The following is a 72,089-nucleotide window of genomic DNA, read 5'->3' on the forward strand; positions in this document are numbered from 1 at the left end:
TCCCATAGTACATAACATATAATTCCTATATTTTTTCCTGTCTATTTTTAAACAAATTCTTTCTTTTTTGACTCTTTGAGGTATATTTACTAAAGTGAGAGTTTTTAGAAGAGTAGATGTTGCCCATAGCAACCAATCAGATTCTAGCTATTATCTTCTAGAAGGTGCTAGATAAATGTTAAGTAGAATCTGATTGGTTGCTATGGGCAACATCTCCACTATCTCCTTCCCACTGCAACTCCTTGACTTTCAATTGTAACCAGTGCTTTTATTCTGAAACTACTAAATTGTATGCAGTACCAGCACATTTTTTTGTTATAATTTTTAATTCTTATTTTAACTAGTTATAGAAACAGCAAGAAATTAGTTAAATAATTTCATAAATTAATAAAATAAGCATCTGAAGATGTGTCCAAGTGATAGAAGCCATTATACATCTTGTATCAAATTGTTTAGCAGCTGTCATTTTTGTCAAAGTACCAGTATCTTTTTCTCAGGACAAAAGCACTGATTATAACTATCTACTTAAACATACTTGAACGGCATTTAACATTGATACATGTTTCTAGTCTCTCATCTTGCACCTCTTTAACATTTAGCTCTACTCACTACAATCCTATTGACCACACATTCAAAGCCCTATAATGATGAGCAGCTAAGGGGACATTACTCTTTTTGTTCAGGATATCATATTGTAATGTATTTGGGATCCACCTCTGTTCACTACATTTCTCCTGATATGCTCTTTCTCTGGAGGGCTCATAAGGTCTCATATTCATCAATATGTCCCTAAGGTGCATCTATATGTCGGAGGCATGAGACTCGCTGTGAATTGCGGTATTGGATGCCATATTACCAAAGATATCCAATATTGCTCCAGTGCGGGGACAGCTGCTCTGAAGATCAGATGTAACCGCGATCCATATCACTGATTACTAGCGGTGAAACTTTACATACAGTAGCAGTGTTATTTAGTGTGCATGTATGAACTGAGGGGGGGGAGAGATAAGAACGCATCCCTCTTCATATTCAGGACCTCCATCCTAACATTAGGAGCAGGGATCCGTGAGACTTTCATTTTTATGAGGTTGCTTAAATACCAGGCGGCCACATCGGGTCCCTTATAACACATCGGGTCCCTTATAATGAATGGCCCTGTTATCAAAAATATGCAGAAACTAGCCACTGTAGCCTATGAGCTACACATTGCATAACTAGCTGGGAGAGGGTGCAGCGCTTGTGTGGTCTGTAGACCGAAAATGTGCAGGATCCCCGCCACAGGAGAGAAGAGACCTCTGATGCGGTCACTTCACTCCTAGCACATCACAGGGACGGGCTCCTTTCGGAAGCCTCTGTCTCTGCATGTGCTTTGTCATACATCACGGTGCTATGATCACAACCTGCAATGCAGAGGAGTCACCAGGTCTAGTGACACCCGGGTGTGGACTGCACCCTCCGCACCCTCATAGTGACGCCACTGCCGCAATGCGATCATAGGTGGTAATATCACGTCCAGAACACATTGCAAATGTGATTATTAATAAGTGGGCTCCTATGTCTTGATTTAGAGTTAGGAGCAAATGAAAAAAAAGTGCAAAAAAGGAGCAATCTACACCTTGGTAAAACTATGGTTGCACAGCATGTGGGGAAGATTTAAAATGTGCAGAAAGATTTAAAGATTTGGAAGGACATCATAGCTTAATTGTACATTTCAGTATAAGAGCAAAGCTGTCCGTTATTGGTTCTCTACACATAAAGCAGTCAGTATTTCCCTGCTTGCGAAATAAATAAATCCATAAATAAAGAAATGCATTTGCACCTTTGCATAGCAACAGGGGCAAATTGCTCCTTTTTGCCCACTCTTTTTAATTTGCTCCTAACTCTGTATAAGGCCTTTTGTCTTTAGACTTCCTCTTCACGCCTCTCAGAAATACTTTATTCTATACACAATTCTATAGGACTGGTGTCTCACACCATAAAACATTCTCCTGTACTGTATATAACATTGAACTATGGGCTAGATTCAGACCCACTAGCTAGATGTGTTCGCACGCTAGATGCGTATGCAAATTTCGGCAAGGCCAGCAATCACACGGCAAGGTATTAGCACGCCCACTATGTTTTATCGTGCGATCGCATTGTGTATGCAAACGCCCACCAGCCTGTCTTAAGACGCCCACTATTGGAAGTTATCTCCAGGAAGTGTATGCAACCATCGGTACATCGAGTGCCAACGGAAGCGAACACAGCGCTTGTGGCTAACCATACCCTACCGCAAGCACTGCGAGTGCTTCAGTGTGAAATACAACCAAGTGACGTGTACTATGACGCTGCGTCTTATTTATGCACGCCTCTGAAACGGCATTGAGACGCTCAGACACACCTTCGTTCGCACCTCTACTCCCCGTTTTCATAGAACAACCGCTGTCACCACCCACAAACGGCTTCTCCTGTCACTCACCCAGCTGGGCAGTCTATGCGCAGCGCGGGTACACTTCCCGATCGCTCGGACTGGTTCGCACATGTGCATTGCGATGCCTATACATGCACACAATGCAAACATCGGCAGTCTGCGTGCGAATGCTTCTTAGCGAGCGGGTCTGAATCGGGCCCTATGTCCCAGTGGTCGAAGTGGGAATTTTGAAATAGGGGTATGTAAAATCTAAGTTTGTAGTTATGTTACGTGCCGTAAATGGGGTTGTAGCCACTCAAAGGGGGTGTGTCCTTAAGGTACGCACCCTTTGCATCAGTTTAGTGTACCACACTGTAGTACCCCTTATACCCTATTATTCCACACAAGAGTAGTGCCCCTTATAACACATTAGCAATGCAGTATTAGTGTCCTTTATACATTATGCCACACAGTAATGCCCCTTACACCTTATGCCACACACAGTAATGCCCCTTATAACACATTATGTCAAACAGTAATGTCCCTTACTCATTATGCCACACAGTAATGCCCTCTATAAATTATGTTGCCAACCTGCAGGGTGCTCTGGTCAATTTATTGGAGCAGGTGTTCCAGACTTTCCCCAACTAGAGTCGGCGCCTCATCCAGGAAAGTCTGGCCGCAGGGCTCAGCATCAGGGGCTGCCTGAGGTGGCACGGTAGTGCAGGAATCAGGCCAGGTCCATGGGTGTTTTGGACATCCAGGCCAGCATGGATCTCTCCTCCACATGGTGGGCTGCAGGGTAGGCCAAAGCACCAGTCTGGGAGGAGGGAGGGGAATATGCTGCTGCAGCCACCTGGCCCATAGACAAAGCAGCAGTGTGCAGACTGTCCTGAAGTGCCCTAAACTGTACTAGCCCAGGGGGCAGCCCGTCCCTGCTGCCGGACTTTACGCAGCATCAACAAAGAGCCATCAGCACAAACACTTACTGCAGCTTGCTTTAGGGGCTGTCCTCTTGTGATTGACAACTGCCTGTGAGCAGTGCCTCCACCCTCAGCTCTGCTGTCCATGGAATGTGTAAAAAAAAAGTTTAGTGCTTGAAGTGCCGATAAGCCATACCGTTCCATACCAGCACACTTTGAGCACTGCTCTATTCCTCAACTACTGGATATTTATCTATATAAATATAAGGAGGGGACACTGCTACATATCCTTATCCATGAATGCACTTTAAAAATGTGGCACTTTGCTAACTAGGGGCCTGATTCAGACCCACTCGCGAGCGGCTATCCGCTCGCAAGTGGGTCGATGTTATGCACTGAGCATGCGCACGACGGAGGGAGCTCCGTCGTGCGCATGCGCCTGACGCGACGAGCGAAGGAAAGTCCTTCGCTCGTTGTGTCCGATCAAAGGGGGCGTGCTGTCAATGTTGATTGACAGCACGCCCCCTTTGGTGGGCGTGCCGGGGGCGTGCCTCCCTGACGGGGGCGTTCCCATGGGAACGCCTCCCGTCAGAAGCCGGCCCACTGACATCACTAGTGATGTCAGTGGGAGTGATTTTGGCTCTGATAGAGCCAAAATCACTCCGGAGCTTGCGGTTGAAAACCTCAACCGCAGGCTCCAGCTCGCAATTTCGATGGTCGCGATGGTCTCGACCATCGCGGCCATCACAAAGCACGCTCGTATAGCCTGTGGGTGGTGACCCAGAGCTATACGAGCGTCCAGGAGGACGCTCCATGAAAATGGAGCCCGGCCCTCATTCAGAGCGTGCGCTCTGCTCAGAGCGTACGGCTCTGAATGAGGGCCTAGGTTTTTGTTCTTATTTGTATCTCATCACCCATTTAGATTGTAAGCTCATATTTTTCAATGTAGTTTTTTTTCTTAAAAACACAATTGCATATACATAAGTACATACTGTACATATACACATATCTATAAAAACAACTGCTCATGGTTCAGATTCACAGTTGGCATAATGGTTAGCATTACTACCTCATAGCACTGAGGTTAAGAGTTCAATTGCCAGTCATGGCTGAACTATATTGTGTTTGTATGTTCTCCCTGTGTTTGCATAGTTTTTTTCCACACTCCAAAAACATACTGAGAAATTAATCGGCTGCTGGCAAAAAAATTAACCCTACTGTCTCTAAGGGGTTAATTTACTAAGAATCGAGTTTGGGAGAGTTTGCCTTTTTTTCAACTCGATTAGCTTTGCCGAAACTTGGGTGATTTGAGGCTCCTGAGACTCTCAAATTTACCAAGAAGTGAGTTTAGCTGAGAGTGAGATGTCCGATGGTGAAGCAGAACAAGATTTCTCTCCCGAGTAGCAGGTTTTGCAGGAGATTACTCACCCAAGACTGCAGTGTCTTCTCTCTGCAAAACTCTCCTGAGCAAGCAGCCTGCATATATCAGTGAAATATGTGTAAGCTACTTGTGTTCTAGGCTGTAAAAAAATTTTTAAAAGGTTTTTAAGAAATGACATAGGCCCCCCCTTAAAGCCTAATCTGCCCCGGACTTGCCAGCCAGTCCTGGTTCTTAATATTACAGGGAATAAAATGTGTAGGGTTCCACAGTAATTTAACAACCAGCACCAGGCAGCAGGGCCAGACCTGGTTTTAGATATAGGGCGAAAAAATTTGCGTGAAGTTCCCCTTATATTTAAAACCAGCTCTGGACCCTTCCTAGTGGGGGACTGATGCCACAGCCATGGGGGCCCTTTCACCGGGCCCCCCAGCTGCAGCATAAGCCCTGACCATTAGTCAGCCCAGGCCAGGGATTCCTGGGGAGTTGGGGACCCCCCCAATAAAGGGCTCACCATCTCCAGGGTACCCCTGTCCTAGGTGATAGCCCGGGGCTATCCCCGCCACCCCTGGGTGGTGGGTGGTGGGTTGATAGTGTAAGTGTAGTGTGAAAAATAGAATTAACAACATTATCTTTACAGTAGAACTTCAGGTCCTACCAAGCCTCCCCCCGCATGCTGCTACTTGGAAAACCACAAGTACCAGCATGCGGGGCATTAAGGAGTCGCTGGTACATATAGTTCACCTGTAAAGAAATGTGTAAAAAACACAAGACACACACACCGTGAAAACAAAGATTTATTGCATACATACATACACACATACTCACCTTCTCCCAGATGTTCACATCCCCTTCTCAACATAAAGAATCAAATGGAAGTACATGAATAAAAGATCCAATACTCATCTTTTGTCCCACGATATTCTCCGCAGTGATCCAAATAAGACCCCGGACACACTGTATCAACATGCTACAGCATGTTGATACAGTACGCTAATGACAGTTCATGGAGAATGAGCTATCACTAGTGCCGGGCCACGAGCCAATCAGCGGCTGCTTTACATTAGCGGCCGCTCATTGGCTGGGACCCACGTGGAGGATCCGCTCATTGGCTAAGTCCACGTGGGTCCCAGCCAATGAGCAGCCGCTACTGTTAAGCCACCACTGATTGGCTCGCGGCCCATTATCTCATTCTCCATGAACTGTCATTAGCGTACTGTATCAACATGCTGTAGCATGATGATACAGTGTGTCCGGAGCCCTTATTGGATTACTGTGGAGAATAAGAATATCTTGGGACAAAAGGTGAGTATCGGATCTTTTTTCAGGTACTTCCATAGGATACTTTACGTTGAGAAGGGGACGGTGTGTGTGTCTTGTGTTTTTTACACATTTCTTTACAGGTGAACTACACGTACTAGCGGCCCCTTAATGCCCTGCATGCTGGTACTTGTGGTTCTCCAAGTACCAGTATGCGGGGGAGGCTTGCTGGGACCTGCAGTTTTACTGTAAAGACAATGTTGTTAATTCTATTTTTAACACTACACCTATGCTATCAACCCACCACCCACCACCCAGGGGTGGCGGGGATAGCCCCGGGCTATCAGCCCAGGACAGGGGTGCACTGGAGAGGGGGGACCCTTTATTGGGAGGTCCCCAACTCCCCAGGGATTCCTGGCCTGGGCTGACTAGCGGTCAGGGCTGATGCTGTGGCTGGGGGGCCCGGTGAAAGGGCACCGCTGGCTGTGGCATCAGTCCCCCCACTAGAAAGGGTCCAGAGCTGGTTTTAAATATAAGGGGAACCTCATGCAATTTTATACTTAAAACCAGGTCTGTCCATGTTGCCTGGTGCTGGTTGTTAAATTACTGTGGAACTCTACACATTTTGTTCCCTGTAATTGTAAGAACCAGGATTGACTGGCATGTCCGGGGCTGGTTAGTAATTTTTTTTTGGGGGGGGGCTATGTATTTTTTTTTTTTTAACTTTTAAACTTTTTTTTTATCTACAGGCAGAAACATACATGGATCACAGTGATCTGTGTATGTTTCTGCCAAACTCGCAGTTCACAGGCAGGTGTAGGTATTTCACAAGTTTTTACAGTAGAGTTTTCCCATCTCATGAGAGTTTAGAAACTCTCTGCTTGGTAAATTCCAGAATCCTATCTCGAGTTTTGCAGATGATGAATTGAAGAGAGTTTGCTAACTCTCCAGTATTTTCCCATACTGCAAAGGAGATCTCTCTCCCGAGTTTGACATTAGTAAATTTGAGAGTGGGAAAAAATGCCCAAACTCTCCAGAGTTTGCAAACTCTCCCAAACTCTCCCTTTAGTAAATTTACCCCTACTGTATGTGTGAAGAGGGAATATAGGCCCTCATTCAGAGCCGTACGCTCTGAGCAGAGCGCACGCTCTGAATGAGGGCCGTCCTCCATAACTATGGAGCGTCCCCCTGGACGCTCGTATAGCTGTGGGTCACCACCCACAGCCTATACGAGCGTGCAGTTTGATGGGCGCGATGGTCGTGACCATCGCGACCATCGAAACTGCGAGCCGGAGCCTGCGGTTGAGGTTTTCAACCGCAAGGCCCGGAGTGATTTTGGCTCTATCAGAGCCAAAATCACTCCCACTGACATCACTAGTGATGTCAATCAACATCGACAGCACGCCCCCTTTGATCAGACACAACGAGCGAAGGACTTTCCTTCGCTCGTCGCGTCTGGTGCATGCGCACGACGGAGCTCCCGCCATCGTGCGCATGCGCAGTGCACAACATCGACCCACTTGCGAGCGGACAGCCGCTTGCGAGTGGGTCTGAATCAGGGCCATAGATTGTAAGCTTCGTTGGACCAGGGACTGATGTGAATGACTGAAATATTCTCTGTAAATTGCTGCTCAATATATGTGCGCTATATAAATTACTGCTAATTTTAATTTTAATCACCACAGCAATTACTGATGTTAAAAATTTATTTATTGAGATACTTTCTTTAAGAAATTACAGTGAGTGTTGAGCTGTATTCATCTATTACTTAGAATAAAAGAAAATAATTACTTAGAGAGAAATCATTTCTGCATAAAAATATAATGAAAATGTTTATGTCAGCAATAAGGCATCACTTTTAAAATGAATACATATCGGATTTTAACCTTTTAACAGAATACAAAAATAGTCTGCTTACTAATTTGATTATTAAGTGCAAAAGCCATCACAAAAAATAATGAAACATTAGCTTGGCTGTGAGACAAGAAAACAATGGCATTCTAAAGCAATGCTATGCTCAGTCAATCACGGAACAGGATGGGGAAAACTGTTCTGCACATCATAAAGGTTCTGTTACCTACGCGATCCATACCATGACAGCGGAATTGCAATGGTGTGACAGAGGAACATCATGTTAGAATGCCACATTTTTGTGGTTAGAATATTGTGGATTTCTAAACTGTATATCAGACATTGCCGTATGAGTTTTCTGCTGCATTTTTTTCATCCAGGAAAACTGTCATTTTATTTCGAAGGTACTGTCCTAATGAAATGAATGATTTTGCCCAGAGGATCTCAGACAGTTTTCCTGTATGACAGCTGTTACAAAAATACAAAGAACAAAGAAACAACTCAAACATCAGAATGTTTAATAGTCTATATTACTTATTCTGTGCTTGCTAATAAACCTCTGTTGTAAAAATGATTAGGGGGTCCATGTAAAATGGGGAGCTAAGTGGCCCCCCCAAAAAAAAAGAAAAAGAGAAACTTCCTGTACATATGGCTTTATCTACTAAAGGGTTTTCACTGCCTTCTGCCTGCTAGTGCTAAGGGCAGGATAGATTATCATGCTGCCATAGGCACCTATAGAATGGCAGCATGGCTGTCTTCTCCAGCGTCTGCTTCATTACGTATGGCTCCCGTTACCTGATTCTCTTCAATGTTGAAGAAGAAAGTGTTCTTTCGGTCACTTGGCTGCTTGTCAATAAAGTTTTGAAAAAAAAAGTCTCACTTGAAGTCACTGCTACAGCTGGACGGAATAGAGTCCACAGTCTCTGCTGTCTGTTGACACCACCGATGGGGTAACTTAATGTTCACTCTCATTGGCGGGGCTATTTTTAGTACATAGCACATTAGAGAGGTTTGGCGAACACAGGCAAAGCAGGAACTGATCCTTCTCCACAGCAAGTGGAATCTTAGTAGATGGAGCCCTAGATGCCTTAAAACTGCATTCCTAGGTAGGTGTAACCATACTGCTATTAAGGTACAATCTTGAAATGGGGAACAAGCAGTAATCCTTGTTAACCTGCTTTAACATGACTACTGAAGATCACTATATTGCATGCTACCACTGCTTGCCTGGTGGTTATTGGGCCTTACTCAGAGTTGTACACTATTGGCAAAATGATGCTAATGCTGCTGGAGGCTTCTTGTGTAAATATACACCTCCTGCCAGCTTCTGTGATCCGCTGTTCCATCCAATGTACGCAGCCATCAGATCATTTGCGTGAATGTCGTCCATCTGAGTAACCTCAGGTTCCTCAGGATGCCCATGTAATTCATGCTACCGGGACCAGTGAAGCTGAGGTGAAAGACGCAGACACGGGCCTTGGCACGCCCAAAGAGAACAGGGCTTACACGCCCCATTTTCTGGGATGATGCCCATTGCCACTTCATCCCCAACCCCAAACAGCTGTGTAAGGTCAATCATGCTGTGGCTTAGGAAACATCGTCGCTGACACAGATCGGGGCATATGCAGATCAACAACCATCAGAATTTAACTCTGAATCAGGCCCATAGTGTGTTAGGCTAAACTCCTAGCTTGCAGGGCCATTAGGTCAAGCACCACTAACCTGCGGTGGCCAGGCAGCTTCTGTGGGGGTCTCAGGCTGCGCACGACATCTTGCAATGTTTGTCAGATCTTGTGCATCCACAGTGAGACCGGCCAAAAGCACCAGACTGATGCTCTGTGGGTCTTGCAGTGATCGCCGGAGGGGAGAGGGGGGGAGCTTTCTCTCCCTCACTCCTTGCGGCCAAGATGTTAATACAGCTCAGAATCATTGTTTCCTGTTGATGAGAGGCAAAGCTGGAAGCGCTATAGCGGCAAGGTAAGTGCTGCTATAGTACATCTGCCCCTTTGTTACATGATGTTATTTTGCAGACCAAATCATCTTATCAGATCAATCATCTGGTAGCTTTGGTAGTCTTGTGCTGTAGGACTAACATTCTTTCCCTCTCTCTCTCTGCTTCTTGTCTGTTACATTGCAGCTTTAGGGGGAATTCAATTGGCCACAGCCGGCAAAAATTTAATTAGCGTTGTTAACCCGCTCGACACTTCCCCTGGCTGGAGGAAAAGTCACCTTGATGGGGCACAATGCTTAAACATATCTTTGCAAATATATGCAACAAAGATCTCTGGATTTCTATTATCATGTAGTATTTAAATCTTATTGCTGGTCTTTTGCAGTGTGCTTAGGGGAGATTGTTTTCTTTTTTGGGGGGTCTATTTATCATGCAGTGGTAACCCTTTTACCAGAGCACGGGGTTATCACTGCTTCTCCCTATTTAGCAAGAGTGAAAAAAATATTTCTCTGGGTGGCCCTCTACTTTTATGTTACCAGAGTCCCCATAGCTTGCTTTGCGGACTGAAAAGAGGCTCAATTTATGAAGCAACTAAATGCATCAGTTTTTTAATATTGCATTATCCATATCCGTCAATAAAGGACCATTGAAGTAGGAGTAGCTGTGTCTGCAGATATTGCTGGAATCCTTCACCAGCAGTATTCAGCTGCCGGTGAGGGGGTGGTATAGTAAACTCCAAAAAGGAGTGGGGTTTTCAGTAGATTTCCCAGATTGATAATTTGCAATATGCAGCCATACAAAAGGCACCCATTGACCCACCAATGATAAAGAGATCCATTGGAATCTATGTTTTGATCCCTCTCACTGACTTGTTTCTCTCAAACATAATGTTGGTATATTGCATACAGTATTCGGGACTCAAGTCGTCTCTGGACTCAGGAGCATCTCTCAGTGTGGCACCTGTTCCCTACAGCATGCAACTCTGCACTCCCCTCAGGGAAAGATGTTTCAAACCTTGGAGATAGATATTGGGGAATTGCAGCAATCAGTTGCATATGTATTATAGCAGTTTTCATGAACATAGTATTCAATATGTTTCATTATTGTTTATTATTTTTGTTTTGTTGGTACTAATCATGGACTGCTCTCTTATTGTTACATCAGGGATGACGATTGTATGTATGGAAGCAAGTGTAGAGAGCCAGGTGCCTCTAATCATTGTCCCAGCATACACAGACAGGCAGCAATACCCCGGTGAGCCTGTACAGCTCTGTATATAGAAACTAATTCACTATTGACCTGTGTGTTTTGTTACAGTGTAAAATCCACATTATGGGCTGTCTTACGTTGCAGTGAGAAAAAAAATCACCTCTTAGTTAAAAACTAAATTTTTGATGGTAAATTAAAAATCTAAATTGAACAAAGTTGCAAGGATTTTAAACATCTATAGTCCATATGTATACCATACACAACATACAGTACAATCACTTTTGTTTTTTAAACTGGATGTATGGGGTGGTCAATTAATTGGTGGAGTATTGTAGTCTGAAGACTGAAACAATATTTTAATTAGGGGTGAGCGGGTTCAGATTTCTGAAATCCGAACCCCCCCGAGCCTCCCCGATCCGAGTCCGATCCGAGTCAGGCTCGACTTTTCCCGCCTGACTCGGATCTGAAATCGAGGCAAAACGTCATCATCCCGCCTTCCGAGTCTCGCGGGTTTTGGATCCTATATAAGGTACCCGCGTCGGCGCCATTTTCTCACTCGGCTGTGGACAGTGAAGAGGGAGGGTGGGAGTTAGGGCTGTGTAGTGTAGTGTAGTGTAGTGTAGTGTAGTGCTGCTGTTGTCCACTACTTCAAAGTCCATAGGGGCTGGCTGTGTTGTGCTGTGCTGCTGTTGTTAATAGGGGCTGTGTCCACTACTTCAAAGTCCATAGGGGCTGGCTGGACTGTGTTGTGCAGTCAGTTCTCCATAGGGGCTGTGTCAACTCCAAAGTCCTGTGCAGTGTCCCAGTCCTAAAGGAGTGCTGTAGTGTTGTCCAGGGGGTGCTCTGTCCATCAGGGGTGCTCCCCCCAAGTGCTAAAAAAATAATATATTTTCTGTGTTTGTGAATTGTGTGCGCAGTAGCCGCACGTGCATCAACAAAGTAGTGCCAAGCGTGCGCCTGTGTCATAAGTAAAGGGCCGGCTGGCTTGACCGTTAAAGGGTGCTGTAACCCCCGAAAGTACACTCCAGTCCAAACCAAAAAAAAATTATTTTCTGTGTTTGTGAATTGTGTGCGCAGTAGCCGCACGTGCATCAACAAAGTAGTGCCAAGCGTGCGCCTGTGTCATAAGTAAAGGGCCGGCTGGCTTGACCGTTAAAGGGTGCTGTAACCCCCGAAAGTACACTCCAGTCCAAACCAAAAAAAAAATTATTTTCTGTGTTTGTGAATTGTGTGCGCAGTAGCCCCACGTGCATCAACAAAGTAGTGCCAAGCGTGCACCTGTGTCATAAGTAAAGGGCCGGCTGGCTTGACCGTTAAGGGTGCTGTAACCCCCGAAAGTACACTCCAGTCCAAACCAAAAAAAAAATTATTTTCTGTGTTTGTGAATTGTGTGCGCAGTAGCCGCACGTGCATCAACAAAGTAGTGCCAAGCGTGCGCCTGTGTCATAAGTAAAGGGCCGGCTGGCTTGACCGTTAAAGGGTGCTGTAACCCCCGAAAGTACACTCCAGTCCAAACCAAAAAAAAATTATTTTCTGTGTTTGTGAATTGTGTGCGCAGTAGCCGCACGTGCATCAACAAAGTAGTGCCAAGCGTGCGCCTGTGTCATAAGTAAAGGGCCGGCTGGCTTGACCATTAAGGGTGCTGTAACCCCCGAAAGTACACTCCAGTCCAAACCAAAAAAAAAATTATTTTCTGTGTTTGTGAATTGTGTGCGCAGTAGCCGCACGTGCATCAACAAAGTAGTGCCAAGCGTGCGCCTGTGTCATAAGTAAAGGGCCGGCTGGCTTGACCGTTAAAGGGTGCTGTAACCCACAAAGTACACTCCAGTCCAAACCAAAAAAAAAATTATTTTCTGTGTTTAGCCGCACGTATATATCAAATCGATATAACATAAATGGAGGACCAAACTTTCTCCGATAAAAATAAAATAGAGAAAGATCAAGAACCACTTCCTCCTAGTGCTGAAGCTGCTGACACTAGTCATGACATAGACGATAACATGCCATCAACGTCGTCTGCCAAGGCCGATGCCCAATGTCATAGTAGAGGGCACATACAATCCCAAATGGCAAAGTTCAGGAAAATGACCTTGAAAAAGACATTTAAATCAGCTGAAGAGAAACGTAAACTTGCCAATATGCCATTTACGACACGGAGTGGCAAGGAACGGCTAAGGTCGATCCCTAGTATGTTCATGACTAGTGGTTCAGCTTCACATGACGATGGAAGCCCTCCTCCCACTAAAAAAATCAAAAGAGTTAAGCTGGCAAAAGCACAGCGAAGAACTGTGCTTTCTAAGAAGATATCACAAATCCCCAAGGAGAGTCCAAGTGTGGTGGTGGTTGCGATGCCTGACCTTCCCAGCACTGGACGGGAAGAGGTGGCTCTTTCCACCATTTGCACGCCCCCTGCAAGTGCTGAAAGGAGCACCCACAGTCCACTTGCTGATATGCAAATTGAAGATGTCACTGTTGAAGTACAACAGGATGAGGATACTGGTGTAGCTGGCGCTGAGGAGGAAGTTGGCGAGGAGGATTCTGATGGTGATGTGGTTTGTTTAAATCAGGCTCCGGGGGAGACAGTTGTTGTCCGTGGGATGAAAAAGCCCATCACGGTCATGCCTGGGCAGAAGACCAAACATTCCACCTCTTTGGTCTGGCAATATTTCTATCCAAATCCGGACAACAACTGTCTTGCCATATGTACCATATGTAAAGGTGAAATAAGTAGGGGTAGGGACGTCAACCACCTAGGAACATCCTCCCTTATACGGCACCTGCAGCGCGTTCATAAAAAGTTACTGTCAAGTTCAGAAACTTTGGCTAAGACCGTAAGCAGTCCAGGGACACCTAAATCCCGTTGTCCTGTTGTATCCAAGCGCCTGCAAACCACACCGTCAACTCCCTCCTCGTCAATTTCCTCCTTAGTCAGGATCGGAAGTAGTCCTGCAGGCCATGTCACTGGCATGACTGACTCTCCTATCCGGGATTCCTCTGGAGGATCCTGCATTGCTACGCCTACTGCTGCCGCTGCTGCTGTTGCTGCTGCTGGGAGTCGTTCATCATCCCAGAGAGGAAGTAGGAACACCACTACTTTTACTAAACAATTGACCCTCCAACAGTCCTTAGCGAGGAGGATGAAGTACGACAGCAGTCATCCTGAAGCAAAACGTATAACTGAGGCCTTGACTGCTATGTTGGTGTTAGACGTGCGTCCGGTATCCGCCATTAGTGCAGTGGGATTTAGACAATTGATGGAGGTAGTGTGTCCCCGGTTCCAAATCCCGTCTAGATTCCACTTCACTAGGCAGGCGATACCGAGACTGTACAGAAACGTCAGAAAAAGTGTCCTCAGTGTCCTGAAAAATGCCGTTGTACACAATGTCCACTTAACCACGGACATGTGGACAAGTGGAACAGGGCAGACTAAGGACTATATGACTGTGACAGCCCACTGGGTAGATGTATCACCTTACGCAGCAACAGCAGCAGCGTCACCAGTAGCAGCATCTCAGAAATGCCAGCTCGTTACAAGGCAGGCTACGCTGTGTATCACCGGTTTCAGTAAGAGGCACACCGCCGACAACCTCTTAGAGAAACTGAGGGAAATCATCGCCCAGTGGCTTACCCCACTTAGACTCTCCTGGGGATTTGTGATATCTGACAACGCCACCAATATTGTGCGGGCATTACATCTGGGCAAATTCCAGCACGTCCCATGTTTTGCTCACACAATAAACTTGGTGGTGCAGAATTTTCTGAAAAGCGACAGGGGCGTGCAGGAGACGCTTTGGGTGGCCCGAAAAATTTCTGGCCACTTTCGCCATTCAGCGACTGCGTGCCGAAGACTGGAGCGCCAGCAAACACTCTTGAACCTGCCCCGCCATCACCTGAAGCAAGAGGTTGTGACGCGGTGGAACTCAACCCTCTATATGCTTCAGAGGATGGAGGAGCAGCAAAAGGCCATACAAGCCTATACATCCACCTATGACATAGGCAAAGGAGGGGGTATGCACCTGACTCAAGCGCAGTGGAGAATGATTTCCGTGTTGTGCAAGGTTCTCCAGCCCTTCGAACTTGCCACACGTGAAGTCAGTTCACACACTGCCAGCTTGAGTCAGGTCATTCCCCTCATCAGGCTTTTGCAGAAGCAGCTGGAGAAAGTGAAGGAGGAGCTAAGACGGAGCGATTCCGCTCGGCATGTGGGACTTGTGGATGAAGCCCTTCATTCGCTTTGCCAGGATTCCAGGGTGGTCAATCTGTTGAAATCAGACCACTACGTTTTGGCCACCGTGCTCGATCCTAGGTTTAAAGCCTATGTGGTGTCTCTCTTTCCGGCCGACACAAGCCTGCAGAGGTGCAAATACCTGCTGGTGAACACACTGTCAGCTGAAGCGGAACGTGACACGTCAACGGCTCCTTCTTCATTTTCTCCTGCAACTGGGGCTGCCAGGAAAAAACTTAGGTATCCTAAGCAACCCGCTGGCGGTGATGCAGGGCAGGCAGGACCAAGTTTGGACATCTGGTCCGGACTGAAGGACCTGGCAACAATTTCTGACATGTCTACTGTCACTGCATATGATACTGTCACCATTGACAGAATGGTGGAGGATTACATCGGTGACAGCATCCAAGTAGGCATGTCAGACAGTCCATACCTGTACTGGCAGGAAAAAGAGGCAATTTGGAGGCCCCTGTACAAACTGGCTCTATTTTACCTGAGTTGCCCCCCCTCCAGTGTGTACTCCGAAAGAGTGTTTAGTGCAGCCGGGAACCTTGTCAGCGAAAGGCGTAGGAGGTTGCTTCCACAGAATGTGGAGAAGATGATGTTCATCAAAATGAATTATCAGCTCTTCCAGGGAGACCAGCCTCCAGAAGGTACAGAGGGACCTGTGGTGGTGGATTCAAGTGGGGACGAGTTAATACTTTGTGAGGATGAGGATGTACACACTGAAGAGGGTGAGGAATCGGTGGATGAGGAGGATGAGGATGACATCTTGCCTCCATAGAGCCAGTTTGTGCAGGGACACATTAATTGCCAGCTTGTTTTGTGGGGGCCCAAACGAACCAATCATTTCAGCCACAGTTGTGTGGCAGACCCTGGCGCTGAAATGATTGGTTTGTTAAAGTGTGCATGTCCTGTTTATACAACATAAGGGTGGGTGGGAGGGCCCAAGGACAATTCCATCTTGCACCTCTTTTTTTTCTTTGCATTATGTACAGTTTGGGGCCTAGTTTTTCAAACTGCCATCCTGTCTGCCACTGCAGTTTCACGCCTAGATGGGTCACGTGTTTGTGCCGCCCACTCGTGTCGCTTAGCATAGTCATCCAGCTACCTCGGTGCAACGTTTTGGACATAAAAACACTATTGTGAGGTGTGAGGTGTTCAGAATAGTCTGGAAATGAGTGGAAATTAAGGTTATTGAGGTTAATAATAGCATAGGAGCAGAAAAACCTACAAATTCTGTGATTTTAGCTGTTTTTATGCTTTTTTAAAAAAAAATACAGATCCAAAACACAAAACCCAGAACCCAAAACACGGAAGGGTGGTTTTGGCAAAACCAATCCAGATCCAAAACACGAAGAAAGATCCAGATCCAAAACCAAAACACAAAACACGAAAAGTGGCCGGTGCACACCCCTAATTTTAATAGGAACTAATGGGAGCAATACTTTATGCTCTATATATTATTATCTTCTTATTTTAAATGTACAGCTTATTGGAAGGACACAATACTATTCCCAGCTTGTTTTATGAGGGTTCACTGACTGTATTTATCACTCTATATTTGCGTGCTCTTTCACAAACTACATGAGTTCTGAGGTAGGGGATGCAGTTTTCAAGCTTCAGTCTGGGAATCAGTTTGTTTAGCAACTGCTCTGGTCAAACTTCACAGCAAAACTTCATCTGAAGGTTCTAGACTGGCTGCATTCCTTAGGGGATAAATTACTTCAATATTTCATCTTCTCATGCTCCTCTGGAACTAGACTGCCTGAAAACATCTGTGAAAGTGCTTAGATATATTTTATTTTCCAACTTCTAGGAAGGCATTAGTGAAGCTTAGCTTACAATCTAAAGACAATATCGGAACATGCAGCTACTACTTTTAGTTGTTAAATTTGAGCAAACGTAATTTGTATAAGATAAGGACAGCTTGCAAGTCATGAGATTTATCCTGAATAGTATATACTAACAAGTAACTAGCCCTATTTAAATTATACAAAAGAAAATCAAAACAACCTGATTACTAGAGATCAGTGGCGTAACTAGGGTCTTCAGAGCCTAGGGCAAGTTTAAGATTATCGCCCCCCCCCATCCACATATAGAAAAGTATCGTTTGCGTGCAAAAGGCGTGCAAAAAAATGAGCGTGTCACATACCAGAAGGGGCGTGGCTACTGACAATGGGACGTGCCAACATGACACGTCACCCATTTCTCGTCACTCTGGGAACATTCCTTTCCATTCCATATGCACCTTACCTATATGGTGGTTTCTTACAATGAGGAACCTCTGAAGAAATACATCCTCCCTGGGACGATTATTTCTTCAGTGGGTATTCAATATTCAGTATTCATATAGGTCTCATCAACCGGAAGATGCCTGTTTGTGTAGGAATATTAATAAGGTCATCATACAACAGCGGTTCTACCAGACTCGTGCCCCGTTTGTAACTTCCTTCCCCCTGCATCTTTCTGCCACACCATCACCTCACTGCATCATCTCTTAGCTACACCATCATCTCCCTCCATGCATTGTCTCACAGCCATACCATCACCTCCTCCCTGCGTCATCTCTCAGCACGCCATCATCTCCCCCCTGCATCGTCTCTCAGTCATACCATCACCTCCCCCCTGCATCATCTCTCAGCACGCCATCATCTCCCCCCTGCATCATCTCTCAGCCATACCATCAACTCCCCCTCGCATCGTCTCTCAGCCACACCATCACCTCCCCTCTTTCAACACGCCATCATCTCACCCTGCATCATCTCTCAGCACAACATCACCTCCACATCCTGCGTCGTCTCTCAGTCACGCAATTAGCTCTCCCCAGCATTGTCTCTCAGCACACAGACACACACTGACACAGATACACATACACATACACACAAACACACACTGACACATATATACACACATACACACACTGATACATATATAAACTAGGGATGAGCGAGTTCAGATTCCTGAAATCCGAACCCCCCCGAGCCACCCGATCTGAGTCGTATCCGAGTCAGGCTCGACTTTTCCTGCCTGACTCGGATCTGAAATCGAGGCAAAACGTCATCATCCCGCCTTCCGGATCTTGCTGGTTTTGGATTCTATAAAAGGTCCCCGCATCGGCGCCATTTCTCACCCGGTTGTGGACAGTGTAGAGGGAAGGTGGGAGCTAGGGCTGGCTGGGCTGTATTGTGCTGCTGTTGTCCATAGGGGCTGGGACCACTCAGTCCATAGGGGCTAACTGGGCTGTGTTGTGCTGCTGTTGTCCATAGGGGCTGGCTGGGCTGTGTTGTGCTGCTGTCATAGGGGCTGGCTGGGCTGTGTTGTGCAGTCAGTTGCAGTCATAGGGGCTGTGTCCACTCCAAAGTCTATAAGGGCTGGCTGGACTGTGTTGTGCAGTGTCCCATAAAGGCTGTAGTCCTAGAGGGGTGCTGTAGTGTTGTCCAGGGAGTGATCTGTGCATCAGGGGTGCTCCCCCAAAGTGCACTCCAAAAAAAATTTTTTTTTTGTATTTCTGAATTGTGTGCGCAGTAGCCGCACGTGCATCAACAAAGTAGTGCCAAGCGTGCGTCTGTGTCATAAGTAAAGGGCCAGCTGGCTCGTCTGTTACAGGGTGGTGAAACCCCCAAAGTGCACTCCAAACAAAAAAAATATATATTTTCTGTGTTTGTGAATTGTGTGCACTGTGGCTGCACGTGCATCAACAAAGGAGCAGCGGCAAGCGTGCGCCTGTGTCCCATAAGTACAGGGCCAGCTTGCTTGTCTGTTAAAGGGTGCTGTAACCCCCAAAGTGCACTCCAAAAAAAATAAAAATATATATTTTTTTGTGTTTGTGAATTGTGTGCACAGTAGCCGCACGTGCCTCAACAAAGTAGCATCAAGCGTGCGCCTGTGTCATAAGTAAAGGGCCGGCTGGCTTGACCATTAAAGGGTGCTGTAACCCCCAAAGTGCACTCCAAACAAGATAAAAAATAATTTTCTGTATTTGTGAATTGTGTGTACTGTGGCCGCACGTGCATCAACAAAGTAGCACCAAGCTTGCGCCTGTGTCATAAGTAAAGGGCCGGCTGTTAAAGGGTGGTGTAACCCCCAAAGTGCACTCCAACAAAAATAAAACATTTTCTTCTGTGTTTGTGAATTGTCTGCACTGTACGTGCATCCTCAAAGCAGCAGCGCCAAGCGTGCATCTGTCTGTTAAATGGTGGTGTAACCCCCAAAGTGCACTCCAACAAAAATAAAACATTTTCTTCTGTGTTGTGAATTGTCTGCACTGTACGTGCATCCTCAAAGCAGCAGCGCCAAGCGTGCGTCTGTCTGTTAAAGGATGGCGTAACCCTCAAAGTGCGCTCCACAAAAAATAAAAAATTCTTCTTTTTATTCTGTCTTTGTGAATTATGTGCACTGTAGCTGCACGTGCATCAACAAAGGAGCAGTGCCAAGTGTGTGCCTGTGTCCCATAAGTAAAGAGCCGGCTGTGTTTGTGAATTGTCTGCACTGTACGTGCATCCTCAAAGCAGCAGCGCCAAGCGTGCATCTGTCTGTTAAAGGGTGGTGTAACCCACAAAGTGCACTAGTGTCCAACAAAAATAAAAAATTATTCTCTCTGTTTGTGTGCACCTTAGCCGCACGTATATATCAAAATAACATAAATGGAGTACCAAACTTTCTCCGATAAAAATAAAATAGGGAAAGATCAAGAACCACTTCCTCCTAGTGCTGAAGCTGCTGCCACTAGTCATGACATAGACGATAACATACCGTCATCTGCCAAGGCCGATGCCCAATGTCATAGTAGAGGGCATATACAATCCCAAATGACAAAGTTCAGGAAAATGACCTTAAAAAAAACATTTAAATCAACTGAGGAGAAACGTAAACTTGCCAATATGCCATTTACAACACAGAGTGGCAAGGAACGGCTAAGGTCTTTCCCTATGTTCATGACTAGTGGTTCAGCTACACATGACGATGGAAGCCCTCCTCCCGCTAAAAAAATCAAGCGAGTTAAGCTGGCAAAAGCACAGCGAAGAACTGTGCATTCTAAGAAGATATCACAAATCCCCAAGGAGAATCCAAGTGTGGTGGCGGTTGCGATGCCTGACCTTCGCAGCACTGGACGGGAAGAGGTGGCTCTTTCCACCATTTCACGCACTCTGCAAGTGCAGAAAGGAGCACCCACAGGGGGTCATTCAGACCCGCTCGTGAGCGTCAGTACGCTCGCAAGCGGGTCGATGGTGCGCACGACGGAGGGTCTCGCACCAAAGGGGGCGTGCTGTCGATGTTGATTGACAGCACTCCCCCTTTGGTGGGCGTGCCGGGGGCGTGCCTGCCAGACGGAGGCGTTCCCATGGGAACACCTACCGTCTGAAGCCGACCCCACTGACTTCACTAGTGATGTCAGTGGGAGTGATTTTGGCTCTGATAGAGCCAAAATCACTCCAGGGCTTGTGGCAGGGAGACCCTACCGCAGGGTCTCCGTCACAAGTCCGATGGTCGCGATGGTCTAGACCATCGCGACCATCTTTTTGGCTGCTCGCATATGCTGTTGGTGGTCACACACAGCTATACGAGCGGCCAGGAGGCCGCTCCATTTTCATGGAGGAGGGCCTTGATTCAGAGCGAGCGCTCTGGTCAGAGCATTCAGCTCTGAATCAAGCCCACAGTCCACTTGCTGATATGCAAACTGAAGATGTCACTTTTGAAGTACAACAGGATGAGGATACTGGTGTAGCTGGCGCTGAGGAGTAAGTTGGCGAGGAGGATACTGATGGTGATGTGGTTTGTTTAAATCAGGCTCCGGGGGAGACAGTTGTTGTCCGTGGGATGAAAAAGCCCATCACGGTCATGCCTGGGCAGAAGACCAAACATTCCACCTCTTTGGTCTGGCAATATTTCTATTCAAACAACTGTCTTGCCATATGTACCATATGTAAAGGTGACATAAGTAGGGGTAGGGATGTCAACCACCTAGGAACATCCTCCCTTATACATCACCTGCAGCGCGTTCATAAAAAGTTACTGTCAAGTTCAGAAACTTTGGCTAAGACCATAAGCAGTCCAGGGATCCCTAAATCCCTTTGTCCTGTTGTATCTAAGCACCTGCAAACCACACCGTCAACTCCCTCCTCGTCAATTTCCTCCATAGTCAGGATCGGAAGTAGTCCTGCAGACCATGTCACTGGCATGACTGACTCTCCTATCCGGGATTCCTCTGGAGGATCCTGCATTGCTACGCCTACTGCTGCCGCTGCTGCAGTTGCTGCTGGGAGTCATTCATCATCCCAGAGAGGAAGTAGGAACACCACTACTTTTACTAAACAATTGACCCTCCAACAGTCCTTAGTGAGGAGGATGAAGTACAACAGCAGTCATCCTGAAGCAAAACGTATAACTGAGGCCTTGACTGCTATGTTGGTGTTAGACATGCATCCGGTATCCGCCATTAGTGCAGTGGGATTGAGACAATTGATGGAGGTAGTGTGTCCCCGGTTCCAAATCCCGTCTAGATTCCACTTCACTAGGCAGGCGATACTGAGACTGTACAGAAACGTCAGAAAAAGTGTCCTCAGTGTCCTGAAAAATGCAGTTGTACCCAATGTCCACTTAACCACGGACATGTGGACAAGTGGAACAGGGCAGACTAAGGACTATATGACTGTGACAGCCCACTGGGTAGATGTATCACCTTACGCAGCAACAACAGCAGCGTCACCAGTACCAGCATCTCAGAAATGCCAGCTCGTTCCAAGGCAGGCTATGCTGTGCATCACCGGTTTCAGTAAGAGGCACACTGCCGACAACCTCTTAGAGAAACTGAGGGAAATCATCGCCCAGTGGCTTACCCCACTTAGACTCTCCTGGGGATTTGTGATATCTGACAATGCCACCAATATTTTGCAGGCATTACATCTGGGCAAATTCCAGCACGTCCCATGTTTTACTCCTACAATAAACTTGGTGGTGCAGAATTTTCTGAAAAGCGACAGGGGCGTGCAGGAGACGCTTTGGGTGGCCCGAAAAATTTCTGCCCACTTTTGCCATTCAGCGACTGCATGCCGAAGACTGGAGCACCAGCAAACACTTTTGAACCTGCCCCGCCATCACCTGAAGCAAGAGGTTGTGACGCGGTGGAACTGAAACCTCTATATGCTTCAGAGGATGGAGGAGCAGCAAAAGGCCATTCAAGACTATACATCCACCTATGACATAGGCAAAGGAAGGGGTATGCACCTGCCTCAAACACAGTGGAGAATGATTTCCGCGTTGTGCAAGCTTCTCCAGCCCTTCGAACTTGCCACACGTGAAGTCAGTTCAGACACTGCCAGCTTGAGTTAGGTCATTCCCCTCATCAGGCTTTTGCAGAAGCAGCTGGAGAAAGTGAAGGAGGAGCTAAGATGGAGCGATTCCGCTCGGCATGTGGGACTTGTGGATGAAGCCCTTCATTCACTTTGCCAGGATTCCAGGGTGGTCAATCTGTTGAAATCAGACCACTACATTTTGGCCACCATGCTCAATCCTAAGTTTAAAGCCTATGTGGTGTCTCTCTTTCCGGCCGACACAAGCCTGCAGAGGTGCAAAGACTTGCTGGTGAAAACACTGTCAGCTGAAGCGGAACATGACACGTCAACAGCTCCTTCTTCATTTTCTCCAGCAACTGGGGCTGCCAGGAAAAAACTTAGGTATACTAAGCAACCCTGCTGGCGGTGATCTAGGGCAGGCAGGACCAAGTTTGGACATCTGGCCCGGACTGAAGGACCTGGCAACAATTTCGGACATGTCTACTGTCACTGCATATGATCTGTCACCATTGACAGAATGGTGGAGGATTATATCGGTGACAGCATTCAAGAAGGCATGTCAGACAGTCCGTACCTGTACTGGCAGGAAAAAGAGGCAATTTGGAGGCCCGTGTACAAACTGGCTCTATTTTACCTGAGTTGCCCCAACTCCAGTGTGTACTCCGAAAGTGTTTAGTGCAGCCGGGAACCTTGTCAGCGAAAGGCGTAGGAGGTTGCTTCCACAAAATGTGGAGAAGATGATGTTCATAAAATTGAATTATCAACTCTTCCAGGGAGGCCAGCCTCCAGAACGTACAGAGGGACCTGTGGTGTTGGATTCCAGTGGGGACGAATTAATACTCTGTGAGGCTGAGGATATACACAACACTGAAGAGGGTGAGGAATCGTTGGATGAGGATGACATCTTGCCTCCGTAGAGTCAGTTTGTGCAGGGACAGATTAATTGCCAGCTTGTTTTGTGGGGGCCCAAACAAACCAATCCTTTCAGCCACAGTCGTTTGGCAGACCCTGGCGCTGAAATGATTGGTTTGTTAAAGTGTGTAAGTCCTGTTTATACAACATAAGGGTGGATGGGAGGGCCCAAGGACAATTCCATCTTGCACCTCTTTTTTTCTTTGCATTATGTACTGTTTGGAGCCTAGTTTTTCAAACTGCCATCCTGTCTGCCACTGCAGTGTCACTCCTAGATGGGTCATGTGTTTGTGCTGCCGACTCGTGTCGCTTAGCATAGTCATCCATCTACCTCGGTGCAACCTTTTGGCCTAAAAACAATATTGTGAGGTGTGAGGTGTTCCGAATAGACTGGAAATGAGTGGAAATTATTGAGGTTAATAATAGCATAGGAACAGAAAAACCCACAAATTCTGTGATTTTAGCTGTTTTTATGCTTTTTTTAAAAAAATACAGATCCAAAACACAAAACCCAGAACCCAAAACACGGAAGGGTGGTTTTGGCAAAACCAATCCAGATCCAAAACACAAAGAAAGATCCAGATCCAAAACCAAAACACGAAAAGTGGCCGGTGCACACCCCTAATATAAACACACACTGACACATATTTACACACACTGACACATACGCACACTGTCACACACAGACACATATATATTCACACACTGACACATACACTGAAACACACACTCTGACACACATATAAACACACTGACACATATATAGACACACTGACACACGCTGACACATACCCACATATACTGACACACACTATACAGACACATCCACTTATTTCACCCAAATGCACCCAGCAGCCCCCCTATACCCCCTCCCCTGGCACCACAATTAACCCCCCCCGCAGCAATTTAGTCTTCCACCCAGGCCAAGCAGCTTAGCTATCCACCCACCGACACAACTCCCCCTCCCCCCTTCCCCCACGCGGCAGCTTAGCCATGCAGCCGCCAACACCTCCCCGCGGCAGCTTAGCCATATGCAAAAAATGGGGTGCACTCACCAGTCTTCCAATAAAATCCTTTATTTAAATATTACATAGCAGCAGGTATCATAGTATGTCAACGTTTCGGTCCCAAGTGTGGACCTTTGTCAAGATGTATTACAAAGTACTGACAACCCATTTATACCTTCACAGTACACAGAAACACCACCCACTCTAATTACTAAACCCACCCCTAATTAACAAGTATAACATAGAAACAGACTATAAGCATAAAAACAATACCTGATCTGATGGGTGCACACCTTATATATCACATATTAATCTAGCATAAGTATATCCAAGGCATATATACACTTTAGAGTCAATGACAATAACCTGATGCCGCTGTAGAGCGTGGTTAAGCTGTCCAGCCGCGTGCGTTCCACCTAGGAAACACTTCCGGTCGGTGGAGCGCATATCCGGCTGAGGTGTAGTCATACAAACACAGCATACAAAATAATGCAGGAAGTCACCTGACCACCGCGGCATGTTACATCCACACAACATTAAATTATAGGGGATGACAATGTGCGTTCCACCAAAGGAAAACTTCCTATCGGTGAGACACAATGCCCATCCCATTATCACCAAGGCAACGATATAAACAATCAAGATAGTGATCCATAGTGCTTTCAGGTATCAAACAACTGTGCAAACATCCTATATTGAAAAATATTATACAAACAACACATCAAAGTAAAACTTAATATCACAGGCTAAATATAGCACTATAGGCAAAAGTTGATAAATAACATGCCCTATTCATTATAAGCCACATAGAAAAAAGACCGCAAAAAATAATGAAAAAAATGAAAAAAATACAAAATGTTAATGAAAAATATTTAAAATAAAGAAAAACGTATATCCATTGAAAAATATATTAGCAACAATCCAAGGTGGTGCACCCCAAAGAGAACCAAATTTATTATAAAAAAATACCATAATGTATTGCCTCATTGAGGCCCCGAGGCCAAATGGTGTCCAGTTTGTTAATCCAAACGGCTTCTCTCTTTAAGAGCATTTTTCGCTTGATCGCCTCCTCTTCGGGGTGGTGGCACCCAATCGATGATCATACATTTGAGCGATGCTAACAAATGATGGGCTTCAAGAAAGTGCCTGGCTACTGGTTTATCGGAATCCATATTCACTAATGCACTGCGAATAGAAGACCAGTGATTCGCCATGCGTTCTCGAAAAGGGCGAATAGTCTTCCCAACATACACCTTTGAGCATGGACAAGTCAAGATATATATCACATGGTCTGTAGTACATGTAACCCGATGTTGAATCTTGATTCTTCGCCCTGTGTGGGGGTGATGGAATCCTTCCCCTACAGACATGCTCCTGCATGTGGTACAGTTGGCGCATCTGAAGCAACCGGTTTTTTGATATGATAACCATGTTGAGCTGTCCCTCATAGGATTCAAATCTGGACGCATCAATATGTCCTTCAGATTGCGACCACGTCTGTAACTAATTAGCGGTCTATTTGGTAATTTATTACCCAAATTCGGGTCTGAAGAAACCAAGTGCCAGTGCTTGTTAATGGCTTTACGAATGTCCGTACCCGCTGTGTCATAGGTAGTCGTGATGACAAAAGGATTCTGGGGCCTTTTTCTTCTTAGCAGTTTTTTTATCACCAGTCAAAAAGATGTTTTGTGCCCTAGCTAGGCATTTATCAATGGTTGGTTTGTTGTAGCCTCTTTCCAGAAATCTTAGTTTCATATCTTCAACCTGAGATAGTGAATTCAATGAATCCGAATTATTACGGAACACTCTCAAAAATTGAGACACTGGTAAGCTCCGTTTTAAAGATTCTGGATGGTGGCTCTTGAAAAATAATAATGTGTTGCGATCTGTAGATTTTCTATATAGCTTATAACCATACCCAGAGCTGGTGGCATAAATGGTAATATCTAGAAAATCTATCTGTACCTTACTGTACTGCATTGTGAACCTAATAGGTGAATCAATTTGATTAAGAACCTGTATCATTTCAAGTAGAGCTTCTTCGGCTCCACACCAGATCAAAAATACATCGTCAATATATCGACGGTAAAAAGCGATACTATCTCCAAACGGCGGCAGGATGTGAGTATTCTCATATCTGTCCATATATAAATTGGCATATGCCGGGGCGATGTTACTACCCATTGCCGTACCGGCCGTTTGGAGATAGTATCGCTCACCGTATCGAAAATAATTACACGTTAGTGATAGTTCCAAAAGACTCATCAGAAATTCAACTGGTGGCATACCGTCATGACTTTTAGTTAAAGCATCCCTGGCTGTAGAGATGCCTCCTATGTGTGGTATTACAGTATATAAGGATGAAACATCCATGGTTACCAAAATACCATTATTTAGTGGAGGTAGGACCTTTATTTGATCGATCAGATCCTGAGTATCCTTTAAGTAACTATCTATACAAACCACCGCCTTCTGTAAAAATATATCGACATATTGTGCAACTGGTGAAAATAGTGAGTTACGGGCTGAGATTATGGGACGCCCAGGCGGCTTATCCAAAGTCTTATGGATTTTGGGAAGTAGGTACACTTCCGGTCAGTGGAGCGCATATCCGGCTGAGGTGTAGTCATAGAAACACAGCATACAAAATAATGCAGGAAGTCACCTGACCACCGCGGCATGTTACATCCACACAACATTAAAGTATAGGGGATGACAATGTGCGTTCCACCAAAGGAAAACTTCCTATCGGTGAGACACAATGCCCATCCCATTATCACCAAGGCAACGATATAAACAATCAAGATAGTGATCCATAGTGCTTTCAGGTATCAAACAACTGTGCAAACATCCTATATTGAAAAATATTATACAAACAACACATCAAAGTAAAACTTAATATCACAGGCTAAATATATTGGCTAATAAAATTGGTTCTCTTTGGGGTGCACCACCTTGGATTGTTGCTAATATATTTTTCAATGGATATTCGTTTTTCTTTATTTTAAATATTTTTCATTAACATTTTGTATTTTTTTCATTTTTTTCATTATTTTTTGCGGTCTTTTTTCTATGTGGCTTATAATGAATAGGGCATGTTATTTATCAACTTTTGCCTATAGTGCTATATTTAGCCTGTGATATTAAGTTTTTCTTTTATGTGTTGTTTGTATAATATTTTTCAATATAGGATGTTTGCACAGTTGTTTGATACCTGAAAGCACTATGGATCACTATCTTGATTGTTTATATCGTTACCTTGGTGATAATGGGATGGGCATTGTGTCTCACCGATAGGAAGTTTTCCTTTGGTGGAACTCACATTGTAATCCTCTATACTTTAATGTTGTGTGGATGTAACATGCCGCGGTGGTCAGGTGACTTCCTGCATTATTTTGTATGCTGTGTTTCTTTGACTACACCTCAGCCGGATATGCGCTCCACCGACCGGAAGTGTTTCCTAGGTGGAACGCACGCGGCTGGACAGCTTAACCACGCTCTACAGTGGCATCAGGTTATTGTCATTGACTCTAAAGTGTATTTATGCCTTGGATATACTTATGCTAGATTAATATGTGATATATAAGGTGTGTACCCATCAGATCAGGTATTGTTTTTATGCTTATAGTCTGTTTCTATGTTATACTTGTTAATTAGGGGTGGGTTTAGTAATTAGAGTGGGTGGTGTTTCTGTGTACTGTGAAGGTATAAATGGGTTGTCAGTACTTTGTAATACATCTTGACAAAGGTCCACACTTGGGACCGAAACGTCGACATACTATGATACCTGCTGCTATGTAACATTTAAATAAAGGATTTTATTGGAAGACTGGTGAGTGCACCCCATTTTTTGCATATTTTTGTTCTTTATGGGTGGTTTTTGGACTTCCTTTTGGGTAAGCTACCCCAGCAATTTAACTATGAGGATGTGAGTGTGGACCAACCCGAACTATATATATATATATATATATATATATATATATATATATATATATACAGTTCCACAAAACCGGCACTCAATTCCTTACAGATACAGCTGGCCTTGGTGCCATCCCTCCCGGGTGGTGTCACTAGTTCACAACACGGTAATACAGGAAGGTATCGTGGGCGGCACTCAAAGGACTTCAATATGTAAGTAATAAACGAGGAGACACTACTCCATGCATGGCTGTTAACGTTTCAGTTGCTTTATCAACTTTCGTCAGAATCAACAGGGTATACAAAAAACGCTTACCTTTATAGTGAGCAACCCACCACCAAATGCCGTTGACTGCTCTCCTCCCGGGTCCGGGCGCAACGTGATGACGTCACCCGCCGGCGACGCGCGCTCCCTGGCGCCTCTCACTCCTGGGAGGTTACCTAGCAACCAATAAATATAAACACCCATTACGTGAGCAATTGAACAAGGTCAGGTAGGGAAAGTAACAATGTAACACAGATGCAGAAGCTTGAAAGCACTGATAGGAATTACTTTAAAAACACACATCCTGTCTTCATATATATGATATGGTGGCCATGCAAATCATTCTGACTAAGTATTATATACGGATCCCATAACATCATATGGATCACGAAAAATAGCAATATGTACATTGCTGTATTGGCCAGTATTTATACACAATAATAAAGCTATCATGCATACGAGATATACATGATCTATATAAAGCAATTTAAATTGAGTTGTTCATTGAGACCATGAGGAGATATAGTGTTCAGGCGATAGATCCACCTAGCCTCCATTTTTAAAAGTAATTTATCTCTATCACCCCCTCTTACTTGTTTAGGGGCTTGATCGATTATTTTATATCTTAATGTAGCTAAACTATGATTAAACTGTTTAAAGTGTCGTGCAACAGGTTGATCCTGGTCACGACCATCCAAGGCCAAACGTATGGAGGATCTGTGTAAGGCCATACGTTCCCGAAACTGACGGCTAGTCTTCCCTATGTAAAAGAGCCCACAGGGGCATCTAATATAATAGACTACATAAGTGCTAAGGCATGTTAGAATTTGTTTAATGGCAATACGCTTGCCCGTATGTGGGTGTGCTAAAGTGTTACCACTTTCTAGGTATCCACAGGTTGTGCATCCTGTGCACCGATAACACCCAGGTTTGCGTGATAGAAAATTTTCAACTTTTTCAGCCTTAAAGCTCGTTATATCATTATGCACTAGATGATCTTTTAGATTTTTGTTGCGTGAGTAACTAGATAGCAATTTATGATCCCTGAACATCTTCAAGTCAGGGTCAGACGTGACTATTGGCCACAGTTCCTTGGCTTTGCTGTTGATGATCTTACTCTGTTTGTTGAAATGTTGAACAAACGGTATTTGTTTGTCCATTTTCTTTATAGATTTAGATATCAAGGTCTCACTGCGTGGTATTTTCAATACTTTATTCTTAGCTGTTATAAGGTCTGTATACTTGTATCCCCTTGCTTGAAAATGATCAATCATGATATCAATTTCTTTTGTTGTCTCCTCCAAATTGTCGGAAATCCTGTGAATTCATAAAAATTTGGAATAGGGAAGTCCATGTATCGTTCCTGGTGGATGTTGACTAGAAGAATGCAAGATGGTGTTCCTATCCGTTGGCTTTTTGAAAAAGCTAGTCCTTATTGTATTACCATCAAGTTTCACGAGTACATCTAAGTAATTGATGCTACTGTCACTTATATTGGCTGTAAATTTGATAGTGTCATTTAACGTGTTGACGTGTGAGACCATGTTCTGTAATTGTATCTTGGTTCCACTCCAAATTAAGAACACGTCATCTATGTACCGTGTGTAATACATGATTCTAGAAGCGATAGAGGAGTCTGAAAAAAATAAATCTTTTTCCACTTCGAACATGTATGAGTTCGCAAAGGATGGTGCTACGCATGAGCCCATAGCACATCCTTGAACCTGTATAAACCATTTCCCATCAAACAGGAAATAGTTTCTTGTTAGCGTTAAATCTAGTAGATTTAGAAAAAATTACAATTCTGGACCCTCATATTTCTTGCTCGATAGAAGCAACCTTTGGGCTGCCTGTAAACCTCCTTTGTGAGGGATATTCGTATAGAGGCTCACAATGTCCAGTGTGCATAAAATGCAACCTTCTGGCAACGGTGGTAAGCGCTGTAGGTTGCAGATAAAGGTGGTGGTGTCCTTTAAATATGTTCCTTGGGTCTGGATAGCTGGCTGAAAAAAATAATCCAGATACTGGGCTACTTTGTAATAAATCGAGTTCGTGCTGAGACGATGGGACGACCTGGAGGCTGTGTCGGAAGTTTGTGAATTTTAGGGAGTGTGTACATAATCGGTGCAGTTGGATGCTCCTGGAGTAAAGCTCGATATTCATAATTGGAGATAATCTTATCTTCCTCGGCTTGTTTTAGAATATTTTCTAACTCTTTGTTAAACTGCCAGGTAGGATCTGTTTCAAGCCGTCTATACACCTTCTCATCATTCAATTGACGACATATTTCTGCCTTGTATTGGCTCAGATCCTGAATTACAATGCCACCCCCCTTATCGGCGGGGCGGATCACAATATTTGTGTCATTACCCAGATCCTTCAAGGCATGCCACTCCTGTTTGGTCATGTTGGAAAAAGTACTATGACACTGGAATTGTTCCGACACTGAAGATTCTAGCATCCTGGAGAAGCATTTTATGGATGCGTTATTGCTGATAGGGTCAAATGAAGAGATAGGTGCTATAGGTAACTTTTTTCTCAAGTCAACACTCCCTTGTTTGTTTTGATTGTAAAAAAACTCCTTTAAACGTAATTTTCTGTTTAAGCCAAATATGTCCAGTTTCCATTGAAACTCGTCTCTTTTACAGGATGGTATGAAGGACAACCCTTTATTAAGTAGCCGCAGTTCAGTTGTTGTAAGTGCTCTTGAAGATAGATTGAAGACAGGATGTGTGTTTTTAAAGTAATTCCTATCAGTGCTTTCAAGCTTCTGCATCTGTGTTACTTTGTTACTTTCCCTACCTGACCTTGTTCAATTGCTCACGTAATGGGTGTTTATATTTATTGGTTGCTAGGTAACCTCCCGGGAGTGAGAGGCGCCAGGGAGCGCGCATCGCCGGCGGGTGACGTCATCACGTTGCGCCAGGACCCGGGAGGAGAGCAGTCAACGGCATTTGGTGATGGGTTGCTCACCATAAAGGTAAGTGTTTTTTGTATACCCTGTTGATTCTGATGAACGTTGATAAAGCAACTGAAACGTTAACAGCCACGCATGGAGTAGTGTCTCCTCGTTTATTACTTACATATTGAAGTCCTTTGAGTGCCGCCCACGATACCTTCCTATATATATATATATATATATATATATGTATATTGTGCATCTACAGTATATAGAGATATATATATTTATACACACTACCCAGATATTGTCAGATATATACTATACTATATATAGATACGCACACACACACTAAATAAATATATATATATATATATTGTTGTTGACGATTCCCCCCAACATGTGAAAATACACAGCCCAATCCAACAATGTAAAGTGTAAGGAGCCCTACCTGCAGCTGGAGGAGGAGTACAGTGACCACCGAACACTGAGAACAAACAATCGAGCAAGTAGGAGAAGGAGCTATGTGCCATAGCATCAGCTCACACATTCTTGCGATATCATGTCTGTGGCTACGAGGAGCTGCCGCGCATGCGTGGTAGCTCCCTCCACAGACAGGCAGCCTGTTCGGAACCCAAGTGAGACGGAGACAAGAATCTCCGTCTCACAGAAGAAAAAAAAATAAATCGTTTAGCTGCGGCAAAGGATTGGCGGGGGGAAGGGTGGGACTGGGCTTGCGGGCGGGCGGGCCCCCTCTCTGTCCGGGCCCGGTACTCCAGTCCCGGCAGTCCCCCCCTGATGGCGGCCCTGATGGGAGTTGATAATTAAATTAATTCCGCCTCTCTATACTATCCCTGCTAGTCTGCAGTCTCCCCAGAGTATCACTTACCAGCCTTTCTAATGCTAGTGCTAAAAGCCCCACTTAAAAAAAAATCTATAATGTTTTTTTTGTGTGTACTAAATAAAAATACACCTTACCTGTATGGTGATTTCTCTGCAATAGGTGACCGCTGAATAAATTGATCCTGCTTGGACAGTATCTTCAGTCAGTATTCATTATTCATGTTGGAGATCTCATGGTCCAGAAAATGCCTGCTTGTGTAGGAATGTGACCAATGTCATCATCATACAACAGAGCCTCCTTCCTTACTGTGTCACTGTGTCACTCCAGCCCCCTCTGTCACTCCAGCCACATGTCCCATGTCTCCCCTCCGGCCCCTGTCACTCTAGCCACATGCCATATGTGTCCCCTCCAGCCCCCTCTGTCACTCCAGCCACATCCCCCGTGTGTCCCCACTAGCCCCCTCTGTCACACAAGCCACATGCCCCATGTGTCCACTACAGCCCTCTTTGTCACTCCAGCCACATAACCTGTGTCGAAGCCGGATAACTGGCTGAGACAGAATCTGTTTAAAATTAAATCTGCATGACACCAATTTGCGAATGGCAACAAGACGCCATTTTGCGACTGGTGCCATTTTAGCGAATCTCACACATAAGTACATACGGCGATGTTATTATTTAGCGTCGTGCGACAATAGAAAGATGTTAAAAGTCCTCATTATATAAATACAGACAGTTACTAAAACATATAATATGATCAACCCTGCAAAACACGTACCACGGTGTACTCCACAAAACACGTAGTCGCACAACGCTAACTAGCGTCTTTTCATAACACCCCAATACTTACACACTGCACACTTACATAAAAAGGCTCCCTAGCATTAAGGTTAATATTTAAGGTTTTATTCATTATCAGTAATGTTGTGAAATACATGTTTTTTTATATCTAAGGTTTAGTGCATGATAAGCAGACCGTGTTTGGTGTCATTCTAAACCACTGTGTCTTTGCAGATTCCTGTTCCATCGGTGAAGAAATTGCAACATGTGTCTGCAAATTATGGATCATAGAGAGTTAGGCAGTAAAATGTATCCTGTAATGCAGACAGTTTAGATTTGTTATGCAGCTGGAAAATGGACACAAAGAGCTGTTGGAGGCTGCAATGTGACCATAGGAATTGACCTATGAACTGTACTGTAACAGAAGAACCAGGAAGAAGAACCAATGGTATCATGCCAAACTGTTCTATTGTATTGCCTATCTCTGTAAGAGTATATATGCAGGTTCTCTGAAACTAGATGCTAGTCACCTTTCTTTGGTGTTGACGGAGGTTTCAACTTTGATGCCGGGATCTGGACCCAGAGCGTGTGCGTATGTAACGACTGTACCTTGTGACTGTATAATTTGTTTGCGCTAATTGTAATTTAGATCACAGCGTGTAACTATCTGCTTTTATGTTGAATAATAACTTTTTGTGCTTTGGAACCACAATCAAAGTCTGAACGCAATTATTTCTTGTGCGACTCAACGCTAAATAGCAACAATTTTAGAGTGTAAAGATAGGTAGGAATCGATACCTTTGTCCCCTCCAACTCTGTATTTCCAGTCAACTACCCTATGTGTCCCCTCCAACTCTGTATTTCCAGTTACCTATCCTATGTGTCCCCTCCAGCCCGATCTGTCACTTTAGTCACATGCCCCATGTCCCCCATCCAGCCCCCTCTGTCACTCTAGCTACATGTCCCATGTCTCCCCTCCAGCCCCCTTTGTCACTTTAGCCACATGCTCCCTCCAGCCTCCCCTGTCACTCTAACCACATGCTCCATGTCTCCCTTCCAACCCCCTCTGTCACTTTAGCCACATGCCCCATCCAGCCCTCTTTGTCACTCCAGTCCAGCCACATGCCCCATGTCTCCCATCCAGCCTCCTCTGTCACTCTAGCCACATGCCCCATGTCTCCCATCCAGCCCCCTCTGTCACTCTAGCCACATGCCCCATGTCTTCCCTCCAGCCCCCTGTCACTCTAGCCACATGCCCCGTGTCTCCCTTCCAAACCCCTCTGTCACTTTAGCCACATGTCCCTAGTGACCCCTCAGTCACCCCAACGACCTAACTTGTGTGCCCCCATCCAGGCCCTTCTGTCTCTCCAGCGACCTGCCTTGTGAGTCCCCTCCAGCTCCCTTTGTCACTCCAGCCACCTGCCTTGTGTGTCCCCTTTTGCTACAAGCACATGTACTATGTATCCATTACTTTCAATTACTTTTCCCCCCCTCTAGAAAGTGCCTGTCAGTCTGCCACAGTCTCACTAGTCACTAGTAGTTACTCACTATAAAGACGTCCTCCTCCAGGAACTGCTGTTTTGCTCCTCCACTGCTCTTCTAGTCTTAACTGAAAATGGAGAGAGTGAGCGCGCATGTGCAGTGTGACATCAAGATGTAACCTTGCGCTCGTATATGGCTTGATTTTCCAAGGCATGGGAGGCAGAGCTTATAGGAAGGCTTGTCCAGCTTCCTCATCCCAGTCTGGGCCAGCGGCGGTGAGTAGTAGTGCTGCCGGGTCACAGGAGGCACCTGAACTCCGGCCTTCCCTTCCCCCCGCCACCACACTTTTCTTGCCCGGCTGCAGTGGAATGACATCACAACGCGGCCACGTCATGACGTAATTCTGCAATGATGCTGCCGTCTGACTGAGCAGCAGTGCAGTGCCAACCGGAAGGCAGTGCTGCAGGGCGGGCCTGCGGACATCTAGACCGGCCCATCTGGCCATCGGCCCTTCTGGCATTTGCCAGAATTGCCCGATGGCCAGTCCGGCCCTGGTTGTGGATATGCACATGCACAGGAGCCACACTGTGCACCTGCAGATCTGGGGATGCGATGTCACTCTCAGTGCTCCAAAAGCCGCAGCCTAATTGACATGCTGCTGATATTTGGGGGCGGCAAAGGACAGCATTCCAGAAAATCGGAGGTACCAACTACAACCCAGTTTTTAGGGCATGCTAAAGAGTGGCTTCGTCCTCAGATGTAGCTTTACTGGCTCCTGCAGCATGATTACATCGGACATCCTGAGTATACTGGGGGTTACTCAGATGTCTGATGTTCACACAGTTGCTCCGATGCTGAGTCTAGATGCAGCAGAAGATCAGGGAAGCAGGCAGTGAGCGTTTTTTTACTTAAGATGCTGTATGTGGCTTTAGCATAATTTTGCACAGCCGCTGCATACAAAAACACAGCAGCTGTGCTATAGCTACCATCTCTGAATCAACCCCTGAGTCTGAAAATCTAGAAACCTAAGTACTGAGCAAGGCTACATAGTCGGGTTTATTGATGAGGATGGTGCTCTTGACTAGTGCACCTAAAGATGTAGGACATGAAAATTCCACATTTATGGTGCATACACATGGTCAGATTTTTCTTCAGATCTGAATGATAACGATTTAAGAAATCGTTCAATCGTTCATATCTGAAGGTAAATTTGACATATCTGACATGTCTGAATGATGAACGATGAGCGTTCCCCATGGTCAGATAACGATATCTGACATCTGATGTGTTTGCAGTCAGATTTGGACAATTCCATTTAATGCAGTCAAAAATTGTTCATAGTTCAAATCGTTGGTCAAATCGTTCATCAAATCGTTCAGATCGTTCAGATCTTTCAAATCGTTCAATCGTTGATCTGATACATCTGACAAATCTGACCGTGTGTATGCTCCATTAGACTGTATTAACTATTTTTTCCCCTTTTGTATTCCCATAGTACATAACATATAATTCCTATATTTTTTCCTGTCTATTTTTAAACAAATTCTTTCTTTTTTGACTCTTTGAGGTATATTTACTAAAGTGAGAGTTTTTAGAAGAGTAGATGTTGCCCATAGCAACCAATCAGATTCTAGCTATTATCTTCTAGAAGGTGCTAGATAAATGTTAAGTAGAATCTGATTGGTTGCTATGGGCAACATCTCCACTATCTCCTTCCCACTGCAACTCCTTGACTTTCAATTGTAACCAGTGCTTTTATTCTGAAACTACTAAATTGTATGCAGTACCAGCACATTTTTTTGTTATAATTTTTAATTCTTATTTTAACTAGTTATAGAAACAGCAAGAAATTAGTTAAATAATTTCATAAATTAATAAAATAAGCATCTGAAGATGTGTCCAAGTGATAGAAGCCATTATACATCTTGTATCAAATTGTTTAGCAGCTGTCATTTTTGTCAAAGTACCAGTATCTTTTTCTCAGGACAAAAGCACTGATTATAACTATCTACTTAAACATACTTGAACGGCATTTAACATTGATACATGTTTCTAGTCTCTCATCTTGCACCTCTTTAACATTTAGCTCTACTCACTACAATCCTATTGACCACACATTCAAAGCCCTATAATGATGAGCAGCTAAGGGGACATTACTCTTTTTGTTCAGGATATCATATTGTAATGTATTTGGGATCCACCTCTGTTCACTACATTTCTCCTGATATGCTCTTTCTCTGGAGGGCTCATAAGGTCTCATATTCATCAATATGTCCCTAAGGTGCATCTATATGTCGGAGGCATGAGACTCGCTGTGAATTGCGGTATTGGATGCCATATTACCAAAGATATCCAATATTGCTCCAGTGCGGGGACAGCTGCTCTGAAGATCAGATGTAACCGCGATCCATATCACTGATTACTAGCGGTGAAACTTTACATACAGTAGCAGTGTTATTTAGTGTGCATGTATGAACTGAGGGGGGGGAGAGATAAGAACGCATCCCTCTTCATATTCAGGACCTCCATCCTAACATTAGGAGCAGGGATCCGTGAGACTTTCATTTTTATGAGGTTGCTTAAATACCAGGCGGCCACATCGGGTCCCTTATAACACATCGGGTCCCTTATAATGAATGGCCCTGTTATCAAAAATATGCAGAAACTAGCCACTGTAGCCTATGAGCTACACATTGCATAACTAGCTGGGAGAGGGTGCAGCGCTTGTGTGGTCTGTAGACCGAAAATGTGCAGGATCCCCGCCACAGGAGAGAAGAGACCTCTGATGCGGTCACTTCACTCCTAGCACATCACAGGGACGGGCTCCTTTCGGAAGCCTCTGTCTCTGCATGTGCTTTGTCATACATCACGGTGCTATGATCACAACCTGCAATGCAGAGGAGTCACCAGGTCTAGTGACACCCGGGTGTGGACTGCACCCTCCGCACCCTCATAGTGACGCCACTGCCGCAATGCGATCATAGGTGGTAATATCACGTCCAGAACACATTGCAAATGTGATTATTAATAAGTGGGCTCCTATGTCTTGATTTAGAGTTAGGAGCAAATGAAAAAAAAGTGCAAAAAAGGAGCAATCTACACCTTGGTAAAACTATGGTTGCACAGCATGTGGGGAAGATTTAAAATGTGCAGAAAGATTTAAAGATTTGGAAGGACATCATAGCTTAATTGTACATTTCAGTATAAGAGCAAAGCTGTCCGTTATTGGTTCTCTACACATAAAGCAGTCAGTATTTCCCTGCTTGCGAAATAAATAAATCCATAAATAAAGAAATGCATTTGCACCTTTGCATAGCAACAGGGGCAAATTGCTCCTTTTTGCCCACTCTTTTTAATTTGCTCCTAACTCTGTATAAGGCCTTTTGTCTTTAGACTTCCTCTTCACGCCTCTCAGAAATACTTTATTCTATACACAATTCTATAGGACTGGTGTCTCACACCATAAAACATTCTCCTGTACTGTATATAACATTGAACTATGGGCTAGATTCAGACCCATTAGCTAGATGTGTTCGCATGCTAGATGCGTATGCAAATTTCGGCAAGGCCAGCAATCACACGGCAAGGTATTAGCACGCCCACTATGTTTTATCGTGCGATCGCATTGTGTATGCAAACGCCCACCAGCCTGTCTTAAGACGCCCACTATTGGAAGTTATCTCCAGGAAGTGTATGCAACCATCGGTACATCGAGTGCCAACGGAAGCGAACACAGCGCTTGTGGCTAACCATACCCTACCGCAAGCACTGCGAGTGCTTCAGTGTGAAATACAACCAAGTGACGTGTACTATGACGCTGCGTCTTATTTATGCACGCCTCTGAAACGGCATTGAGACGCTCAGACACACCTTCGTTCGCACCTCTACTCCCCGTTTTCATAGAACAACCGCTGTCACCACCCACAAACGGCTTCTCCTGTCACTCACCCAGCTGGGCAGTCTATGCGCAGCGCGGGTACACTTCCCGATCGCTCGGACTGGTTCGCACATGTGCATTGCGATGCCTATACATGCACACAATGCAAACATCGGCAGTCTGCGTGCGAATGCTTCTTAGCGAGCGGGTCTGAATCGGGCCCTATGTCCCAGTGGTCGAAGTGGGAATTTTGAAATAGGGGTATGTAAAATCTAAGTTTGTAGTTATGTTACGTGCCGTAAATGGGGTTGTAGCCACTCAAAGGGGGTGTGTCCTTAAGGTACGCACCCTTTGCATCAGTTTAGTGTACCACACTGTAGTACCCCTTATACCCTATTATTCCACACAAGAGTAGTGCCCCTTATAACACATTAGCAATGCAGTATTAGTGTCCTTTATACATTATGCCACACAGTAATGCCCCTTACACCTTATGCCACACACAGTAATGCCCCTTATAACACATTATGTCAAACAGTAATGTCCCTTACTCATTATGCCACACAGTAATGCCCTCTATAAATTATGTTGCCAACCTGCAGGGTGCTCTGGTCAATTTATTGGAGCAGGTGTTCCAGACTTTCCCCAACTAGAGTCGGCGCCTCATCCAGGAAAGTCTGGCCGCAGGGCTCAGCATCAGGGGCTGCCTGAGGTGGCACGGTAGTGCAGGAATCAGGCCAGGTCCATGGGTGTTTTGGACATCCAGGCCAGCATGGATCTCTCCTCCACATGGTGGGCTGCAGGGTAGGCCAAAGCACCAGTCTGGGAGGAGGGAGGGGAATATGCTGCTGCAGCCACCTGGCCCATAGACAAAGCAGCAGTGTGCAGACTGTCCTGAAGTGCCCTAAACTGTACTAGCCCAGGGGGCAGCCCGTCCCTGCTGCCGGACTTTACGCAGCATCAACAAAGAGCCATCAGCACAAACACTTACTGCAGCTTGCTTTAGGGGCTGTCCTCTTGTGATTGACAACTGCCTGTGAGCAGTGCCTCCACCCTCAGCTCTGCTGTCCATGGAATGTGTAAAAAAAAAGTTTAGTGCTTGAAGTGCCGATAAGCCATACCGTTCCATACCAGCACACTTTGAGCACTGCTCTATTCCTCAACTACTGGATATTTATCTATATAAATATAAGGAGGGGACACTGCTACATATCCTTATCCATGAATGCACTTTAAAAATGTGGCACTTTGCTAACTAGGGGCCTGATTCAGACCCACTCGCGAGCGGCTGTCCGCTCGCAAGTGGGTCGATGTTATGCACTGAGCATGCGCACGACGGAGGGAGCTCCGTCGTGCGCATGCGCCTGACGCGACGAGCGAAGGAAAGTCCTTCGCTCGTTGTGTCCGATCAAAGGGGGCGTGCTGTCAATGTTGATTGACAGCACGCCCCCTTTGGTGGGCGTGCCGGGGGCGTGCCTCCCTGACGGGGGCGTTCCCACGGGAACGCCTCCCGTCAGAAGCCGGCCCACTGACATCACTAGTGATGTCAGTGGGAGTGATTTTGGCTCTGATAGAGCCAAAATCACTCCGGAGCTTGCGGTTGAAAACCTCAACCGCAGGCTCCAGCTCGCAATTTCGATGGTCGCGATGGTCTCGACCATCGCGGCCATCACAAAGCACGCTCGTATAGCCTGTGGGTGGTGACCCAGAGCTATACGAGCGTCCAGGAGGACGCTCCATGAAAATGGAGCCCGGCCCTCATTCAGAGCGTGCGCTCTGCTCAGAGCGTACGGCTCTGAATGAGGGCCTAGGTTTTTGTTCTTATTTGTATCTCATCACCCATTTAGATTGTAAGCTCATATTTTTCAATGTAGTTTTTTTTCTTAAAAACACAATTGCATATACATAAGTACATACTGTACATATACACATATCTATAAAAACAACTGCTCATGGTTCAGATTCACAGTTGGCATAATGGTTAGCATTACTACCTCATAGCACTGAGGTTAAGAGTTCAATTGCCAGTCATGGCTGAACTATATTGTGTTTGTATGTTCTCCCTGTGTTTGCATAGTTTTTTTCCACACTCCAAAAACATACTGAGAAATTAATCGGCTGCTGGCAAAAAAATTAACCCTACTGTCTCTAAGGGGTTAATTTACTAAGAATCGAGTTTGGGAGAGTTTGCCTTTTTTTCAACTCGATTAGCTTTGCCGAAACTTGGGTGATTTGAGGCTCCTGAGACTCTCAAATTTACCAAGAAGTGAGTTTAGCTGAGAGTGAGATGTCCGATGGTGAAGCAGAACAAGATTTCTCTCCCGAGTAGCAGGTTTTGCAGGAGATTACTCACCCAAGACTGCAGTGTCTTCTCTCTGCAAAACTCTCCTGAGCAAGCAGCCTGCATATATCAGTGAAATATGTGTAAGCTACTTGTGTTCTAGGCTGTAAAAAAATTTTTAAAAGGTTTTTAAGAAATGACATAGGCCCCCCCTTAAAGCCTAATCTGCCCCGGACTTGCCAGCCAGTCCTGGTTCTTAATATTACAGGGAATAAAATGTGTAGGGTTCCACAGTAATTTAACAACCAGCACCAGGCAGCAGGGCCAGACCTGGTTTTAGATATAGGGCGAAAAAATTTGCGTGAAGTTCCCCTTATATTTAAAACCAGCTCTGGACCCTTCCTAGTGGGGGACTGATGCCACAGCCATGGGGGCCCTTTCACCGGGCCCCCCAGCTGCAGCATAAGCCCTGACCATTAGTCAGCCCAGGCCAGGGATTCCTGGGGAGTTGGGGACCCCCCCAATAAAGGGCTCACCATCTCCAGGGTACCCCTGTCCTAGGTGATAGCCCGGGGCTATCCCCGCCACCCCTGGGTGGTGGGTGGTGGGTTGATAGTGTAAGTGTAGTGTGAAAAATAGAATTAACAACATTATCTTTACAGTAGAACTTCAGGTCCTACCAAGCCTCCCCCCGCATGCTGCTACTTGGAAAACCACAAGTACCAGCATGCGGGGCATTAAGGAGTCGCTGGTACGTATAGTTCACCTGTAAAGAAATGTGTAAAAAACACAAGACACACACACCGTGAAAACAAAGATTTATTGCATACATACATACACACATACTCACCTTCTCCCAGATGTTCACATCCCCTTCTCAACATAAAGAATCAAATGGAAGTACATGAATAAAAGATCCAATACTCATCTTTTGTCCCACGATATTCTCCGCAGTGATCCAAATAAGACCCCGGACACACTGTATCAACATGCTACAGCATGTTGATACAGTACGCTAATGACAGTTCATGGAGAATGAGCTATCACTAGTGCCGGGCCACGAGCCAATCAGCGGCTGCTTTACATTAGCGGCCGCTCATTGGCTGGGACCCACGTGGAGGATCCGCTCATTGGCTAAGTCCACGTGGGTCCCAGCCAATGAGCAGCCGCTACTGTTAAGCCACCACTGATTGGCTCGCGGCCCATTATCTCATTCTCCATGAACTGTCATTAGCGTACTGTATCAACATGCTGTAGCATGATGATACAGTGTGTCCGGAGCCCTTATTGGATTACTGTGGAGAATAAGAATATCTTGGGACAAAAGGTGAGTATCGGATCTTTTTTCAGGTACTTCCATAGGATACTTTACGTTGAGAAGGGGATGGTGTGTGTGTCTTGTGTTTTTTACACATTTCTTTACAGGTGAACTACACGTACTAGCGGCCCCTTAATGCCCTGCATGCTGGTACTTGTGGTTCTCCAAGTACCAGTATGCGGGGGAGGCTTGCTGGGACCTGCAGTTTTACTGTAAAGACAATGTTGTTAATTCTATTTTTAACACTACACCTATGCTATCAACCCACCACCCACCACCCAGGGGTGGCGGGGATAGCCCCGGGCTATCAGCCCAGGACAGGGGTGCACTGGAGAGGGGGGACCCTTTATTGGGAGGTCCCCAACTCCCCAGGGATTCCTGGCCTGGGCTGACTAGCGGTCAGGGCTGATGCTGTGGCTGGGGGGCCCGGTGAAAGGGCACCGCTGGCTGTGGCATCAGTCCCCCCACTAGAAAGGGTCCAGAGCTGGTTTTAAATATAAGGGGAACCTCATGCAATTTTATACTTAAAACCAGGTCTGTCCATGTTGCCTGGTGCTGGTTGTTAAATTACTGTGGAACTCTACACATTTTGTTCCCTGTAATTGTAAGAACCAGGATTGACTGGCATGTCCGGGGCTGGTTAGTAATTTTTTTTTGGGGGGGGGCTATGTATTTTTTTTTTTTTAACTTTTAAACTTTTTTTTTATCTACAGGCAGAAACATACATGGATCACAGTGATCTGTGTATGTTTCTGCCAAACTCGCAGTTCACAGGCAGGTGTAGGTATTTCACAAGTTTTTACAGTAGAGTTTTCCCATCTCATGAGAGTTTAGAAACTCTCTGCTTGGTAAATTCCAGAATCCTATCTCGAGTTTTGCAGATGATGAATTGAAGAGAGTTTGCTAACTCTCCAGTATTTTCCCATACTGCAAAGGAGATCTCTCTCCCGAGTTTGACATTAGTAAATTTGAGAGTGGGAAAAAATGCCCAAACTCTCCAGAGTTTGCAAACTCTCCCAAACTCTCCCTTTAGTAAATTTACCCCTACTGTATGTGTGAAGAGGGAATATAGGCCCTCATTCAGAGCTGTACGCTCTGAGCAGAGCGCACGCTCTGAATGAGGGCCGTCCTCCATAACTATGGAGCGTCCCCCTGGACGCTCGTATAGCTGTGGGTCACCACCCACAGCCTATACGAGCGTGCAGTTTGATGGGCGCGATGGTCGTGACCATCGCGACCATCGAAACTGCGAGCCGGAGCCTGCGGTTGAGGTTTTCAACCGCAAGGCCCGGAGTGATTTTGGCTCTATCAGAGCCAAAATCACTCCCACTGACATCACTAGTGATGTCAATCAACATCGACAGCACGCCCCCTTTGATCAGACACAACGAGCGAAGGACTTTCCTTCGCTCGTCGCGTCTGGTGCATGCGCACGACGGAGCTCCCGCCATCGTGCGCATGCGCAGTGCACAACATCGACCCACTTGCGAGCGGACAGCCGCTTGCGAGTGGGTCTGAATCAGGGCCATAGATTGTAAGCTTCGTTGGACCAGGGACTGATGTGAATGACTGAAATATTCTCTGTAAATTGCTGCTCAATATATGTGCGCTATATAAATTACTGCTAATTTTAATTTTAATCACCACAGCAATTACTGATGTTAAAAATTTATTTATTGAGATACTTTCTTTAAGAAATTACAGTGAGTGTTGAGCTGTATTCATCTATTACTTAGAATAAAAGAAAATAATTACTTAGAGAGAAATCATTTCTGCATAAAAATATAATGAAAATGTTTATGTCAGCAATAAGGCATCACTTTTAAAATGAATACATATCGGATTTTAACCTTTTAACAGAATACAAAAATAGTCTGCTTACTAATTTGATTATTAAGTGCAAAAGCCATCACAAAAAATAATGAAACATTAGCTTGGCTGTGAGACAAGAAAACAATGGCATTCTAAAGCAATGCTATGCTCAGTCAATCACGGAACAGGATGGGGAAAACTGTTCTGCACATCATAAAGGTTCTGTTACCTACGCGATCCATACCATGACAGCGGAATTGCAATGGTGTGACAGAGGAACATCATGATAGAATGCAACATTTTTGTGGTTAGAATATTGTGGATTTCTAAACTGTATATCAGACATTGCCGTATGAGTTTTCTGCTGCATTTTTTTCATCCAGGAAAACTGTCATTTTATTTCGAAGGTACTGTCCTAATGAAATGAATGATTTTGCCCAGAGGATCTCAGACAGTTTTCCTGTATGACAGCTGTTACAAAAATACAAAGAACAAAGAAACAACTCAAACATCAGAATGTTTAATAGTCTATATTACTTATTCTGTGCTTGCTAATAAACCTCTGTTGTAAAAATGATTAGGGGGTCCATGTAAAATGGGGAGCTAAGTGGCCCCCCAAAAAAAAAAGAAAAAGAGAAACTTCCTGTACATATGGCTTTATCTACTAAAGGGTTTTCACTGCCTTCTGCCTGCTAGTGCTAAGGGCAGGATAGATTATCATGCTGCCATAGGCACCTATAGAATGGCAGCATGGCTGTCTTCTCCAGCGTCTGCTTCATTACGTATGGCTCCCGTTACCTGATTCTCTTCAATGTTGAAGAAGAAAGTGTTCTTTCGGTCACTTGGCTGCTTGTCAATAAAGTTTTGAAAAAAAAAGTCTCACTTGAAGTCACTGCTACAGCTGGACGGAATAGAGTCCACAGTCTCTGCTGTCTGTTGACACCACCGATGGGGTAACTTAATGTTCACTCTCATTGGCGGGGCTATTTTTAGTACACAGCACATTAGAGAGGTTTGGCGAACACAGGCAAAGCAGGAACTGATCCTTCTCCACAGCAAGTGGAATCTTAGTAGATGGAGCCCTAGATGCCTTAAAACTGCATTCCTAGGTAGGTGTAACCATACTGCTATTAAGGTACAATCTTGAAATGGGGAACAAGCAGTAATCCTTGTTAACCTGCTTTAACATGACTACTGAAGATCACTATATTGCATGCTACCACTGCTTGCCTGGTGGTTATTGGGCCTTACTCAGAGTTGTACACTATTGGCAAAATGATGCTAATGCTGCTGGAGGCTTCTTGTGTAAATATACACCTCCTGCCAGCTTCTGTGATCCGCTGTTCCATCCAATGTACGCAGCCATCAGATCATTTGCGTGAATGTCGTCCATCTGAGTAACCTCAGGTTCCTCAGGATGCCCATGTAATTCATGCTACCGGGACCAGTGAAGCTGAGGTGAAAGACGCAGACACGGGCCTTGGCACGCCCAAAGAGAACAGGGCTTACACGCCCCATTTTCTGGGATGCTGCCCATTGCCACTTCATCCCCAACCCCAAACAGCTGTGTAAGGTCAATCATGCTGTGGCTTAGGAAACATCGTCGCTGACACAGATCGGGGCATATGCAGATCAACAACCATCAGAATTTAACTCTGAATCAGGCCCATAGTGTGTTAGGCTAAACTCCTAGCTTGCAGGGCCATTAGGTCAAGCACCACTAACCTGCGGTGGCCAGGCAGCTTCTGTGGGGGTCTCAGGCTGCGCACGACATCTTGCAATGTTTGTCAGATCTTGTGCATCCACAGTGAGACCGGCCAAAAGCACCAGACTGATGCTCTGTGGGTCTTGCAGTGATCGCCGGAGGGGAGAGGGGGGGAGCTTTCTCTCCCTCACTCCTTGCGGCCAAGATGTTAATACAGCTCAGAATCATTGTTTCCTGTTGATGAGAGGCAAAGCTGGAAGCGCTATAGCGGCAAGGTAAGTGCTGCTATAGTACATCTGCCCCTTTGTTACATGATGTTATTTTGCAGACCAAATCATCTTATCAGATCAATCATCTGGTAGCTTTGGTAGTCTTGTGCTGTAGGACTAACATTCTTTCCCTCTCTCTCTCTGCTTCTTGTCTGTTACATTGCAGCTTTAGGGGGAATTCAATTGGCCACAGCCGGCAAAATTTAATTAGCGTTGTTAACCCGCTCGACACTTCCCCTGGCTGGAGGAAAAGTCACCTTGATGGGGCACAATGCTTAAACATATCTTTGCAAATATATGCAACAAAGATCTCTGGATTTCTATTATCATGTAGTATTTAAATCTTATTGCTGGTCTTTTGCAGTGTGCTTAGGGGAGATTGTTTTCTTTTTTGGGGGGTCTATTTATCATGCAGTGGTAACCCTTTTACCAGAGCACGGGGTTATCACTGCTTCTCCCTATTTAGCAAGAGTGAAAAAAATATTTCTCTGGGTGGCCCTCTACTTTTATGTTACCAGAGTCCCCATAGCTTGCTTTGCGGACTGAAAAGAGGCTCAATTTATGAAGCAACTAAATGCATCAGTTTTTTAATATTGCATTATCCATATCCGTCAATAAAGGACCATTGAAGTAGGAGTAGCTGTGTCTGCAGATATTGCTGGAATCCTTCACCAGCAGTATTCAGCTGCCGGTGAGGGGGTGGTATAGTAAACTCCAAAAAGGAGTGGGGTTTTCAGTAGATTTCCCAGATTGATAATTTGCAATATGCAGCCATACAAAAGGCACCCATTGACCCACCAATGATAAAGAGATCCATTGGAATCTATGTTTTGATCCCTCTCACTGACTTGTTTCTCTCAAACATAATGTTGGTATATTGCATACAGTATTCGGGACTCAAGTCGTCTCTGGACTCAGGAGCATCTCTCAGTGTGGCACCTGTTCCCTACAGCATGCAACTCTGCACTCCCCTCAGGGAAAGATGTTTCAAACCTTGGAGATAGATATTGGGGAATTGCAGCAATCAGTTGCATATGTATTATAGCAGTTTTCATGAACATAGTATTCAATATGTTTCATTATTGTTTATTATTTTTGTTTTGTTGGTACTAATCATGGACTGCTCTCTTATTGTTACATCAGGGATGACGATTGTATGTATGGAAGCAAGTGTAGAGAGCCAGGTGCCTCTAATCATTGTCCCAGCATACACAGACAGGCAGCAATACCCCGGTGAGCCTGTACAGCTCTGTATATAGAAACTAATTCACTATTGACCTGTGTGTTTTGTTACAGTGTAAAATCCACATTATGGGCTGTCTTACGTTGCAGTGAGAAAAAAAATCACCTCTTAGTTAAAAACTAAATTTTTGATGGTAAATTAAAAATCTAAATTGAACAAAGTTGCAAGGATTTTAAACATCTATAGTCCATATGTATACCATACACAACATACAGTACAATCACTTTTGTTTTTTAAACTGGATGTATGGGGTGGTCAATTAATTGGTGGAGTATTGTAGTCTGAAGACTGAAACAATATTTTAATTAGGGGTGAGCGGGTTCGGATTTCTGAAATCCGAACCCCCCCGAGCCTCCCCGATCCGAGTCCGATCCGAGTCAGGCTCGACTTTTCCCGCCTGACTCGGATCTGAAATCGAGGCAAAACGTCATCATCCCGCCTTCCGAGTCTCGCGGGTTTTGGATCCTATATAAGGTACCCGCGTCGGCGCCATTTTCTCACTCGGCTGTGGACAGTGAAGAGGGAGGGTGGGAGTTAGGGCTGTGTAGTGTAGTGTAGTGTAGTGCTGCTGTTGTCCACTACTTCAAAGTCCATAGGGGCTGGCTGTGTTGTGCTGTGCTGCTGTTGTTAATAGGGGCTGTGTCCACTACTTCAAAGTCCATAGGGGCTGGCTGGACTGTGTTGTGCAGTCAGTTCTCCATAGGGGCTGTGTCCACTCCAAAGTCCTGTGCAGTGTCCCAGTCCTAAAGGAGTGCTGTAGTGTTGTCCAGGGGGTGCTCTGTCCATCAGGGGTGCTCCCCCCAAGTGCTAAAAAAATAATATATTTTCTGTGTTTGTGAATTGTGTGCGCAGTAGCCGCACGTGCATCAACAAAGTAGTGCCAAGCGTGCGCCTGTGTCATAAGTAAAGGGCCGGCTGGCTTGACCGTTAAAGGGTGCTGTAACCCCCGAAAGTACACTCCAGTCCAAACCAAAAAAAAATTATTTTCTGTGTTTGTGAATTGTGTGCGCAGTAGCCGCACGTGCATCAACAAAGTAGTGCCAAGCGTGCGCCTGTGTCATAAGTAAAGGGCCGGCTGGCTTGACCGTTAAGGGTGCTGTAACCCCCGAAAGTACACTCCAGTCCAAACCAAAAAAAAAATTATTTTCTGTGTTTGTGAATTGTGTGCGCAGTAGCCGCACGTGCATCAACAAAGTAGTGCCAAGCGTGCGCCTGTGTCATAAGTAAAGGGCCGGCTGGCTTGACCGTTAAAGGGTGCTGTAACCCCCGAAAGTACACTCCAGTCCAAACCAAAAAAAAAATTATTTTCTGTGTTTGTGAATTGTGTGCGCAGTAGCCCCACGTGCATCAACAAAGTAGTGCCAAGCGTGCACCTGTGTCATAAGTAAAGGGCCGGCTGGCTTGACCGTTAAGGGTGCTGTAACCCCCGAAAGTACACTCCAGTCCAAACCAAAAAAAAAATTATTTTCTGTGTTTGTGAATTGTGTGCGCAGTAGCCGCACGTGCATCAACAAAGTAGTGCCAAGCGTGCGCCTGTGTCATAAGTAAAGGGCCGGCTGGCTTGACCGTTAAAGGGTGCTGTAACCCCCAAAGTACACTCCAGTCCAAACCCAAAAAAAAATTATTTTCTGTGTTTGTGAATTGTGTGCGCAGTAGCCGCACGTGCATCAACAAAGTAGTGCCAAGCGTGCGCCTGTGTCATAAGTAAAGGGCCGGCTGGCTTGACCGTTAAAGGGTGCTGTAAACCCCGAAAGTACACTCCAGTCCAAACCAAAAAAAAATTATTTTCTGTGTTTGTGAATTGTGTGCGCAGTAGCCGCACGTGCATCAACAAAGTAGTGCCAAGCGTGCACCTGTGTCATAAGTAAAGGGCCGGCTGGCTTGACCGTTAAAGGGTGCTGTAACCCCCGAAAGTACACTCCAGTCCAAACCAACAAAAAATTATTTTCTGTGTTTGTGAATTGTGTGCGCAGTAGCCACACGTGCATCAACAAAGTAGTGCCAAGCGTGCACCTGTGTCATAAGTAAAGGGCCGGCTGGCTTGACCGTTAAGGGTGCTGTAACCCCCGAAAGTACACTCCAGTCCAAACCAAAAAAAAAATTATTTTCTGTGTTTGTGAATTGTGTGCGCAGTAGCCGCACGTGCATCAACAAAGTAGTGCCAAGCGTGCGCCTGTGTCATAAGTAAAGGGCCGGCTGGCTTGACCGTTAAAGGGTGCTGTAACCCCCAAAGTACACTCCAGTCCAAACCAAAAAAAAAATATTTTCTGTGTTTGTGAATTGTGTGCGCAGTAGCCGCACGTGCATCAACAAAGTAGTGCCAAGCGTGCACCTGTGTCATAAGTAAAGGGCCGGCTGGCTTGACCGTTAAGGGTGCTGTAACCCCCGAAAGTACACTCCAGTCCAAACCAAAAAAAAAATTATTTTCTGTGTTTGTGAATTGTGTGCGCAGTAGCCGCACGTGCATCAACAAAGTAGTGCCAAGCGTGCGCCTGTGTCATAAGTAAAGGGCCGGCTGGCTTGACCGTTAAAGGGTGCTGTAACCCCCAAAGTACACTCCAGTCCAAACCAAATAAAAAATTATTTTCTGTGTTTGTGAATTGTGTGCGCAGTAGCCGCACGTGCATCAACAAAGTAGTGCCAAGCGTGCGCCTGTGTCATAAGTAAAGGGCCGGCTGGCTTGACCGTTAAAGGGTGCTGTAACCCCCGAAAGTACACTCCAGTCCAAACCAAAAAAAAATTATTTTCTGTGTTTGTGAATTGTGTGCGCAGTAGCCGCACGTGCATCAACAAAGTAGTGCCAAGTGTGCGCCTGTGTCATAAGTAAAGGGCCGGCTGGCTTGACCGTTAAAGGGTGCTGTAACCCCCGAAAGTACACTCCAGTCCAAACCAAAAAAAAATTATTTTCTGTGTTTGTGAATTGTGTGCGCAGTAGCCGCACGTGCATCAACAAAGTAGTGCCAAGCTGCGCCTGTGTCATAAGTAAAGGGCCGGCTGGCTTGACCGTTAAAGGGTGCTGTAACCCCCGAAAGTACACTCCAGTCCAAACCAAAAAAAAATTATTTTCTGTGTTTGTGAATTGTGTGCGCAGTAGCCGCACGTGCATCAACAAAGTAGTGCCAAGCGTGCGCCTGTGTCATAAGTAAAGGGCCGGCTGGCTTGACCATTAAGGGTGCTGTAACCCCCGAAAGTACACTCCAGTCCAAACCAAAAAAAAAATTATTTTCTGTGTTTGTGAATTGTGTGCGCAGTAGCCGCACGTGCATCAACAAAGTAGTGCCAAGCGTGCGCCTGTGTCATAAGTAAAGGGCCGGCTGGCTTGACCGTTAAAGGGTGCTGTAACCCACAAAGTACACTCCAGTCCAAACCAAAAAAAAAATTATTTTCTGTGTTTAGCCGCACGTATATATCAAATCGATATAACATAAATGGAGGACCAAACTTTCTCCGATAAAAATAAAATAGAGAAAGATCAAGAACCACTTCCTCCTAGTGCTGAAGCTGCTGACACTAGTCATGACATAGACGATAACATGCCATCAACGTCGTCTGCCAAGGCCGATGCCCAATGTCATAGTAGAGGGCACATACAATCCCAAATGGCAAAGTTCAGGAAAATGACCTTGAAAAAGACATTTAAATCAGCTGAAGAGAAACGTAAACTTGCCAATATGCCATTTACGACACGGAGTGGCAAGGAACGGCTAAGGTCGATCCCTAGTATGTTCATGACTAGTGGTTCAGCTTCACATGACGATGGAAGCCCTCCTCCCACTAAAAAAATCAAAAGAGTTAAGCTGGCAAAAGCACAGCGAAGAACTGTGCTTTCTAAGAAGATATCACAAATCCCCAAGGAGAGTCCAAGTGTGGTGGTGGTTGCGATGCCTGACCTTCCCAGCACTGGACGGGAAGAGGTGGCTCTTTCCACCATTTGCACGCCCCCTGCAAGTGCTGAAAGGAGCACCCACAGTCCACTTGCTGATATGCAAATTGAAGATGTCACTGTTGAAGTACAACAGGATGAGGATACTGGTGTAGCTGGCGCTGAGGAGGAAGTTGGCGAGGAGGATTCTGATGGTGATGTGGTTTGTTTAAATCAGGCTCCGGGGGAGACAGTTGTTGTCCGTGGGATGAAAAAGCCCATCACGGTCATGCCTGGGCAGAAGACCAAACATTCCACCTCTTTGGTCTGGCAATATTTCTATCCAAATCCGGACAACAACTGTCTTGCCATATGTACCATATGTAAAGGTGAAATAAGTAGGGGTAGGGACGTCAACCACCTAGGAACATCCTCCCTTATACGGCACCTGCAGCGCGTTCATAAAAAGTTACTGTCAAGTTCAGAAACTTTGGCTAAGACCGTAAGCAGTCCAGGGACACCTAAATCCCGTTGTCCTGTTGTATCCAAGCGCCTGCAAACCACACCGTCAACTCCCTCCTCGTCAATTTCCTCCTTAGTCAGGATCGGAAGTAGTCCTGCAGGCCATGTCACTGGCATGACTGACTCTCCTATCCGGGATTCCTCTGGAGGATCCTGCATTGCTACGCCTACTGCTGCCGCTGCTGCTGTTGCTGCTGCTGGGAGTCGTTCATCATCCCAGAGAGGAAGTAGGAACACCACTACTTTTACTAAACAATTGACCCTCCAACAGTCCTTAGCGAGGAGGATGAAGTACGACAGCAGTCATCCTGAAGCAAAACGTATAACTGAGGCCTTGACTGCTATGTTGGTGTTAGACGTGCGTCCGGTATCCGCCATTAGTGCAGTGGGATTTAGACAATTGATGGAGGTAGTGTGTCCCCGGTTCCAAATCCCGTCTAGATTCCACTTCACTAGGCAGGCGATACCGAGACTGTACAGAAACGTCAGAAAAAGTGTCCTCAGTGTCCTGAAAAATGCCGTTGTACACAATGTCCACTTAACCACGGACATGTGGACAAGTAGAACAGGGCAGACTAAGGACTATATGACTGTGACAGCCCACTGGGTAGATGTATCACCTTACGCAGCAACAGCAGCAGCGTCACCAGTAGCAGCATCTCAGAAATGCCAGCTCGTTACAAGGCAGGCTACGCTGTGTATCACCGGTTTCAGTAAGAGGCACACCGCCGACAACCTCTTAGAGAAACTGAGGGAAATCATCGCCCAGTGGCTTACCCCACTTAGACTCTCCTGGGGATTTGTGATATCTGACAACGCCACCAATATTGTGCGGGCATTACATCTGGGCAAATTCCAGCACGTCCCATGTTTTGCTCACACAATAAACTTGGTGGTGCAGAATTTTCTGAAAAGCGACAGGGGCGTGCAGGAGACGCTTTGGGTGGCCCGAAAAATTTCTGGCCACTTTCGCCATTCAGCGACTGCGTGCCGAAGACTGGAGCGCCAGCAAACACTCTTGAACCTGCCCCGCCATCACCTGAAGCAAGAGGTTGTGACGCGGTGGAACTCAACCCTCTATATGCTTCAGAGGATGGAGGAGCAGCAAAAGGCCATACAAGCCTATACATCCACCTATGACATAGGCAAAGGAGGGGGTATGCACCTGACTCAAGCGCAGTGGAGAATGATTTCCGTGTTGTGCAAGGTTCTCCAGCCCTTCGAACTTGCCACACGTGAAGTCAGTTCACACACTGCCAGCTTGAGTCAGGTCATTCCCCTCATCAGGCTTTTGCAGAAGCAGCTGGAGAAAGTGAAGGAGGAGCTAAGACGGAGCGATTCCGCTCGGCATGTGGGACTTGTGGATGAAGCCCTTCATTCGCTTTGCCAGGATTCCAGGGTGGTCAATCTGTTGAAATCAGACCACTACGTTTTGGCCACCGTGCTCGATCCTAGGTTTAAAGCCTATGTGGTGTCTCTCTTTCCGGCCGACACAAGCCTGCAGAGGTGCAAATACCTGCTGGTGAACACACTGTCAGCTGAAGCGGAACGTGACACGTCAACGGCTCCTTCTTCATTTTCTCCTGCAACTGGGGCTGCCAGGAAAAAACTTAGGTATCCTAAGCAACCCGCTGGCGGTGATGCAGGGCAGGCAGGACCAAGTTTGGACATCTGGTCCGGACTGAAGGACCTGGCAACAATTTCTGACATGTCTACTGTCACTGCATATGATACTGTCACCATTGACAGAATGGTGGAGGATTACATCGGTGACAGCATCCAAGTAGGCATGTCAGACAGTCCATACCTGTACTGGCAGGAAAAAGAGGCAATTTGGAGGCCCCTGTACAAACTGGCTCTATTTTACCTGAGTTGCCCCCCCTCCAGTGTGTACTCCGAAAGAGTGTTTAGTGCAGCCGGGAACCTTGTCAGCGAAAGGCGTAGGAGGTTGCTTCCACAGAATGTGGAGAAGATGATGTTCATCAAAATGAATTATCAGCTCTTCCAGGGAGACCAGCCTCCAGAAGGTACAGAGGGACCTGTGGTGGTGGATTCAAGTGGGGACGAGTTAATACTTTGTGAGGATGAGGATGTACACACTGAAGAGGGTGAGGAATCGGTGGATGAGGAGGATGAGGATGACATCTTGCCTCCATAGAGCCAGTTTGTGCAGGGACACATTAATTGCCAGCTTGTTTTGTGGGGGCCCAAACGAACCAATCATTTCAGCCACAGTTGTGTGGCAGACCCTGGCGCTGAAATGATTGGTTTGTTAAAGTGTGCATGTCCTGTTTATACAACATAAGGGTGGGTGGGAGGGCCCAAGGACAATTCCATCTTGCACCTCTTTTTTTTCTTTGCATTATGTACAGTTTGGGGCCTAGTTTTTCAAACTGCCATCCTGTCTGCCACTGCAGTTTCACGCCTAGATGGGTCACGTGTTTGTGCCGCCCACTCGTGTCGCTTAGCATAGTCATCCAGCTACCTCGGTGCAACGTTTTGGACATAAAAACACTATTGTGAGGTGTGAGGTGTTCAGAATAGTCTGGAAATGAGTGGAAATTAAGGTTATTGAGGTTAATAATAGCATAGGAGCAGAAAAACCTACAAATTCTGTGATTTTAGCTGTTTTTATGCTTTTTAAAAAAAAATACAGATCCAAAACACAAAACCCAGAACCCAAAACACGGAAGGGTGGTTTTGGCAAAACCAATCCAGATCCAAAACACGAAGAAAGATCCAGATCCAAAACCAAAACACAAAATACGAAAAGTGGCCGGTGCACACCCCTAATTTTAATAGGAACTAATGGGAGCAATACTTTATGCTCTATATATTATTATCTTCTTATTTTAAATGTACAGCTTATTGGAAGGACACAATACTATTCCCAGCTTGTTTTATGAGGGTTCACTGACTGTATTTATCACTCTATATTTGCGTGCTCTTTCACAAACTACATGAGTTCTGAGGTAGGGGATGCAGTTTTCAAGCTTCAGTCTGGGAATCAGTTTGTTTAGCAACTGCTCTGGTCAAACTTCACAGCAAAACTTCATCTGAAGGTTCTAGACTGGCTGCATTCCTTAGGGGATAAATTACTTCAATATTTCATCTTCTCATGCTCCTCTGGAACTAGACTGCCTGAAAACATCTGTGAAAGTGCTTAGATATATTTTATTTTCCAACTTCTAGGAAGGCATTAGTGAAGCTTAGCTTACAATCTAAAGACAATATCGGAACATGCAGCTACTACTTTTAGTTGTTAAATTTGAGCAAACGTAATTTGTATAAGATAAGGACAGCTTGCAAGTCATGAGATTTATCCTGAATAGTATATACTAACAAGTAACTAGCCCTATTTAAATTATACAAAAGAAAATCAAAACAACCTGATTACTAGAGATCAGTGGCGTAACTAGGGTCTTCAGAGCCTAGGGCAAGTTTAAGATTATCGCCCCCCCCCATCCACATATAGAAAAGTATCGTTTGCGTGCAAAAGGCGTGCAAAAAAAATGAGCGTGTCACATACCAGAAGGGGCGTGGCTACTGACAATGGGACGTGCCAACATGACACGTCACCCATTTCTCGTCACTCTGGGAACATTCCTTTCCATTCCATATGCACCTTACCTATATGGTGGTTTCTTACAATGAGGAACCTCTGAAGAAATACATCCTCCCTGGGACGATTATTTCTTCAGTGGGTATTCAATATTCAGTATTCATATAGGTCTCATCAACCGGAAGATGCCTGTTTGTGTAGGAATATTAATAAGGTCATCATACAACAGCGGTTCTACCAGACTCGTGCCCCGTTTGTAACTTCCTTCCCCCTGCATCTTTCTGCCACACCATCACCTCACTGCATCATCTCTTAGCTACACCATCATCTCCCTCCATGCATTGTCTCACAGCCATACCATCACCTCCTCCCTGCGTCATCTCTCAGCACGCCATCATCTCCCCCCTGCATCGTCTCTCAGTCATACCATCACCTCCCCCCTGCATCATCTCTCAGCACGCCATCATCTCCCCCCTGCATCGTCTCTCAGCCATACCATCAACTCCCCCTCGCATCGTCTCTCAGCCACACCATCACCTCCCCTCTTTCAACACGCCATCATCTCACCCTGCATCATCTCTCAGCACAACATCACCTCCACATCCTGCGTCGTCTCTCAGTCACGCAATTAGCTCTCCCCAGCATTGTCTCTCAGCACACAGACACACACTGACACAGATACACATACACATACACACAAACACACACTGACACATATATACACACATACACACACTGATACATATATAAACTAGGGATGAGCGAGTTCAGATTCCTGAAATCCGAACCCCCCCGAGCCACCCGATCTGAGTCGTATCCGAGTCAGGCTCGACTTTTCCTGCCTGACTCGGATCTGAAATCGAGGCAAAACGTCATCATCCCGCCTTCCGGATCTTGCTGGTTTTGGATTCTATAAAAGGTCCCCGCATCGGCGCCATTTCTCACCCGGTTGTGGACAGTGTAGAGGGAAGGTGGGAGCTAGGGCTGGCTGGGCTGTATTGTGCTGCTGTTGTCCATAGGGGCTGGGACCACTCAGTCCATAGGGGCTAACTGGGCTGTGTTGTGCTGCTGTTGTCCATAGGGGCTGGCTGGGCTGTGTTGTGCTGCTGTCATAGGGGCTGGCTGGGCTGTGTTGTGCAGTCAGTTGCAGTCATAGGGGCTGTGTCCACTCCAAAGTCTATAAGGGCTGGCTGGACTGTGTTGTGCAGTGTCCCATAAAGGCTGTAGTCCTAGAGGGGTGCTGTAGTGTTGTCCAGGGAGTGATCTGTGCATCAGGGGTGCTCCCCCAAAGTGCACTCCAAAAAAAATTTTTTTTTTGTATTTCTGAATTGTGTGCGCAGTAGCCGCACGTGCATCAACAAAGTAGTGCCAAGCGTGCGTCTGTGTCATAAGTAAAGGGCCAGCTGGCTCGTCTGTTACAGGGTGGTGAAACCCCCAAAGTGCACTCCAAACAAAAAAAATATATATTTTCTGTGTTTGTGAATTGTGTGCACTGTGGCTGCACGTGCATCAACAAAGGAGCAGCGGCAAGCGTGCGCCTGTGTCCCATAAGTACAGGGCCAGCTTGCTTGTCTGTTAAAGGGTGCTGTAACCCCCAAAGTGCACTCCAAAAAAAATAAAAATATATATTTTTTTGTGTTTGTGAATTGTGTGCACAGTAGCCGCACGTGCCTCAACAAAGTAGCATCAAGCGTGCGCCTGTGTCATAAGTAAAGGGCCGGCTGGCTTGACCATTAAAGGGTGCTGTAACCCCCAAAGTGCACTCCAAACAAGATAAAAAATAATTTTCTGTATTTGTGAATTGTGTGTACTGTGGCCGCACGTGCATCAACAAAGTAGCACCAAGCTTGCGCCTGTGTCATAAGTAAAGGGCCGGCTGTTAAAGGGTGGTGTAACCCCCAAAGTGCACTCCAACAAAAATAAAACATTTTCTTCTGTGTTTGTGAATTGTCTGCACTGTACGTGCATCCTCAAAGCAGCAGCGCCAAGCGTGCATCTGTCTGTTAAAGGGTGGTGTAACCCCCAAAGTGCACTCCAACAAAAATAAAACATTTTCTTCTGTGTTGTGAATTGTCTGCACTGTACGTGCATCCTCAAAGCAGCAGCGCCAAGCGTGCGTCTGTCTGTTAAAGGATGGCGTAACCCTCAAAGTGCGCTCCACAAAAAATAAAAAATTCTTCTTTTTATTCTGTCTTTGTGAATTATGTGCACTGTAGCTGCACGTGCATCAACAAAGGAGCAGTGCCAAGTGTGTGCCTGTGTCCCATAAGTAAAGAGCCGGCTGTGTTTGTGAATTGTCTGCACTGTACGTGCATCCTCAAAGCAGCAGCGCCAAGCGTGCATCTGTCTGTTAAAGGGTGGTGTAACCCACAAAGTGCACTAGTGTCCAACAAAAATAAAAAATTATTCTCTCTGTTTGTGTGCACCTTAGCCGCACGTATATATCAAAATAACATAAATGGAGTACCAAACTTTCTCCGATAAAAATAAAATAGGGAAAGATCAAGAACCACTTCCTCCTAGTGCTGAAGCTGCTGCCACTAGTCATGACATAGACGATAACATACCGTCATCTGCCAAGGCCGATGCCCAATGTCATAGTAGAGGGCATATACAATCCCAAATGACAAAGTTCAGGAAAATGACCTTAAAAAAAACATTTAAATCAACTGAGGAGAAACGTAAACTTGCCAATATGCCATTTACAACACAGAGTGGCAAGGAACGGCTAAGGTCTTTCCCTATGTTCATGACTAGTGGTTCAGCTACACATGACGATGGAAGCCCTCCTCCCGCTAAAAAAATCAAGCGAGTTAAGCTGGCAAAAGCACAGCGAAGAACTGTGCATTCTAAGAAGATATCACAAATCCCCAAGGAGAATCCAAGTGTGGTGGCGGTTGCGATGCCTGACCTTCGCAGCACTGGACGGGAAGAGGTGGCTCTTTCCACCATTTCACGCACTCTGCAAGTGCAGAAAGGAGCACCCACAGGGGGTCATTCAGACCCGCTCGTGAGCGTCAGTACGCTCGCAAGCGGGTCGATGGTGCGCACGACGGAGGGTCTCGCACCAAAGGGGGCGTGCTGTCGATGTTGATTGACAGCACTCCCCCTTTGGTGGGCGTGCCGGGGGCGTGCCTGCCAGACGGAGGCGTTCCCATGGGAACACCTACCGTCTGAAGCCGACCCCACTGACTTCACTAGTGATGTCAGTGGGAGTGATTTTGGCTCTGATAGAGCCAAAATCACTCCAGGGCTTGTGGCAGGGAGACCCTACCGCAGGGTCTCCGTCACAAGTCCGATGGTCGCGATGGTCTAGACCATCGCGACCATCTTTTTGGCTGCTCGCATATGCTGTTGGTGGTCACACACAGCTATACGAGCGGCCAGGAGGCCGCTCCATTTTCATGGAGGAGGGCCTTGATTCAGAGCGAGCGCTCTGGTCAGAGCATTCAGCTCTGAATCAAGCCCACAGTCCACTTGCTGATATGCAAACTGAAGATGTCACTTTTGAAGTACAACAGGATGAGGATACTGGTGTAGCTGGCGCTGAGGAGTAAGTTGGCGAGGAGGATACTGATGGTGATGTGGTTTGTTTAAATCAGGCTCCGGGGGAGACAGTTGTTGTCCATGGGATGAAAAAGCCCATCACGGTCATGCCTGGGCAGAAGACCAAACATTCCACCTCTTTGGTCTGGCAATATTTCTATTCAAACAACTGTCTTGCCATATGTACCATATGTAAAGGTGACATAAGTAGGGGTAGGGATGTCAACTACCTAGGAACATCCTCCCTTATACATCACCTGCAGCGCGTTCATAAAAAGTTACTGTCAAGTTCAGAAACTTTGGCTAAGACCATAAGCAGTCCAGGGATCCCTAAATCCCTTTGTCCTGTTGTATCTAAGCACCTGCAAACCACACCGTCAACTCCCTCCTCGTCAATTTCCTCCATAGTCAGGATCGGAAGTAGTCCTGCAGACCATGTCACTGGCATGACTGACTCTCCTATCCGGGATTCCTCTGGAGGATCCTGCATTGCTACGCCTACTGCTGCCGCTGCTGCAGTTGCTGCTGGGAGTCATTCATCATCCCAGAGAGGAAGTAGGAACACCACTACTTTTACTAAACAATTGACCCTCCAACAGTCCTTAGTGAGGAGGATGAAGTACAACAGCAGTCATCCTGAAGCAAAACGTATAACTGAGGCCTTGACTGCTATGTTGGTGTTAGACATGCATCCGGTATCCGCCATTAGTGCAGTGGGATTGAGACAATTGATGGAGGTAGTGTGTCCCCGGTTCCAAATCCCGTCTAGATTCCACTTCACTAGGCAGGCGATACTGAGACTGTACAGAAACGTCAGAAAAAGTGTCCTCAGTGTCCTGAAAAATGCAGTTGTACCCAATGTCCACTTAACCACGGACATGTGGACAAGTGGAACAGGGCAGACTAAGGACTATATGACTGTGACAGCCCACTGGGTAGATGTATCACCTTACGCAGCAACAACAGCAGCGTCACCAGTACCAGCATCTCAGAAATGCCAGCTCGTTCCAAGGCAGGCTATGCTGTGCATCACCGGTTTCAGTAAGAGGCACACTGCCGACAACCTCTTAGAGAAACTGAGGGAAATCATCGCCCAGTGGCTTACCCCACTTAGACTCTCCTGGGGATTTGTGATATCTGACAATGCCACCAATATTTTGCAGGCATTACATCTGGGCAAATTCCAGCACGTCCCATGTTTTACTCCTACAATAAACTTGGTGGTGCAGAATTTTCTGAAAAGCGACAGGGGCGTGCAGGAGACGCTTTGGGTGGCCCGAAAAATTTCTGCCCACTTTTGCCATTCAGCGACTGCATGCCGAAGACTGGAGCACCAGCAAACACTTTTGAACCTGCCCCGCCATCACCTGAAGCAAGAGGTTGTGACGCGGTGGAACTGAAACCTCTATATGCTTCAGAGGATGGAGGAGCAGCAAAAGGCCATTCAAGACTATACATCCACCTATGACATAGGCAAAGGAAGGGGTATGCACCTGCCTCAAACACAGTGGAGAATGATTTCCGCGTTGTGCAAGCTTCTCCAGCCCTTCGAACTTGCCACACGTGAAGTCAGTTCAGACACTGCCAGCTTGAGTTAGGTCATTCCCCTCATCAGGCTTTTGCAGAAGCAGCTGGAGAAAGTGAAGGAGGAGCTAAGATGGAGCGATTCCGCTCGGCATGTGGGACTTGTGGATGAAGCCCTTCATTCACTTTGCCAGGATTCCAGGGTGGTCAATCTGTTGAAATCAGACCACTACATTTTGGCCACCATGCTCAATCCTAAGTTTAAAGCCTATGTGGTGTCTCTCTTTCCGGCCGACACAAGCCTGCAGAGGTGCAAAGACTTGCTGGTGAAAACACTGTCAGCTGAAGCGGAACATGACACGTCAACAGCTCCTTCTTCATTTTCTCCAGCAACTGGGGCTGCCAGGAAAAAACTTAGGTATACTAAGCAACCCTGCTGGCGGTGATCTAGGGCAGGCAGGACCAAGTTTGGACATCTGGCCCGGACTGAAGGACCTGGCAACAATTTCGGACATGTCTACTGTCACTGCATATGATCTGTCACCATTGACAGAATGGTGGAGGATTATATCGGTGACAGCATTCAAGAAGGCATGTCAGACAGTCCGTACCTGTACTGGCAGGAAAAAGAGGCAATTTGGAGGCCCGTGTACAAACTGGCTCTATTTTACCTGAGTTGCCCCAACTCCAGTGTGTACTCCGAAAGTGTTTAGTGCAGCCGGGAACCTTGTCAGCGAAAGGCGTAGGAGGTTGCTTCCACAAAATGTGGAGAAGATGATGTTCATAAAATTGAATTATCAACTCTTCCAGGGAGGCCAGCCTCCAGAACGTACAGAGGGACCTGTGGTGTTGGATTCCAGTGGGGACGAATTAATACTCTGTGAGGCTGAGGATATACACAACACTGAAGAGGGTGAGGAATCGTTGGATGAGGATGACATCTTGCCTCCGTAGAGTCAGTTTGTGCAGGGACAGATTAATTGCCAGCTTGTTTTGTGGGGGCCCAAACAAACCAATCCTTTCAGCCACAGTCGTGTGGCAGACCCTGGCGCTGAAATGATTGGTTTGTTAAAGTGTGTAAGTCCTGTTTATACAACATAAGGGTGGATGGGAGGGCCCAAGGACAATTCCATCTTGCACCTCTTTTTTTCTTTGCATTATGTACTGTTTGGAGCCTAGTTTTTCAAACTGCCATCCTGTCTGCCACTGCAGTGTCACTCCTAGATGGGTCATGTGTTTGTGCTGCCCACTCGTGTCGCTTAGCATAGTCATCCAGCTACCTCGGTGCAACCTTTTGGCCTAAAAACAATATTGTGAGGTGTGAGGTGTTCCGAATAGACTGGAAATGAGTGGAAATTATTGAGGTTAATAATAGCATAGGAACAGAAAAACCCACAAATTCTGTGATTTTAGCTGTTTTTATGCTTTTTTTAAAAAAAATACAGATCCAAAACACAAAACCCAGAACCCAAAACACGGAAGGGTGGTTTTGGCAAAACCAATCCAGATCCAAAACACAAAGAAAGATCCAGATCCAAAACCAAAACACGAAAAGTGGCCGGTGCACACCCCTAATATAAACACACACTGACACATATTTACACACACTGACACATACGCACACTGTCACACACAGACACATATATATTCACACACTGACACATACACTGAAACACACACTCTGACACACATATAAACACACTGACACATATATAGACACACTGACACACGCTGACACATACCCACATATACTGACACACACTATACAGACACATCCACTTATTTCACCCAAATGCACCCAGCAGCCCCCCTATACCCCCTCCCCTGGCACCACAATTAACCCCCCCCGCAGCAATTTAGTCTTCCACCCAGGCCAAGCAGCTTAGCTATCCACCCACCGACACAACTCCCCCTCCCCCCTTCCCCCACGCGGCAGCTTAGCCATGCAGCCGCCAACACCTCCCCGCGGCAGCTTAGCCATCCGCCCGAACCGCTCGCCCGCATAACTTACCTGTGGGAGAGGAATAGCGCAGTGGAAGGCACATTCACTCCAAGTCCTCACCCAGCGCAGACGGCAGGCAGGCAGCTCTAGTCCAAGAAGAAGACTGCCTAGGAGAGCTGCACACTTCTGCTGCAGCTCCCCCTACAGGCAGCACCAGGCTAGCAGGCACACTTGCCTGCTTGTTAAAGGAGAGACAGGACACAATGGTGGCGGAGAAGGGGGTGGAGAGTGGGCGTGCGGGTACGATGCCCTGTTGGCGGCGCCCCCCCCTCTTCAGGGCTTGCCATGGCACCCAGGGCACGAGCCCCGCTCGGCCACCCTTAGTTAAGCCACTGCTAGAGATGCTACACACAGTAGAGGTTGAATTCTCATATAAGTTTGAATATGAATTTGAACCTATCCAATAATGTTTGCACTTGTGGTTCACACATATTTAAAATGGTTTATACATATCATAAATTCAAACAATTTAAATTGCAATTATATTATTTGCAAACAGTGAATGTTTAATGCAAATAAGCATTAGGCAATCTGCGAAAACAGTAATATTCAGAGTTTACTTTGATCAAAAATATTAATGCATCTTAATATGAATTAAAATTTTTGTTATTTTATTAAAAGAATAAAAAAGTAATTTTAATGTGAACTCCAAACATGAATAGCCAGCTGAATTTTTGAACTTCATGTTTGAACTGAGGCCCATTGCCAAAAATGTTTGGGGTCATGGTGCTGTTAACTCAATTGAATTTCAAACCAGTTATAAATTTTGTGCATGTTTGCTAACTACATACAGTTCATTAAATGCTTAATTACATGCAAATATGCAAAATTTAAGCAACTGTTCTGTTGTTACTCTTCAATACTTTGCTAATGTGTTTGTGTGTTTGCTATCAGTTTTTGACTCTGTTCATTTCTTAGGTTACTTTAAAACACTTCTTCAAAAAGGCAGGAGCCTTTTTTTTAGCACAACCTTCTCATTAAGTAAAATTTTATCTTATAATGTAATTCAAAATTGCAAATTATAAAATTGATCCATGTTAAGCAGCAGTATTTTAAAAAGAACACCGTGGGAAGAAAACAAGAATTAATTTTTCCTCAATGAGGATACTTATATTGAAGTGTAACTATTTTGTACATCTTGAATGACAGGATATGCAGCTGATGTAATGAGTCACCTAACAGAAGTACATACTAATAATAGTGATTAATATATGAATAGGCTTGTAGTGTGTTGCAAACAAGGCTAACGTATTATGCTATATTCTATAAGGACATACAGTACCATTGTTTGATGAAGACAAATTAACATTTTGACATTTTACATTAAAATTCATCTGAAAGTATAGTGCACTTATTATTATTATTATTATTATTATTATTATTATTATTATTATCATCATTATCCTTTATATGGCGCCACAAGGGTTCCACATCGCCTCACAAAGTACATAAACAAATGAGCAAATAAGAAAATAGCTACTTACAGTACAATACAATGCAGGACAAGGACATAGTTTATAAATATTGGTGCAATAGCGAGCAAAACACTCAAAAGCTGCAGGGCATCAGCAACCAAGTGTTAGGTGCCCTTGTGGGGAATTTTTAGTAGATGATCGTATAAGTAAGGGATGGAAAGCACATGAGGGATGAGGGCCCTGCGCATGAGAGCTTACATTCTTATGCATACACTCATACTTGCCGATTTCCTGGCTGCCCCCTCTGGCTGGTGGCCTGGAGCACCACCCGATTTTCGGGAGCCTCTCCGCTGTTCCGAGAGAGTAGGCAGGTATGCATATTCTGTATGTACCTAGTATCAGACAAGTAGTATTGTCATTGTGATAAAGGATAGTACTCCAAGCATTACTAAAGTTGAGCAGTGATGTGACTTTAATAAATGTTGATCATTTTATATTGGCTAATTTTTGTATGGTTTAGAGTTCTTCAGATTAAAAGAGCTGCACCTGACTATGATCTCAAACAATGGATCAGGAATAAAAGCATAGTGGGTCGATTTAGCTTAGCTGGTTCAGTGACTGCAGTAACTATCATTATCTATCGCTCCATAAAAATGTTCCTCCACAATTCAACATTCCAGGGTCTCAAAAGGAAAACCCTGCTCCTAAGGGTTACATTGATATGTGCATGGGCATTGTTATTTGATCTGGAAGGAATCCAGCAAAGAAAATACAGCTTAATTGATCCAACTCTTTTGGGAGGGGTACTCTTATATATAATAAAACTAGCTGAAGTACCCTGCATTGCCTGGGTTTAAATCTTCAAGTTATTAAGTTATGCATCCCAGACCAATTGTCACCCCTCTGTGTAGTTTTCATCTAAATCCATCCAGTGGAAGGTCCAGAACACTCTCCCCGGTTCAAAGTTTTGCCCAGCGTACACCAGCGGGAGGTCTGACTGGAACTTCAACCCCCTAGTATGTCTTCTGGGATCCATTGTTACCACTCTGTGAAGTTTTTGTTCAAATCCATCCAGTGGAAGTCTCAGAACAGGCTACCTGGGTCAAATTCTGCCCAGCATACACCAACAGGAGGTCTGACCGGGACCCTAACCCACCCTAAAACCTGGCCAGCATCCGAATGGACCACCTCACATTGGTTTCCAATGCATAACCGGACAGACAAGCAGACCAATGAATTTTATATATAAGTTTATGTATTAAAGCACATCTTTTACTAGTTTTGCCTAAAAATTTTGAATAAACACTTCCAATAACTAACATATTGTACGCATATGACATTAATTGATGCAGCTGTGTATAGGGGTGTAAAATTCATAGGTGTACAAAAACACAATACAGTATGTGAAAAAAGGCATAATATTCAATGTGTGGAAAAAAAGATTATGTGAAAAACACAGATTATAATTGGACATGCACAAACGTGCCTATATAGCTGAATTGCAGCTTGAGAAGCACAATGTGGCCTTGGGGGCCGAAGTACGGCACTGGTGCCTAGTTGCGGCCTTGAGGGCTGAGGTGCGACTTTGAGGGCCAAAGTATGGCAATGGTGCCTAGGTGTGGCCTTGAGGGCCGAGTCATGACTTTGTTGGCAATGGTGCGACCTTAAGGGCTGTGATGCAGCCTTGAGGGCCAAAGTGAGGCACAGGTGCCACAGTGTGGCCTTGCGGACCAAGGTACAAAACTGGTGCCGAGGTGCGGCCTTGAGGGCCGAGGTGTGACTTAGTTGGCAGGCAGTGGTGTGACCTTGAGGAGTGAGGTGCGGCAGTGATGCCGAGTTGCAGTTTTGAGGGCCAAGTTGTGGCACTGGTGCTGAGTTGCCACCTAGGTGAAGAAGGTAGCTAAGCCATAGACAGTGCTGCAGAGGATGGTAACGTGAACGGCTGGCGTAGATCACTGTAAGACAGAGGAGGTAGTCACCACCAAGAGGTGACTGCCGTGGATGCGGCGAGGCTGCAGACTGAGACTGGATACAAAACCACAAAGATGTTCAGGAATACAGACAGGGCAGTCCAAGACAGAAACTGGCAGGATACTGGCAGAGAGTGACAATAAGAGACTGACAGGAAACAGTATTCACACACAAGCTGTAAACTATCACTGGCAATGTGGTGCTAGTACAGACTAATAAAAAGTCCTCCCCCAATGAGCTGCGGGTGCACAGATTGATAGACAGCTGACAGCTGGGACACTGCACATCTATCCGGCAGACGCAGCAGCACCTGCGACTGTCTGGCATCTTGGTCTCCCAGCATCCATGGGCGCCATCCCAGTTCAACATCCACATTGCCTGGTGACCAGAGAGGTAGTCTGGGGCCAAAGTATATGGTGTGATGGTAACAGGTCGCGAATGAGGCTTGTGAAAAGGGACCAGACTTGTGACAATGACAAGTAATACTTACTTCCTTCAGTTTTGTAAATGCAGGTGAGTATACCTCTCTCATCTGCCATCCACTGCCTTTGTTGGCATATGGTGAATAGCAGAAGGACATCACCTTGTGTACTTCGCTAATAGCTACTTTAACTTTTATCTTCATTAATCTGAAAGTGCACTTGAGATTAATATGACAAATGAAGATGTTAAATCATATCAAACAAATGTCTGGGACATTATTTTCTATATTGTCAGTTTTCTTCCATATAAATGCAGCAAATTGATATTTTCCATGCATATATGTTAATAATACATATTCAAGACTGCCAGTGGGTATACTAAGTATATGTTAATTGGCAAAGTATATTGGAAAATCATCTGATGCTATAATTAATTCAGCTATGTACTGTACTAGAGGTGTACAATATATACTCAGGAATTATTTTGCATGTTAATTTGCTTCTAATTGACAGTTTTGATATTACCCATATATGAGTGCAACCTGAAACAATTGATGACTGCTATAATTCTCTGATATAGAACTTAAGGAGCTACTAATTGTTTTGTAACATTTTTATCTTATCCTGTGCATTAATGATTACTATAACATTTATTTATTGTAATCGCATGACTATGCAGGTCCAATTTTAATCTGTTTCCTATTACATTTTCTTCTTACTCTTTGAATATATTTTGCTCTATACCAATATCACCAATTTATGTAATACTGTATGTGTATTAGTTATTGCAAGTCTGTTGTTTTTTTAAATATATTTTTACTCAAAATAAACCTTAGACTGTGAAATAGAACTCATTGACGTTGCCATACACTGTCAGATAATTGGTCTGTCTGTCTGATGGTGAGTATATATCCACTATCAGATCGCATCAGTCGGGCATGCTGAAAAATGTGTCATGTCTGACAGAGCGATAAATGGTGCTCTGTAACGGCCATACACTGTGCAGTTATCAATCCGGCTACTTGCACAGTGTATGGCTGGCTTTAATTGATACAGTTATAACATTTGAGAGTGCCCCACCCAAAATAGTTATTTTCTTTTCTGCTAGATTTACTGATACTACTAACTCTAATTTCTTAAGAAATGTGCAAGCATTAGAAACATTTGATTCCCTACTGTTTCACAGTTTAGACAAGACTCATTCACCTTTGATTCAGCTGATGCTCTGACAGTCCCTGGGGCCAGTGGCGCTGCTACTGTGCTGCTTGAAGCATCCAAAATACACTCAGGCACCATGAAGTATATAGAGGCACCCAGAGCATCCAGGCACCTCTGTCCTTTCTCCTGCTAGTATCCCTGTCCCCTTATGTAATGTCAAGTGTTTGAGGCTCAGGGCCGGCACATGGTAGTAGTAGTGAGCAGTAGTGAGCACTGCTCTGACACTGGACCAGGGTATTTTAAAACATATTTGGAGGAAATTAAGCATCATTTGAAAAGAACTAGGCATTTAGATGTATAATTCTATGTATAACCTAATATCTACTGAATGCCTGTACTTTTCAGTTTCCCAGTGTTAAAGAGGAGCACTGTGCCCAGGCTCTGTTTCTGACCCCAGAGCTGGTAGGCACTAGGACCTGCCACAGTTCTCCCAAGAGGTGGGACCTCCAACATGTGCTACCTCTGTGGCGTATTGCATGGATGGACATACCCCCAATTACTCCATGCTGTCTGAAACCACAAAACTCAAAAACTCTGCTATGTCACCACTGCTTAGCATAGCAAGCATCCTGCTGGCAGTACTGTATGAAACAAGTGCTCCCAGTGCTTACAGCACCTGGTGCACTACAACATTCAGCCTACTCATACGCTCCTGGCTGCAATTGGCAGTATCTCTGCAGCCTTTACCTATTAATTAAGCCTGTGTCATATGCTACCTGTTTCTAATTGGTTAATAAACCAACTCCCAATCTGATGTGTTGACTCACCTCCATATACACACCTGCTGCACACTTACCATACTCAGCATTTTGCCAATAGGTTATTGGCCCAGCACACTAACCTGCTTAGCATCAACATTCACAACTCAGATTGTCAATGTGCCCAGACACTGTGGTGTGAATATTGGTGATATTAAGAATACAGACTGCAACAACACAAAGTAAGAGGATCTGAGTGAGTATTGAAAATCCCTTATTCACCTGTATGAAAATGTAGAGTGCAGGTACCAGCATGAGCCTTACAAAATTAGCAGGTTCAGAGAGTTATCCTACATGGGATTTTGCTATGGAGATACAATTAAAGCTGGAAAGGCTGTGAACAGTTACTAGCAATCCTGGTGATAATCCAAGTCCGGATTATGTGGATAGATTTATGGGGACAATAAGATTAGCTGTGGACCAGCATGAATATTCCAAAATTCATGGAAATACAGCTGCACATGTTATGTGGGTGAATTTACAGATGTCTTATGAAGACAAAAGCCTAATAAGACTTATTAACTTGAGACATACTTTATAGGCTATAAAGCTTAGTGCATGCAAGAACATAAATGAATAGATAAAGTGTTCATCTCTCAGCAATTGACCTCAGTAGGCATTCTAATAGATGATGAGGAGGTTACAATGGTGATGCTGGAAAAGCTTACACCATAGTACGACTTCTTAGTAGTAGCTTTATGGTTTAGTGCTACGAAGCCATCAACAGAGATTTTATGGGTCATGCTATGGCAGTTTAAGAGCACATACCTGTATAAACTTACGCTGATAATTCTGTTCTTCTAACAAAAAGCACAAAGCTTAAAAAGCCAAAGTACAGATGTTTCAAATGTCATAAGTTAGGAAATAAAGCCTATGACTGCAGAGTGAGTGAGCTAAATAGTACCTCATCACATAAACATGACAGCAGGAATGACTCAGCATTTAATTTAGCAGACAGTCACTGCAAGAACTGCTGATACATGGACTCAGGAGCAACAAGATACTTTAGCTGCAACAAGAGTTGGTTCAAGTCACTAAAGCCATGTGAATCAGTGAATATCAGGGGAAAAGGAGACAAAGTCACAAAAGTCATGACAATTACTGTACGTATGCCTAAGAATTAAAGTCAAAACAGTTATTACATACAAAGAAGATGTACTTTTTGTGCCTGATATAAGGACATGTCTAATTGCCATTAGTGTACTGGACAAGAAAGGATACAGAGTCCAATTCACAAAGGGTCAATGTATTGTGTACAACCAATGAGGGAGTGTAATTGCGACAGCAACCCAGTATCAACACCTATACATTCTAGACACCAAAGGTATTGTGCAAGGGTCGCCTCTGACTCTGACCGGTCAATAGAGCTATGACACTAGGTCACATAGAGTGCAGGAATGTACAAGGACTTCTAGATGGCATGGCAATGGGAATGTTGATAAACAATTCTATAGGACCAAAGCATGAAAGTTGCACAAAGGATAAGCAAACAAATTATCCAAGCAACATATGTTTCACGAGACCATTTCAGCCAAAGACAAGCAAGACATTGTAACACCACAAAAATTTGTGATGTTAAATAAACCTGAAGCTGGAAGTGTCAAGGTCTGACTGGTGATCTTTAGTCTGGGGACTGGTGTACACTAGGGAATATCAGAAGAGACCAATGTGGAGCACAGATAACATGGGAGATAATATCACTGAATATCACTGAAGAGTGTTACGTAGGGAATGTCACTAAGGAGTATCACGTAGAGAATGTCACTGAAAGTATCACGTAGAGAATGTCACTGAGGAGTATAACCTAGCGAATGTCACTGGAAACGTAATGAAGTGAATGTCATTGGAGATTGACACTGGAGATGGATACACAAAGAACTATTGCTGAAGATAGATAACAAGACTGGATATCCAGACGCAGAACAGTGCCAGAGTGTATCACTGGAGACAGTACTCGGATGACGTACTGAGTACACACTGGTTAATCCAGACACAGGATAAGCACTGGAGTAGAACACTGGAGACAGTACTCAGATGACGTACTGAGGGCCTGATTCAGAGTTGTTTGTAACTAAATCATCATTATTATTAGTCCTGATTACTTTGCTGCAAACAATGTATACCTGGACTCCACTAAACAACCTTGTATATTAGTAACATAAATAATGTTTTTAATTTAAAGCAGAGTAATAGTTTTCTGTCACGGAAACACTACATTTGTTAAAGTCATTTTTTTTTAATTGATGGCCACATTGTTTTTCAAAACAACTTATAAGCACATTTAAATGCATCTGCATAATCAAAATACAACAAATAATCTAATTAAATGTAGATACATGTCTACACAAATCATAAATTGCCACCTTACAACATATGCATTTGGATATATTGGTTGAAAATATAAATTTTCATTGCACAAATATGGCAAGGATTTGAATTTAAAGAAATAGGCACACAGTTAAATCTGGGAAGTAAAATAAACACGTTTTACTTTTTTTTTGGAAAGTAACACATTTTTAGCAACCTAAACTATGATTTCACAAACATAAAAACAGTCATGCATTTTTTTTTTTCAAAGACATGTTTTTTATTTTCAAACAACAAAGGAAAAGATAGGATTTTCACAGTGTACAGATGGCACCTGAATATTTTAGATTCCAAGTGTTTCTTTGAGTTAATATTAAAACATGACTCTTATTAGGTATTGCTTAAAATAATGGTGGTGAGGTCTCTAATATAAGGCGAAATATTGTTAAAATAAGTAGATATAGTTAGAAAGTGTATACATATGTAGAAAAAATTAGAAAAGTGATTAAAATATCACCTGACGCCGGACTGTTACACATTGTTAAATATAGTATATGTCCCTAGTACTGGAATAGGGTGACTTGTAATCTTTTTGATATCAAATTTTTATTACATATACCAAGATTACACATAAGGGAGGAAAGAGCAGGAAAAATGGAAGATATATATAAGGTATATACGTACTATCAGTATAGTCTTAATATTATTAAATCTATATCTTTCCCATTTCCACAGCATTTAGATGTTATAATAAATAATGCACATGTAGATAATCACGACTTAAAGGGGGGGAGAGTAGTATAGATGGAAGATCAGTATTTTATAAAGTATTTTCAGTAAGATTTCAGTGCTATTGAATCAGTATCTATCCTATTTCCACAATATTTAAATGTTATTCTGAATGGTATTCAGAAAAAATTGCTTTTATTCAGCAATGATGTTGGATTTTATTGCTGAGTATTAATGTTTTTTATCTCTATTTAATCAAACTGCTCACATCTAGAGCTTGTCAGCAACTGAATTACCTCACGTATTATGTTTTGGGTATATAACATTCACAGACTTATTAATAATTGATATAGAATGTGACTGGCTGCTGGTTTCAGTGTTATTCTGTAATAAGTATCTAGGACTTTTAATATCTTGTCCCGTTACAGCGTTGAATTAATGAATGAGTCAGGTTTGATGTGCTCGTATTTCACAGTTCCTGATCTTCAAATCAATGATAATACATGAATGGTATCAAATATATTGCCAGTGACATTACACCTATTAACTCTGTATATCCCCCTGCAATTGGTACATATGTTTCTGAGTGTAGTGATATTATAAGACTCAGACTATATTAGCAGTGTTACATACATCTACAATGTTGCAGTGTTGTAACAAACAGTCCAGATTAATACAATGTGCTCATGTCTCATTGCCGGCTTTTCCTACGCTAGCGGAGCTATAATTCAGTTCACTGCCTTGACAAAGCATCAATTGGTGAAACGCGCGTCGGCAAGCACGCTGCCGCCGGACTGTAGCACTAATACATGCTACACACGTTACTGACAAAATCACCCTATTGTTGTACTGGGCCTCAAGGGGACGATGCATACTAATAATAATGTGATGCTGTAAGCGGACGGACTGAATTATAGCTCCGCTAGCGTAGGAAAAGTCGGCAATGAGACATGAGCACATTCTGAGTCTTATAATATCACTACACTCAGAAACATATGTACCAATTGCAGGGGGATATACAGAGTTAATAGGTGTAATGTCACTGTCAATATATTTGATACCATTCATGTATTATCATTGATTTGAAGAGCAGGAACTGTGAAATACGAGCACATCAAACCTGACTCATTCATTAATTCAACGCTGTAACAGGACA

The sequence above is a fragment of the Taudactylus pleione genome, unplaced genomic scaffold (genome assembly GCF_031769625.1).
Source record: "Taudactylus pleione unplaced genomic scaffold, aTauple2 ptg000170l, whole genome shotgun sequence".
Lineage (NCBI taxonomy): Eukaryota > Metazoa > Chordata > Amphibia > Anura > Myobatrachidae > Taudactylus > Taudactylus pleione.